This window comes from Heterodontus francisci, chromosome 35 (genome assembly GCF_036365525.1).
Source record: "Heterodontus francisci isolate sHetFra1 chromosome 35, sHetFra1.hap1, whole genome shotgun sequence".
NCBI classification, from domain to species: domain Eukaryota; kingdom Metazoa; phylum Chordata; class Chondrichthyes; order Heterodontiformes; family Heterodontidae; genus Heterodontus; species Heterodontus francisci.
In genome coordinates this window covers 51,701,137-51,773,225 of record NC_090405.1, presented here as the reverse complement: position 1 = coordinate 51,773,225, position 72,089 = coordinate 51,701,137, and the positions used below count along the sequence as shown (strand labels likewise).

General features: G+C 47.6%; 1 protein-coding gene across 1 annotated transcript; it reads right to left on the bottom strand.

Annotated features, from left to right (window-relative positions):
- Positions 1-18,087: 18,087 nt before the first annotated feature.
- On the bottom strand, positions 18,088-71,496 carry LOC137350691 (creatine kinase U-type, mitochondrial-like). Its single transcript, XM_068015568.1, has 10 exons — positions 71,482-71,496; positions 65,311-65,481; positions 61,455-61,653; positions 56,816-56,911; positions 53,014-53,235; positions 42,000-42,085; positions 34,482-34,605; positions 31,715-31,849; positions 18,904-19,029; positions 18,088-18,204 (listed from the first exon to the last, which is right to left on the bottom strand). The coding sequence occupies exons 2-10, from the start codon at positions 65,457-65,459 to the stop codon at positions 18,088-18,090; spliced, it is 1,254 nt and encodes a 417-aa protein (XP_067871669.1). The 5' UTR covers positions 65,460-65,481; positions 71,482-71,496.
- Positions 71,497-72,089: the final 593 nt, after the last annotated feature.

Here is a 72,089-nt window from a genome sequence, read left to right as displayed (position 1 = left end):
CCCATACCTTTTGTATAAAGTACACCTAGAGAGTGACTTAATATCTGGGATAGTAACTGTAGGTGTTTTAGATTAGAGATACAGCACTGAAACAGGCCCTTCGGCCCACCGAGTCTGTGCCGACCATCAACCACCCAGTTATACTAATCCTACACTAATCCCATATTCCTACCCAACATCCCCACCTGACCCTATATTTCCCTACCACCTACCTATACTAGTGACAATTTATAAAGGCCAATTTACCTACCAACCTGCAAGTCTTTTGGCTTGTGGGAGGAAACCGGAGCACCCGGAGAAAACCCACGCAGACACAGGGAGAACTTGCAAACTCCACACAGGCAGTACCCAGAATCAAACCCGGGACCCTGGAGCTGTGAGGCGGCAGTGCTAACCACTGCGCCACTGTGCCGCCCACAGTTTGCCACAGAGGGAATTGATCTACTCGTAGGAAATGATTTGGCTGGATCAAAAGTATCAGTTTCTCCTATAATTACAGAGGAACCAAGTGAAATTATGGAAACGGAACAATTACAGGAACAAGTTTCGGGAATAGTTCCCGCATGTGCAGTTACCCGATCAATGGCTGAACAGGAACCATTGTTGGAGTGGAAAAGGGCACCACAAATAGCCAAGTATCTGAAACCTTATTTGGGGATTTAGATAATCCAAATGAGATGTTTAACAAAACGTCAATCATTGCAGCACAGCAAGCTGATCCAGAGATATACCGAATAGCACAGACAGCTGTGTCAGAAGCTGAGGCAAAAGGAGTTCTGTAAGGCTATTATGCGATAACATAATTAGCTATAAGGCTAAATGGCAAACAGGGTTTTGAGGAGGAAATGGAGACTGCCTCATAGACCTGCCAACGAAGACTGGACAGTTGTTGAACAGATAGTGGTACCACCTAAATATTGCCAAGGATTATTAAGGTTAGCACATGACATTCCTTTTGCAGGACACAGGGGAATTCAGAAGACCAATTCATACATAAGCAAGCATTATTACTGGCCAGGTCTTACAAAGGATGTGAGACAATTTTGTAGGACATGCCATACCTGTCAAATGGTGGGAAAACCACAATCTACCATAAAACCAGGGGCCAAAGTATGAGTGTGACCATTACAGGCAGAACCATTAAAAGCACTTTTCAGTGGCCCATATACAGCGATCAAAAGAGTGGGCAAGGTAGATTACTTGATTGACACCCCGATCGCCGTAGAATTACCGGTTGTATCACATCAATATGCTAAAGCAATATTACCGCAAGGAGGAGGATAAGGCAGTACGGGCATGTCAGGTAATCGGGACTGTTAAGAAGGAAAAGGATAGTGAGGATGAGGCAGAAGCAGGCATAGGAAATTCTCAGATTGAACCTCCAACTATCAGATTAGTGAATACAGAATGGCTAGGAAAATTAGACAATATGCTTTTGCACTTAGAGGCAAAACAGCGTGAAAACCTAACCAGGCTTTGCACAACGTTTTAAAAATTTGACAGAAATCTTTGCATCCTCATTGGCTACAGGTGAGGTCCCAGAGGACTGGAGAATAGCCAATGTTGTTCCTTTGTTTAAGAAGGGTAGCAAGAATAATCCAGGAAATTATAGGCCGGTGAGCCTTACGTCAGTGGTAGGGAAATTATTAGAGAGGATTCTTCGGGACAGGATTTACTCCCATTTGGAAACAAACTAGCTTATTAGCGAGAGGCAGCATGGTTTTGTGAAGGGGAGGTCGTGTCTCACTAATTTGATTGAGTTTTTTGAGGAATTGACAAAGATGATTGATGAAGGAAGGCCAGTGGATGTTATCTATATGGACTTTAGTAAAGCCTTTGACAAGGTCCCTCATGGCAGACTGGTACAAAAGGTGAAGTCACACGGGATCAGAGGTGAGCTGGCAAGATGGATACAGAACTGGCTCAGTCATAGAAGACAGAGGGTAGCAGTGGAAGGGTGCTTTTCTGAATGGAGGGATGTGACTAGTGGTATTCCGCAGGGATCAGTGCTGGGACCTTTGCTGTTTGTAGTATATATAAATGATTTGGAGGAAAATGTAGCTGGTCTGATTAGTAAGTTTGCGGACGACACAAAGGTTGGTGGTGCAGATAGTGATGAGGATCTGGTCGCCACACTACCAGAAGGATGTGGAGGCTTTGGAGAGGGTACAGAGGAGGTTTACTAGGATGTTGCCTGGTCTGGCGGGCATCAGCTATGAGGAGAGGTTGGATAAACTCGGATTGTTTTCACTGGAACGACGGATGTGGAGGGGTGACATGATAGAGGCTTACAAAGTTATGAGCGGCATGGACAGAGTGGATAGTCAGAAGCTTTTTCCCAGGGTGGAAGAGTCAGTTACTAGGGGACATAGGTTTAAGGTGAGAGGGGCAAAGTTTAGAGGGGATGTGCGAGGCAGGTTCTTTACACAGAGGGTGGTGAGTGCCTGGAACTTGCTGCCAGGGGGGATGGTGGAAGCAGGTACAATAGCGACGTTTAAGAGGCATCTTGACAAATACATGAATAGGATGGGAATAGAGGGTTACGGTCTCCGGAAGTGCAGAAGATTTTAGTTTAGGCAGGCATCAAGATCGGTGCAGGCTTGGAGGGCCGAATGTCCTGTTCTTGTGCTGTACTGTTCTTTGTTCTTTGTTTGTAGGGATAAGCCGGGATGCACAACCTATGCCACACATGATGTGGGTATAGGGGGGAACCATTCCTTTAAAACTGCATCCTTGCCACTTAGGTCCAGACAGAGAGGCCCAAGCGGAAGCAGAGGTATAATGCACGCTGAAAGGCAGCTTAGATGAATCCAGTCAGGACAGCTGGAATTCGCAGGTGGTCTTGATGCCTAAACCTTGTGGGTTGTCTCAAACTTGCAAAGACTATAGAGAAGTAACTGCAGTAAAGAAGGCAGACTCCTACCCAAATTCTCATTTGGAAGATTGTATGGACAGAGTGGCCAATACCACGTGTCTTAAAGAGACAGATGTGTTGGAAGGATACTGATAAGAAAAAGTCAGCCTCTGTTACACCGGACAGGGTTTTCCAGTATCAAGTGATGCCACACAGGTTAAAGGGTACTCGAGAAACTTCTCAGAGAATAGTGAACCCAGTAGTGGTCAGTGCTCCTAGCTGTGCAGTTCACCTGGCTGAGGTGATGGACAATAGGGACACTTGGAAGGAAAACATGAAACAACTGGAAGACTTTGCTTGGAAATTTGAAATGGGTTAATTGGGACATCCTTTTGAAAATTTAAAGCTGAAAATGTTCTGGTGGAATCTCAACATTTTAAAAAAAGTTAGTATTTATAAATGCGGGGAAAAAATATGTTAGCATTTTTGCAATTTGTATTTTTTTTGCATTGTAATGAAACACATTTCGGGAATGAGCCGCACAGTTCCGGTACCAGCCTTTGCTGAGTAATCGGAGTACCCCTGAGACAGGGAGGAAAGGATCAGCTTCATGGTTTCTGCTCCTGATTTCAACACCAACTTGTATTTCTATAGCACCTTTAACATAGTAAAATGCACCAGGGAGCTTCACAGGAGAGTTAGCGAACAGAATTTGACATCGAGCCACATGAGGAGATATCAGGACAAATGACCATAAGAATGGTCAAAGAGGTAGGTTTTAAGGAGCATCTTAAAGGAGGAAAGAGAGGTAGAGAAGCAGACAGGTTTAAGGAGGATATTCCAGAGCTTAGGGACCAGGCAGCTGAAGGCATGGCAACAATGATGGAGCAATTAAAATAAGGGATGCGTAAGAGGCCAGAATTGGAGCGTGGAGATCTTGGAGGGTTATAGAGCTGGTGGAGATTCCCGAGATAGGAAGGGGCAATACCATGGAGGTATTTTGAAAGCAAGTTTGAGAACTTTTCAATTGAGGCCAGACCAGAAGCCATTCTAAGTATCGAGCACAGGGTGATGGGTGAATGGGTCTTGGTGTGCATTAGGATTTGGACAGCAGAGTTTTGGATGTGCTGTAGTTCATGGAGGTTGGAAGATGGGAGGTTGGCCAGGAGCACATTGGAATAGCCAAGACTAGAGATAAGAAGGCATGGATGAGTGTTTGAGCACCAGATGAGCTGAGGAAAGGGAAGAGTCAGGTGATCTTATGGAAGTTTCCTATGGTTGATATTGAAGACAACATGGATCCCAGCAAGGTCCATCCCTTGACTGTACTGAGTGCGTTCATCTTGGCTAAAGCAGCTTTACCTTCCTTGCTCCAAGGTTAGGAGGATCAAAAGCAGCCAGGGTTCCCATTCCAAATAATTACATAGCAACTCTTTTTCTTTTCTCCCACCTCCTCCGTCCTCTGGAAGTGTATGTATGTGGGTGCTGAGTGTTACAGGATTGGATTTAGCTGTGGATATCTAGCTGATGTTTGCTGTCCAAGTTTACATGTAACTAACGGCAGCTTGGGAACAGTTCTGTACGGTGACTATCAGCTGCAGAACCATACATACCCCGGTGAGAGTCATTTCCTTCAGGGCAGGAGAAAAACAAATGGATTGTTCTGTAGACTACATATTACTGGGAAATCTGGAGCCTTTAAATTAAAGGGGGTGGCACTATCCCTTCTTTATGAGGTGCTATGGTAAAGACTCAGAGGGTGCAATTATGATCATTTGAGGTTATGCAAGCCCTATATGCAGTGGCATGATATGTTTGATTATTGTAGTCACGTTCTCTGCTCTTAAATGCTGATTCATCCAGAAAGGGTGGGAAGGAATGTTGCTAACTGGGATTCTGGTGGTTTATTGCTTAGATTTGTAATTAGCATGACTTGTGACTGCTGATGCACACGGCTGTGGTCTAAGAGCCATAAATGTAACCACCTGCTGCTTTTTGCATTAACCCATAGAACAGAAATTCTGATAGAGCCAAGTTTTTACCGGCCATAATATTGTTTCGACATTCCACCTTTTCAGTGGATGCAATGTGTCGTGGTAGACGAGGAACCATTTTGACCTTGAATTCTCCTGCTGTGTGTTCACCCTCCTTTTTGAAAGCACTCTTATATTGGGTTTCACAGGAAGTGCCTCTAGAAAGTTCTGGATTTCGATACAGCCCCTTTTACAACCCAAAGCACTTAACAGTTAATGAAGTACTTTTTGAAGTGTTGTACTGTATGGAAATATAACAACTAATTTGTGCACAGCAAGTTTTCACAAACACCAATGTGATAAGATAATCTTTTTTGTGATGTTGGTTGAGGAATAAATATTGGCTGGGATACCTGGGAGAAGTCTCCTGCTCTTCAAATAGTACCATGGGATCTTTTATATCTGACAGGGCAGGCGGTAAAACCTGGCTCGGGTATAAAATTAAAACCCGACCCAGGCCCCACCTGACAACAGTCAACCCGAACCCAAACCCAGCCCGAGTCCTTTAATTTTTTTAAATGCCCGACCCGAGCCCGACATGTAGTCGGACTTTACTGCAGAGTGCGGAGTCTGGACTGCACGTTTCCTGAATGTTCATTTGAAGATTACTTCCTGGAGCAAGGCAGCACTATCTACATCCAGCCCGACCTGACCTGAGCCCGAATGCTGGACCCAGAAGAGAGATCCGACCCGAACCCGACACATAATCAGGTCTGGTCAGGTTCGGGTCGGGTAGCAACGCTTCAGCAGGCGGGCTTCAGTTTAACATTCCATCTGAAAGATGAAGCCTCAGATGGTGCAGCATTCCCCTCTGTGGTCGGCCTACATTATGCGCTCAAGCCTCTCAAGTGGGACTTGAACCCGCAACCTGAAACCATTCTCCTTTGGCTGAGTTCGGTGATGCCGCAACTGCAGAGGGCACACTTCTCTCACATGTTAGTTGCAGCACCTGTCATAGTGATGTGCTAGGTAGCTGCCTGCATCAAAGATGGTGCAGATCTGGGAAAAGCACAGAAGGAGGGAAAAATGCATCTGCCAGGTTAGAGAGCGAGGTGCCGAGTCCTGGGGGAGTGAGACAGCACATGGTAGACCGTGGCTGGCGACGGCTGGAGACCAGAGCACCAGACAACAAGGAGTGCAGGAGAGGGGGCAAGCGAGAGGCGTCGGAGGGAGCGGGGCAGCAGCAGACAGGACAGCTTCCTGAGCAGCAGGCAGTGAGAGGCAGAGGTGGAGGACTAACCGGCACGCTGTGCAATGATATCACCACTCGCAGACGCAGACCAGTCCAGGCACTGACTGACACACCAATGATGTCAGCGGTGGGAGAAACAATGCATACGCTGGCAGACGCAGCGTGAGCTGAGTGCACATGCGCAAAGATGCCTGGCTGAATGGCATTAGGAGTTCGAGTGAATATAAAAACGAGAGAGAGAAGCTGGCAAAACCTGCAATTGAGAGAATCAGAAAGTGAATCTGATAGAGGGAAGGAGAGAATCTGCTCTCTCTCCCTCCTGACCCCCTATTAAATTTAACGTGACAAGTGTCCACGCATTCTGCCAGTCTGTAGCTTAAGGGCATATTTATACACCGGTAAAGCCTTCTGTTTGATATGCGATCAGCCGAGTCTGCTGGAACTAACAATTATCCCTGTGTTACTCTACTGGAGCCGGGGTTTAACTGTGGGTTATTCTGTTTGTGCCCCTTTAGTAGAGGCATTGCAAAAATAGAATAAAATCTATAAAGGGCAGTGATAACATTTCTCTGAAGTACCTTTTAAAGATAATTTACTATATTACTAATATTTACTGTTACTATGATAGTCAGCATGGATTTGTTAGGGAAAGGTCATGTCTTCCTAACTTAATTGAGTTTTTTGAGGAAGTAACAAGAAGGATTGATGAGGGTAGTGCAGTGGATGTGGTCTACATGGACTTTAAGGCATTTGACAAGGTCCCACATGGCAGACTGGTCAGGAAAATGAAAGCCCATGGGATACAGGGGAAAGTGGCAGGTTGGATTCAGAATTGGCTAAGGGCCAGGAAACAAAGGGTAGTAGTTGACAGATGTTTTTGTGAATGCAAAGCAGTTTCCTGTGGCGTCCCACAGGACTCGGTGTTGGGTCCCTTGTTGTTTGTGGTATATGTTAATGATTTGGACTTAAATGTTGGAGACAAGATTGGGAAATTTGCTTCTGATGCAGGCGTTGGCCATGTAGTTGATAGTGAAGAGGATAGCAGTCGACTCCAGAAAGATGTCAGTGGTTTGGTTGAATGGGCAGAAAAGTGGCAAATGGAATTCAATCTGGAAAAGTGTGAGGTAATACATTTGGGAAGGGCAAATAAAGTGAGGGAATACACAATAAACAGGAGGATATTGAGAGGGGCAGAAGAAGTGAGAGACCTTGGAGTGCATGTCCATGGGTCCCTGAAGGTGGCAGGACAGGTAGATAGAGTGGTGAAGGAGGCATATGGAATGCTTTTCTTTATTGGCCGAGGTATAGAATACAAAAGCAGAGATGTAATGCTGCAACTGAATCAAACGTTGGTTAGGCCGCAGTTGGAGTATTGTGTGCAGTTCTGGTCACCACATTACAGAAAGGACAAAATTACTCTGGAGAGAGTACAGAGGAGATTTACAAGAATATTGCCAAGGCTTGAAAGTTGCTGCTATGAGGAATGATTGGATAGAGTCATCGTTATACAGCACAGAAACAGGCCCTTCGGTCCATCGTGTCCATGCTGGCCATCAAGCACCTATCTATTCTAATCCCATTTTCCAACAATTGGCCCATAGCCTTGTATGCTATTGCGTTTCAAGTGCTCTTCCAGGTATGTCTTAAATGTTGTGAGGGTTCTTGCCTCTACCACCCCTTCAGGCAGTGTGTTCCAGATTGCAACCACCCTCTGGGTGAAAAGATTTCTCCTCAAATCCCCTGTAAACCTCCTGCCCCCTACCTTAAATCTATGCCCCCTGTTTATTGACACCTCCGCAAAGGGAAAACGTTTCTTGTTATCTACCCTATCGATGCACCTCATAATTCTGTATACCTCAATCAAGTCCCCCCTCAGCCGCCTTTATTTATTTTATTATTTATTTATTTAGAGATGCAGCACTGAAACAGGCCCTTCGGCCCACCGAGTCTGTGCCGACCATCAACCACCCATTTATACTAATCCTAAACAACCTTTTGTCTATCCAGTCTCTCTTCATAGCTGAAATGCTCCAGCCCAGGCAACGTCCTGGTGAATCTCCTCTGCACCCTCTCCAGTGCAATCACATCCTTCCTACAATGTGGCAACCAGAACTATACACAGTACTCCAGCTCTGGCCTAACTAGTGTTTTATACAGCTCCATCATCACCTCCTTGCTCTTATATTCTATGCCTCGGCTAATAAAGGCAAGTATCCCATATGCCTTCCTAACCACCTTATCTACCTGTCCGGCCACCTTCAATGATCTGTGGACAAGTACACCAAGGTCCCTCTGACCCTCTGTACTTCCTAGGGTCCTACTGCCCATTGTATATTCTTTTGCCCTCTAAATGCATCACCTCACACTTCTCAGGATTAAATTCCATTTGCCACTGCTCTGCCCATCTTACCAGCCCATCTTTTTCATCCTATAATCTAAGGCTTTCCTCCTCACTATTTACAACACCACCAATTTTCGTGTCATCTGTGAACTTCCTGATCATTCCTCCTATATTCACGTCTAAATCATTAATGTACACTGCAAACAGCCTCGGGTTGTTTTCCTTAGAACAGAGGAGGTTGAGGGGTGACTTAATTGAGGTGTACAAAATTATGAGTGGTCCAGATAAAGTAGACAGGAAGGACCTGTTTCCCCTAGTGGAGAGGTCAATTACCAGGGGGCACAGATTTAAGGTGATTGGTAGAAGGATTAGAGGGGACATGAGGGAAAACATTTCACCCAGAGGGTGGTGGGTGTCTGGAATTCACTGCCAGGAATGGTGGTGGAGGCAGAACCCCTCAACACATTTAAAAGGTACTTGGACATGCATTTGAGGTGCTGTAACCAGCAAGGCTATGGACTAGGTGCTGGAAGATGGGATTAGATTGGGCGGCTAGTTTTCTTTTGGCTGGCACGGACATGACTGGCTGAATGGCCTCCTTCTCTGCTGTAATTTTTCTACGGTTCTATGGTTCTAAAATTACAATATGAATGCAAGTTATTGTTGCATGATGTGTATCAGTGCAAACAGGATTCTGTTAGATAAAATCTAAAGCTTGGCTCACCAGAACCAGGGGCCATAAATATGGGAAGAGAAAGTGCTGGAAATACTCAGCAGGTCCAGTAGCATCTGTGCAGAGAGAGACCGAGTTAATGTTTCAGGTCTGTGATGAAGGGTCACGGACCTGAAACATTAACTCTGTTTTTCTCTACACAGATGCTACTGGACCTGCTGAGTATTTCTGGCATTTTCTCTTCGCATTCCAGCATCTGCAGTATTTTGCTCTGAATACCATGAATATGAGAGTCACTAAAAATAAAAATCCAAAAGGGAATTTTTGGAGAAATTTCTTTACCCAGAGAATGGTGAGAATGTGGAACTCGCTACCACAGGGAATGATTGTGGTAACAAACAGGTATATTTAAGGGGAAGCTAACTAAGTATATGAGGGGGAAAGGATTAGATGATCTGATATGAAGGGATGAAGTAAGGCAGGAGGATGCTCATATGGAGCATAGGCACGGAGCAGTTGAACTGAATGACCGTTTCTGTACTGGAAACACTATATAACACTTTGATACATTGTAATTAACTACTTTATATTGTAAGGGGTGATCTAATAGAGGTTTTTAAAATTATGAAGGTAATCATTAGGGTAGGCACAGAGAAAATGTTTCCACTTGTAGGGGAGACCAAAACTAGTTGTCAAAAATATAAGATAGTAATAAATCCAATAGGGAATTTGAGGAGAAATGTCTTTATCTAGAGAGTGGTGAGGATGTGGAAGCTGCTATCACAGTGGGTAGTTACAGATAGCATTGATGCATTAAGGGAAGGCTTGATGCACATGTGAGGGAGAGGGGACTGAGTGGGAAAAGGTAATTAAAATGGGAGGATGCTCATGAACTTGCTTCCACCACACACTCTCAGGCAGTGCATTTGAGACCATAGCCACTGTAAGGTCTGGTACGCACTGCCTGAGTGTGGTGGAGGCAGGTTCAATTGAGGCATTCAAGGGGGAATTAGACTGTTATTTGTAAAGGAAGAATGTGCACAGTTATGGAGAGAAGGTGGGGGAATGGCATTAGATGAATTACTCACTCGGAGAGCCGATGCAAACACGATAGGCCAAACGGCCTCCTTCTGCGCTGTAACAATTCTGTGACGCGGAGTATAAACACTGACACAGACCAGTTGGACTGACTGGCCTGTGTCTGTGCTGTAGATTCCATATAATTGTATAAAACAAACATTTAGGTGAGGGGCTGGTTGAATGCCCAGTGTTGTCTAATTATTATGCAAATTACCAGATTCTCCTGTAATAGTTTCCAATATTGAGAGATAATGAATACTCCAAGTCTTTCACACATCAAACACTGGCACCTGCATTTGTTTACCAAATCATTCATTAAAGTGTTAGACCAAAAATATATTACATTTAGGATGGCTGGCATCAGCTACGTCATAAGAAATAGGAGTAGAAGTAGGCCATTCGGCCCCTCGAGCCTACTCCGCCATTCAATAGGATAATGGTTGATCTGATTGTGGCCTTAACTCCATTTTCCTGCCTGTCCCCATAATCCTTGACTCCCTTGTAGATCAAAAATCTGTCTGACTCGGCCTTGAATAAATTCAATGAACCAGACTCCACTGCTATCTGGGGAAGAGGGAGACCCCTTATTTTGAAACTGTGCCTCCTAGTCCTAGATTCCTCCACGAGGGAAACATCCTCTCAACATCTACCCTGTTAAGTCCCCTCAGAATGATTTATGTTTCAATAAGATCACCTCCTCATTCATCTAAACTCCAATGAGTATAGGCCAAACCTGCTCAACCTTTTCTTAAGTTCATCCCAAGAATCAACCTACTCTCTGAACTGCTTCCAATGCAAATAGATCCCTCCTCATGTAAGGAGACTAAAACTGTCCACAGCACAATAGGTGCTGTCTCACCAATGCCCTGTACAGTTGTAGCAAGACTTCTCTACTTTTATACTCTAACCCCCTTGCAATAAATGCCAACGTTCCATTTACTTTCCTAATTACTGCTGTCTTTTTGTGATTCATGTATGAGGACACCCAGATCCCTCTGTACTGCAGTATTCTGCAGTGTCTCTCCATGTAAATAATCAGCTTTTCTATTCTTCCCGCCAAAGTGGACAACCTCACGTTTTCCCACAATATACTCCATCTGCCAAATTATCTAGATATCTTTGCAGACACTTTGTGTCTTCCTCACAACTTGCTTTCCTACCTAAAGTTCTAGAAATAATCATTTGGGACAACATTAATATATTGTTCATTGGACAAATGCTTGTTAAAGAAAGCCAGCACGAATTTGTTAAGGGAAAATCGTGTTTAACTAATTTGCTGGAGTTTTTTGAAGAGGTAATGGAGAAGGTTGATGAGGGTAATGCAGTTGATGTGGTGTACATGGACTTCCAAAAGGCATTTGATAAAGTGCCACACAACAGACTTGTGAGCAAGTTATAGTTCATGTAATAAAAGTTGCAGTAGCAATATGGATACAAAGTTGGCTGAGTGATAGGAAACAGAGAGTAGGGGTTAATGGATGTTTTTCAGACTGGAGGAAGATTTGTAGTGGAGTTCCCCAGGTGTCAGTGTTGGGACCCTTGCTCTTCCTGATAACCTAGACCTTGGTATATAGGGCACAAATTCAAAATTTGTGGATGATACGAAACTTGGAAGCTTTCTGAACTGTGGGGAGGATACTGTAGATCTTCAAAAGGAGATAGACAAATTGGTTCAATGGGTGGACAAGTGGCAGATGAAGTTCAATGTGGAGAAGCGTGAAGTGATTCATTTTGGTAGGAAGAACACAGAGAGACAATCTAAATTAAAGGGAACAACTCTAAAGGGGGTGCAGGAGCAGAGGGACCTGGGTGTATATATGCATAAATCTTTGAAGGTGGCAGGACAGGTTGAGTGATTAGTAAAGCATACAGTATCCTAGGATTTATAAATAGGGGCATAGAGTACAAGAGCAAGGAGGTTATGTTAAGTTGGGACTGTTTTTCTTGGAGAAGAAGGGGCTGAGAGGAGATTTGATGGAAGTATTCAAATTCATGAGTCTGGGCAGAGTAGATAGGGCAAACTGTCCCCACTCGTGAAAGGATTGAGAACAAGAGGGCACAGATTTAAGATGATTGGCAAAAGAAACAATGGCAACATGAGGAAAACCTTTTTTCACACAGTGAGTGGTTGGGATCTGGAATGCACTGCCAGAGAATGTGTTGGAGGCAGGTTCAATCAAAGCATTCAAAAGGGAATTAGATAGTTATCTGAAAAGGAAGAATTGCAGGGTTATGGGGAGTAGGCAGGGGAATGGCACGAAGTGAATTGCTCATTCGGAGAGCTGGTGCATACATGATGGGCCGAATGGCTGCCTTCTGTGCTGCAATGATTCATATCGTCTACAAATTTGGCTACAATACACTTGGTCCCTATATCCACGTCATCAGTATGGATCATAAATAGTTGAGGCCCCAGCACTGATCCCTGTGTGTGGTTACAGTTGGCCAACCTGAAAATGCCCCATTTCTCCTAACTTTTTTCTCTGTTAGTTAGCCAACCTTCTATCCATTACCCCCAACACTATGAGCTCTTATCTTGTGTAGTAACCTTTTTATATGGCACCTTATTGAATGTCTTTTGGAAATCCAAATACACAATATTTGCTGGTTCTCTATCCTGCTTGTTACATCCTCAAAGAACTCATAAATTTGTCAAACACGATTTCCCTTTCATAAAGCCATGTTGACTCTGCCTGAGTCCATCTTCATTTCTTTTTATTGACCTCGTAGCAGTTAGATACAACTGAGTGACTTGTTAGGCCATTTCAGAGTGAACCACATTGCTGTGGGTCTGGTGTCACATGTAGGCCAGACCTGGTAAGGACAGCAGATTTCCTTCCCTAAAGGATCTTAGTGAACCAGGTGGGTTTTTATAACAATCGACAATGGCTTCATGGCCATCATTAGACTAGCTTTTAATTCCAGATTTATTAATTGAGTTCAAATTCCATCTTCTGCTGTGGAGGGATTTGAACCCATATCCCCAGAGCAATACCCTGGGTCTCTGGGTTCCTAGTCCAGTGACAATACAACTATGTCACCACCTCCCCTATGTTTGGACCAAGGTTGTAAAGAGGTCTGGAGCCGAGTGTCCAGGGCAGAATCCAAACTGAACATTGGTGAGAAGATTGTTGCTGAGTAAGAGCTGCTTGATAGCACTGTCAATGACCCCTTACATCACTTTACTGCTGATTGAGAGTAAACTGATAGGCAGTAATTGGCTGGATTGGACTTGTCCTGCTTTTTGGGGACAGGACATACCTGGGCAATTTTCCACATTGTTGGGTAGATGCCAGTGTTGTAGCTGCACTGGAACAGTTTGACTAGGTGTGCAGCTAGTTCCGGAACACAAGTCTTCAGTACCACAGCCAGGATGTTGTCGGGGCCCATAGCCTTTGCCATGTATTTATTTGCCTTTGCTTATATTTCAGAATGATCTGAGGCTAAGGAAATGTAAATTTTTATAGGTGTTCTTCAAGAGGACTGAAGGGGCCGGTGTCCAAGTCATTAACCTGCCTTTTCTCTTCAGATACTGCTGGAATGTGCTGTTTTTCCAGAGGAATTCTGTTTGTACTTTTAATTCTCAACGTTTGGTGAATTTTTTGTTGCTTTGAAATTATTGTTCTCGCTCACGGCTGATGACCTTGTCTTCTGTGTAACAAACGTTCAGAGTTCAGGCACATTTTAATTGTTGATCAATGGCACTGGGCTGGGAAGTAACAACAACTTGTATTTTTATATCCAGCTTTAATGTAGTAAAATGTCCCAAGGCTTTGCAGGAATGTAAATCGGACAGAATTTGACACCAAGCCACGTAAGGCAATAACAGGACAGGTGGCCAAAAACTTGGTCAAAGAAGTTGCTTTTAAGGAGAGTTTTAAAGGAGGAGGGAGAGGTAGCAAGGCAGAGAGGTGGAGGAAGGGCTCAGGCAGCTGAAGGTTCGGCCACAAATAGTGGAGCGATTAAAATTGGGGATGCTCAGAGGCCAAATTTAGAGGAGCACATATATGTCGGATGATTGTAGGGGTGGAGGAGGTTACAGAGATGGGGAGGGGGAGAGACCATGAAGGGATTTCAACACAAGAATGAAACTTTTAAAATTCTTCACTCAGTGGATAGAAAGGAACTCTCTAAGGTGCTAAAGAACAGGAATATTCCGTGTTCAATCCTGGGTGCCCAGTATAAGCCAGTGTTTGGGGGAGGAGTCAGAAGAGAGAAACCAAGGATTAAAAGAAATGAAAGGCTGAGCAGGAGTGGGCTGGGCTGTTTGGAGAAAGCACTGGTAGATGTTCCTGGAGTCCCACAGGAACCAAACAAACAACAGCACTGCTGAGAGGAGGGCAGAGCCAGTCACACACAGCAGAATCAATGTGAAAATTACAAGGGAGAGTCTCAGGGCTAGTAAACAACTGAGCAGGTTATAGTGTATGAACACAGACACATGCAGACAGACATACACACAGGCACACAGAGACAGAGATACTTGCAGAGAGACAGATTAAACACACTCAGAAACACACACAGTTGCATACTCATATACAGACCCACAAACAGAGATACAGGAGAGACCGATAGATGTCCCTGTTGTTCGCGGCATTTCTCCTGTAGCTGGCGAAGGGAGAACAGCATGTCAATGGTGGATCTCTCTGCTCGAAAGTAACACTGCCTCAGGGTGGACACACTCGGCCAGCTTCTGGAGTCTGTTTAAAACGACTCGAGCGACGACTTTCCCCACTATGCTGAGCAGGGAGATTCCACGGTCGTTGTTGCAGTCACCGTGGTCACCCTTGTTCTTATCGAGGGTGATGATATTGGCATCGAGCATGTCCTGTGGTATGGCTCCCTCATCCCAGCACAGGCAAAGCAGTTCGTGGAGTGCTGAGAGTATAGCAGGCTTGGCACTCTTGATTATTTCAGGGGTAATGCCGTCCTTCCCAGGGACTTTTCCACTGGCTAGAGAATCAATGGCATCACTGAGTTCCGATTTTGTTGGCTGTTCGTCCAGCTCATCCATGACTGGCAGAGACTGGGCTGCATTAAGGGTGGTCTCAGTGGCAACATTTTCCCTGGAGTACAGTTCTAGGTAGTGCTCCACCCAGCGGTCCATTTGCTTGTGTTGGTCAGGGATCGTGTCCGCTGATTTAGACTTGAGCGGGTGGGGGGGGGGGGGGGGGCGATCTTCCTGATGGCTAGCCCAAATGCTCTCTTAATGCTATCATACATTCCTCTGATGTTTCTGGTGTCGGAGGCCAGCTGAATATGACTGCATAGGTGTTGCCAGTAGTCATTTGCGCAGCGTCTGGCTGTTCTTTGTGCAGCGCATCTGGCTGCTTTAAGTGCTACGGATGTTAACTTGCTGGGTATAAAGAGACAGACAACACAGACAAAGACAGTCGATGTACAAAGACACACATAGATGCACACAGACACATACAGATACATGTACAAATTCAGATATGCAGGCTTATACACACAGACAGACAGCCACACATGCACTTACAGAACCTCCTTAGACCCCTTGGATAGTAAGGGTTGTCAGGCTATTTAACCACGGGGTAAAACAGCTGGGCTGAATCCCATCCTCTACCTTATCCAGCAGCAATCACTTGTTAGTAATCAGGAATGAGAACCCAGACTGATGTTTTGAACTCCTTCCTTATAGTTACAGGAAAAGAGAATTGAGAGAAGTTGCTGGTCAGGTTTACTTTGAAGCTTTCCAGCTGTCAATCACTGTTGCTGAGCTGATGGCTACACACTTCCTTTGGAGTTTTGAGTGTTTCTAACAGAACAAATGTATTCATACCAACAAACAGTGGAACTGTCTCATAGACTAGACTTCAGTGCAAACCAATATTGTAATCAGGAAACTGTTCCCTGATAACTTAACCCTTTCACTGACTCCATAACCTGTGCACTGGCTCTAAGATCATTTCATTGGCTCCTTAACCTGTTTCATTTGCTAAATTAGTGTGTTTGTCTGGCTTGTTCTATCATTCTGTCTGCATTGGTGTGTGTTACATTTTTAGGATTTCTCTGTTCCCCGCTGCTCTGTATCTCTATTTCTTTATCGGCTTCTCTGTCCCCCATCTCTGTGTCTGTCTTTTTCTCTCTTTGCCTCTCTCTTTCTCTTTGTTTGTTTCTCTATTTTCTCTGTCTCTGTCCATTTGTCTCTTTTGTTTTCTGTTTTATATTTTCTGTCTCTACTTTTCTCTGTACCTCCTCTCTGTCTGTCAGTCTGTTTCTGTCTCTCCCTCTTCTCCCTTTTTGTATTAAGCTGTCTTTGGTCTTGCAAAATGCTGAGAGTGAAGTGGGATTGTCCAAAGCAACTGGGTTGGTTTGATAAAGGATAAGTGGGACGGAGACAGGGAACACTCCACTTCCTTTACCAGCAGCTGAGGAATTTGACTCTGAACACTGAAACAGCCGCCAATACCTTAAACAGAATGTTCTTTCTTTGAGGAAAAACTCCATAGATACGAGGTGACATGGCCTGAGAGAAAGCGGCTCATGGGTAAACGTGGGGACCCAAAGCAATGGAGCAGAGATCCTGATCAAACCAATTGATGGTTAAATGCATGTTTGTCTTAATGGTGAGAGATTCCATTTGCTGTCAAGTGGGGTTGACGATGAGAGTTGGTAAGAACACAAATTAATTTAATTGTTGAAGTGATATCTTTTATTGAATTTAAAAAAGAAATGTTTAAAATCAGGAATTCAGCAGCTATCTTGTACAGTGTGGCTCTGGATATCAGAAAGGGAATGACTCTCCATGAATCTAGCAGCTTACCAACACTCAGCACCAAGACTCATCGAATCACCTGAAACCAGGAGGCTGACTGTTCCCATGGATTAAACTATGGTCCTATCTGATGATTCAAGTAGTTAGTAACAGATCCTGTGACATGACTGTCAGATGATTAGGGAATTTCCCTGATGTCCTGATCTTCAGGCAACAACACAAACTAGATTAACTGGCCATTCACCTCATAAGAAAAACTTTCACATCCATAGCACCTCAGAACATCCCAAAGCACTTTCCAGCCAATGAAGTATTTTGAAATGTTGTCGCTGTTGCAATGTAGGAAAAATGGCAGCCAATTTGTGCAGAATAAACTCCCATATACAGCAATGTGATAATGAACAAATCATTTAGTTTTTTTAAACTGATGTTAACTGAGGGATAAATATTGGCCAGGACAACAGGGATAACGCCCCTGCTCTTCTTTGAAATAGTGGCCATGGATCTTTTACATCTGCCCGAGGGGGCAATCAGGGCCTGGGTTTAATGTCTCATCTGAAAGACGGCACCTCCGGCAGCGCAGCAATCTAGAATTAAACCAGCCAAATCCACATAGTCTACCAGCACAGATCAACTTCCCATTCCCCATCCAGCCAGAATGAAGCAGTTTATTAGGGCATTGGCCCACAGAGCTAGCTGGAGCCTGATAATCAATGTCTCCAGAGCAATAATGAACCAGGCAGGCTGGTCAATGATCAGCATTGCCCTGGAGCACTGCCAGCCTACTGGGCCTAGATATCGGATTACTGAATCTGGCACAAAATGCCAACTCGGTCCCATTCTGCTATCATCAATCTGGGCATGTTGGAGTCACTGCAACCCCACAGAGACCCCACAATGTACTGGGTTAGCAATAATTGAAGATAATTGAGTTCAAAGGAAAGACGAGAGGAAATTAATTAATCCTATTCCACAAACCCATGATGCTTTACATCAAGGCACTGGTTATACAACACAAATCTAGTCTCTTAAAATAAGTGGGACAGTTACCCTTAAACATTATGAATTCATAACAATTAGAAATTTCATCAAACCCGTTCTTTGTTCAAAATGACCAGACTCAACACGTTTAGCAACACATCAATCACAATGGTGACAGTTTGATTACAGAGGGATTAGCGTCGGCCCTGGGTCAGTGGGGGCGGGATTTTGATATCCTGCCCTCTCTCGAGACTCTTCTCACACTCGATTAAATAGTTGACTCCATCAATCACCAACTGAACCAGCTCCACCTGCAGAAGGGAACAGGACAGGACATTCAGGTTTCGATATCTACAAGGGGGAATTGGAGGGATTGTTCATTTGTTTTGCTGGAAAGAATACCCTCCGCATCCCCCTGCCCCTCTGTTTCCCCTTCCCCCTCTATCTCCCCCTCTCCTCCTACCCCACTCCTCCATCTCGCTCTCCCCTCCTCCCCCTGCCCCCATCACCCCCTCTACCCCTCTCCTACCCAAAGAAAACCCTCCCCATTCCTTTGCCGTTCCCTCTCCCCTCATCCACTCCCTCTCACCCTCCCCACCCCCCCCTCCACCATGGCCCCTCCCTGACCATCCCCCGCCCCTCCTTCTCCTTTCCATCCCCCACCCGGCTCTGCCTCCCTTGATCCTTCCCTTACCAACCCCCTCCCCCCAAAAAAACCCTCCTTGCCTGGTGCCCATCCCCTCTCCTCCCCAAGGAAGCTGGTCCCCTAACTGTCCCTTGATCTGGTTCCCCTCTCCCTATACTCCCCCAACACTTTCCCATAAAGAATCCTATCCCCTCTCCCATCCCCTCCCACGAATTCCCCCCTCACTCCTTCCCCGACCTCTATCCCATCTCCTCTTCCTGCCATCCTGTCTTCCATCCCCTCCCACTGCCTCATTCCTGCACTCTTCCCTCCCAGCCCATCACACAGGGATGCTGTATGTAGCTGAGTAACTACAGTAACCGACCTCTGATTTCCCCAGCCGGTCCAGATTGGAGATGTCGAAGACACTGTCTACAGCTGGAGTGTCCTCTCCCCCAGTCCCACGTTTCTGCAAACGCAGGTTCTCCAGGACTTCTGAGAAGTGAGGATCCTGAATCAGAAATAGAATTTACATGCCTGATAGTTCCCATGGTTTTGATCTCCTTGGGGCAAAGGAGATTAAGGGGAGATTGAATAGAAGTGTACAAGATTATGACAGGCTTAGATAAGTTAGACATTAACAAATAGTTCAAGGACTGGGGTGGGGGGGCACAGTTTGAAAATTTTGGGCAAAGATGCAGGAGTAATACGAGGAAGCACTTTTTTTACACAGCGAGTGGTATTGACCTGGAACACTCTGTCTGCACTTCCACTGCCCTTGTGGGCAATCAATGACTTCAAGAGGAAGTTGGATGGCCACCTGAGAGAAATAGACATTCAGGGCCACAGGGATCGAATGGGGGAGTGGGACTGACTGCATAGCTCCATGGAGAGCTGGCATGGACACAATAGGCCGAATGGCATCTTTCTGTGCTGTAAATTACTCTATGATGCTATCTAACAAAAGGCTGTCTGTTAAACTCCAAACAATACGTGTTTCTCACTTTTTGGGTAAGAGATGAAGGGTAGGAGTCAGAATGGGCTCCTTCATATTGGCGATTAAAGGCACTTAGGAATAGAGAATGAGGTCATTGTAGAACAGATTACATTCAACACTCAACTCACAAATGCAAGATGTCTTTCCTACTCTTTGAGCAGTTAGTGCTGAGAAATCAGCCATTTGAAGGTAGGGTTGCCAATTCTGCTTGGGCATATTCCTGGAGATTTATCACATGACGTCGTGCCTCCAACCTCCCCGCCCAGACACACTCACCATCAGTCGCTCAACACAACCACGCTCACCCTGGCATTTCATGACCAATCGGAAAGCATATAGACTCTTCCAACCAAATGTAAACATCATATCCTGTCTAGTTTCAGTACCAACATAGATCATTCACACAAGGACACGATGGCACGAGTGAGCTATGCTGTGCCAGAGCTCAGATGATTGGCTTACCAGAAAACAAAGGGCGTTACAAATGATCTGTGGTCCGGAGGGAACCTCAAATTCTCCTAGATTTTGAGAATTATTTTTCTCTGGATTTTGTGTTCATGAAAGCAACAGACCCTGCTACTGGGAATGAAAGACTCCCATCTCAAGAACTGTCAGGGCGGTATGCACAGATTAGATACAGAGTAAAGCTCCCTCAACACTGACCCATCAAACACTCCCAGGACAGGTCCAGCACAGGGTTGGCTGCTCTGTGATTGGGAATGCTGAGTGCTTCAACGAGGTGCAGCTGACAGTGCTACAGTCAATTGCTGGAGGTGCTGCTGGAGAGGGAGTGCTGAGGACAGACTGCAAAACTCTGAACAACTTTTGCTGCAGAGGAGGAAAGACTGCGACAAAAAGGCTGTATTTCGAGGTGGGTGTCGAGCACCAAACTTTCATTTCATTTGGACTGTTGTGGGAGGTGGAAGAGGCCGGAACAACAAGGGGTGGGGGCTATACAATTCCACAGGGAACAGTGCAATTGCACTGAATACACAAGGAAGCTCCCTCCCCACCCTAATTGTCTAGCCTGGGACAGCTGAAGCTGCCTGGTTATAGAGACAGAAGGATCGAACTAGTGCCTGGGCAGCTTTCGGCTGACCCAGGTGAAGACCCCTCCCACAACCAGAAGACCAGGAGCGTTTAGAGTGCTCTGAGTACCACCCTTTTAGGAGAAAAAAAAAAGCAAAGTCATCGCTTGCAGCCTATCTTTCCCCTTTCCTGTATACCCTCAGCCTCTCCCCAAACCTCCCAGTTGGTTTCTTTGTTTGTTTTTGTTTGTTTGCTTGCAATTTGGGGGTGGGTTTGGCTCTTGAACCATGGCTAGCCCATCATCACTGGTGGAGGGGCCCTCTCATATCTATGCGGCTGTAGCCTCTGTGGCCGTGGGGTAAAGAGCTATCCCCACCCCAATATGTCTATCGAGGCCTGTGTAAAGGCAATGGCCGAGGTTGTCGGCCCCTCGGCCATTGTGGCAGCCTCAAAAATGTACGGGAAGGCTGTGTTCTTCCTGAAGACCGAGCGGGCCGTGTCCCTGGCCCTGAATAAAGGGCTCACTGTGGGTGGGACTTTCCTGCCGGTGGACCCTCTAGGGGCCACTGCGCAGCGGATAATGTTATCAAACGTCCCGCCCTTTATTCCCAGTGAGCTCCTCCTTCCCTACCTGCACCAACTGGGGGAGGTGAGGTCGGGGATCACCCCAGTCCGGCTTGGTCTTCGGGAGCACAGCCTCCAACATGTCTGCTCCTTCCGCCGCCAGTTATTTATGCAGCAGGCGCGGGAGGAGGACTCGGAGGGCCAATTTAATTTGGAGTTCCAAGGGACGGCCGACCGCGTCTTTTGGACCTCGGACGGGGCGCGGTGCCACGTCTGCGAGGGGGTGGGGCATGTCCGTAAGAACTGCCCCAACCTGCTGGCCGACAGCTCCACCTCGGCGGCCCATGGTGGCTCCACAGCTCCTCCTCCCACTCCCCCCACACATGCAACAGACATCGCTCAGTCGGTTCCGGAGGCTGTGGGGAGTGCCCGTACAAGTGGAAGGAAGACGCGGAGGAAAAAGAAACATCAAGAGGCGCGTCCCCTGGACACATTGACACAACCCGAGCCTGAGCTCAGCCCAAAGCCCGTTCTCACGGAATCCACCTGTCCCAGGGCTGGGCTCAGGCCCAGGGTGACTTAAAAAAAAAAAGGAGGGTGCGGAGGCCTCTGCTGACATGGAGGTCTCTGAGCCTCTGTACCCTGGTGGGAAAAAGAGGAGAAGGCAACCCTCCACAGAGGTAACAAGGGGCCCTGAGGTGCAGGGTCCATCTGTTGGAGGGGAGCTGTCTCCTGTTTCAGGTCCCCAGGTTTCTCCTACCGCCACCGCAAAGGCTACAAAGTCTGGGCAGGAACTCCCTATTCCTCAGGATGGAGGGGAGGGGAAGGTCCCGGTACATGCGGCCCCTCCTGAAGGAGTAAGTGGGGCCCTGCTTGTGGTGGGGGAGCCTGAGGACGCTGCCCATTCTGCCACTGGGTCGGGTGCCCTGAGTAGAGGGGAGGGCGGGGCCCCAAAGGGTCGGCCGTCCCAGCCGGAGTCCACCACCAACCAGGAGACACCCGACCCGGTTATAACCGAGAATGCTGCCCCATCTGCTGTGCCTGTGGGTGCTGGCGGAGCGGGATATGGCCTCCTCTCTCCGCCTCCGGTCTCGGTTCCGGCTGTATTTCCGGTGTTGGGAACTTCTGTCTCCCCTGGACCACTCATTTGGCCTGGGGACGGAGGTGGAGGGGGGTCCTGAACTGCTGGCACCCACAGGGTCCAGTTTCACAGTAGAACCCAGAGAGGACTCCTCCGTCATGATCCCACCCCCGGGATCAGCTGACGCGGCCGGGACGTCCGCCCCACAGTGTGTGGTGGATGTGTCGGCCGCTGGCGGTGACGACCCGGAGGAGGATGGGGATTCGGTGTGGGGCACGGAGGATGACCTTGATTCCATCGCCAGTGAGGTGGTGGAGTCCTTCGTGCCTCCCACCGAATCTCCTCTCATCCCCACGGCGGAACTCCGGGATTTCCTCGCGGCTTGCGGGGGTTGCCGCAATAAAGTTCAGCTGGCCCTCGGCCGTTGGTCGAATCTGGCGCTGATCATCCAGTCCGTCCGTGCCGCCCTTGAGAAAGCGGGCAAGCGCGCAACCGTGAAACTGGTTGAGAGGCGCTGTTTTATTGTGTTCCTCAATGGGTTGCTGGGGGAGTGAAGGGCCAGGTGCACATCCGCTCCCACCTCACAGCGAGGTGTTGGTGACGGTTTTTAAGTATCCTTGACATGAAGATAACCGTAGCCAGCCTCAACATCAACGGCAGCTGGGGGTCTCACCACAAATTTCACCATCTCTCAGTCCTCAGGGAAGGGAGATACGCGGTGAGCTTTCTGCAGGAAACCAACACCGTTCCGGGAGACGAAGCCACCTGGCTCCTGGAGTGGCAGGGTGGGGTCTACATGAGGCACCTCGCCCCTATTTCTAGTGGGGTGACTATCTTGTTTGCCCCGACTTTTCAGCCGGAGATCTTGGGGGTCAAGGAGCTAGTGCCGGGCCGCTTGTTCCACCTCGCCGTTCGCCTGGGTAGCGTGCCGCTCCACTTTGTGAACGTGTACGTGCCCAGGCCCGGCGCATTGCAAGCGCGCTTCTTTGAAGAAGTGTCCGCTCTCTTGAGCTCCATCGATAGCGGCGAGTGCATCATCCTCGGGGGGGATTTTAACTGCACCCTCGAGGTGGGGGATCGTTCTGGTCCCCAGCGCGGCCAAGCGTCGGTGGAGAAGTTGAGGGGACTGATCAGCTCCCTTAACTTGGTGGACGTCTGGCGGAATCTCCATCCCGACTCCAGCGCCTTCACGTGGAGGTCTGGAGGAGGAGGGTCCCGAATCGACCGCCTCTACTTTTTGCAGGCGTACATCTCCCGCGTCTCGGCGGCCTCCATGCGGCTAGTGCCGTGCTCAGACCAACGCCTGGTGTGGGCGGAATTCATTCTGGCACTTTAACAACCGGCTGCTGGAGGACGAGCGATTTCGGGACTCGTTCTGTCGATTCTGAACCAACTGGAGAAGGAAGCAGGGGGGCTTCCCCTCCTCGAGTCTATGGTGGGATGTGGGCAAGACTCACATCCGCGTCTTCTGTCAGGAGTACGCGATGGGGTCGACCAAGAGGCGGGAAGCCGAGATCGGGCGCCTAGAGAAGGAGGTGCTCGACTTGGAGTCCCGCCTCGGTCATGCTGTCGCGGACCCGGCCCTGTGGCAGGCGTACAAAGAGAAGAAGGGCGCGCTGAGGGACCGGCAGCTCATAGGGTCCCGAGGTGCGTACGTGAGGTCGCAGATCCAGATCCTGGAAGATTTGGACCGCGCCTCACCCTTCTTCTACTCGCTGGAAAATGGCGGGGAGTCCGTAAGCAGCTCGTTGAGCTGCTGGCCGGCGACGGATCCTCCATCACGGATCCGGAGGGAATGGGCTTCCTGGTCCGTACTTAATACAGTGCGTTGTTCTCTCCGGATCCGTCCAGCGAGGATGCGCGCAGAGTTTTGTGGGAGGACCTGCCGCAGGTCAGCCCGGAGGGCGCCGAAGGATTGGAGGCTCCGCTCACGTTGGCGGAGCTGACCGGCGCCCTCCACCAGCTCTCGAGGGGCAAACTCCCAGGGCTGGATGGGCTGACCGTGGAGTTCCTCAGGGCGTCCTGGGGGACTATTATGCGCGGGTTCTGGGGGAAAGCCTGGCGACCGGGGAGATGCCCCTCTTGTGGTGCAGGGCGGTCATCGCCCTGCTGCCGAAGAGGGGCGATCTCCGCCTGCTTAAAAACTGGCGTCCGGTCTCCCTCCTCAGCACGGATTATAAGATCTTTGCCCAGGCTCTGTCTACCCGCCTGGGCTCCGTGCTGGCCCACATGATCCACCCCGACAAGTCCAACACAATCCTGGGCCGGTCCATCCAGGACAACATCCATCTGGTCCGGGACCTGATCCATCTTTCCCAGAGGACTGGTCAATCAGTCGCCTTTCTCCCCCTCAATCAGGAGAAGGCGTTCGACAGGGTGGCTCACGAATACCTTTTCGGGACTCTGCGCGCTTTCGGACTCGGGCCGCATTTTGTGGCCCGGGTCTGACTTTTATACGCCGACGCAGAGTGTCTAGTCAAGATTAACGGGTCCTTGACGGCGCCCCTTCGATTTGGGAGAGGAGTGCGTCAGGGATGCCCCATGTCCGGCCAATTGTATACCATCTGCGTGGAGCCCTTCCTGTGCCTGCTTCGCAGGAGGTTGACGGGATTGGCTCTGCGCGAGCCGGACATGCGGGTCATCCTCTCGGCTTACGCTGACGACGTGCTCCTCGCGGTCACAGATCCCATTCACTTGCGGAGGATGCGCGACTGCCAGCAGACCTTTTCTGCCACGTCCTCTGCGAGGATCATTTGGGAGAAATGTTCCGGTCAGCGGCGGGTGGAAACCCCTGCTGGAGGAGTTGACACCTTTTGTGTGGAGCACCATGCACCTCCTCTATCTGGGAGTCCACCTTAGCCCCGCTGAGGAAGCCTGGCCGGCAAACCGGCAGGAGTTGGAGGCAAAAGTCACCACTCGGCTGGGGCGCTGAACAGGACTGCTCAGAGTGCTTTCCTACAGGGGCCGAGCGTTGGTCATAAACCAACTGGTGGCCTCCATGCTGTGGTACCGGTTGGTCACTTTGGCCCCACCCTCTTCCTTCGCCACCAAGATCCAGAAGAACCTCATCTATTTCTTCTGGGGCAAGAGGAAACACTGGGTCTCTGCCGTGGTCGTGAATCTCCCGATTGAGGAGGGCGGCCAGTCGCTGGTGTGCGTCCGCACCCAGGCTGCGACTCTCCGTCTTCGGACCCTGCAGAGATACCTGTACGTCGAGCATCCTCCTGGATGGTGTGCGCTGGCAACATATTTTTTTCCGCCAGTGTCACTGCCTTCAAGACGACACGCAGCTCCCGGCGGAGACCGTTAGCCTATGTGGGAGTCCTCCCCCTCCATATCGGGGACCTGGGGTGGAGGGTGTTGCACAGGGCAGTCCTGTGCAACAGACTTTTAAGTCGGTTCACTGACTCCCAGGCCGCCTGTACTTTCTGCGGCCTGGACGAGTCTGTGTTCCACATCTCGATGGAGTGTGCGAGGTTGCAGCCCCTCCTTGAGTATTTGAAAGGGCTGCTCCTCAAGTTCTGGCTGCACTTCAGTCCCAAGCTCCTGATCTTTGGGCACCTGGTGCGGAGTGGGGTGGGCCGGGAGGAGGATCTTCTCGTCTGTCTGCTCCTGGGCCTGGCCAAAGTGGCAATTCACAGGTCCAGGCTGCGGGCGTCGGGGGGTGCGTCTTCCCTGATTGCCTGTCCCTCTTCCGCGGTTACGTTTGCACACGGGTGTCCCTGGAGAAGGGAGCATGCGGTGTCCGCCGGTACGCTTGAGGCCTTCCGCGACCGGTGGGCACTGCAGGGACTGGAGTGCATCGTCGACGCCGGGAATGGCATTTTAATTTGAGATTTTGGTTTATTTATCTGTTTTAATAAAGTTATTTTAAAAATATAAATATGTATATAAAGGGGGTCTGAGGAATAAAGGCCCCCTCGACATAAAATATGTAAAAGGGGCCTGGGGTATAAAGGCCACCTTATATATTAAAAAAAAAGAAAGAAAAAAAAATTGGGTGGCTGGAGAGTTTGGAGCATTTCCTGTGTGCAATCAGGAGAAGCAGCTGCACCTGTCGGCAGCCTGTGGAAGCAGCAGAGGAGAATGACTTGCGAGTAGAAATTGAATCTATCTATTGGGGAGAAAAGAAAACCTACAATTTTTTTTTGGAGAGGTGGGTGTTGGAGGATCTGAAGGATTCTTTGGGCTGTTGGGGGAGGAAGAAGTGTTGGAAGATCAGTGGGTAGCATTGCCAAACTCTGTTGGTGTTCCCTGTTTTTGTACCTGTGTTTTTTCCATCTTCCACACAGGGTGCACCTCCCTCACCCCAATTCCTGGCTCTGGACAGCTGGAGCTGCCCAAGTGAAGAATGTTTTGGTGTAACAATGGGAAGAGGAGAGTCCCAGGCGGTTCAAGCCGATTTGGGCAAAGCCTCCCTCAACTGGAAGACTGAACTTTGGACTTACTTTGTTAAGGTGCTCCAACCACCTGTTAAAGGCAAATGTCCCTCACAACCTTTCCCTTTCACCACCCAGCCATTTAAGCTCCCCTTTTCCTTTCAACTCAATATCCTTCCTTACTCCTGCTCCCAAACCTGGATTGGTTAAAGTTAGAGACCTGGTCAATTAGCCAGGTTTTTTCTCAAGGATTGGTGTGGCTCTTCAGCCCCATGGCAAGCCCATCGTCACCAGTGATGGGACCCTCTTGCTGATGTGCTGCTACAGCATCTGCAGCTGCTCCTGTTGCCCCTTCACCATTGGACTAAAACATCAAAGAATGTGACATCCACCCAAATATGACAATAGAGGTAAAAGCAATGACCAAGGCTGTCGGCCCTTTGTCCATTATCGCTGCCCTGAAAATGTACGGAAAAGCTGTTTTTTTCCTGAGGATCGAGCAGGCATGAAGAGGTGGCTCACCATGGCGGAATGTTTCTGCCAGTGGACCCCCCTGGAGGCGACTATGCAGCAGATCTTCTTGTCAGATGTCCCGCCCTTTATTCCTAGCAGATGGAGGTGTAACTGAAGCCTCCAGGACCCCCTTGATGGTGGGTGTCGGGGCTCGGGAGTTTGGAGCACTCCCAGCTGAGCTGACCCCCTGCAACAGCCAGGGCAGCTGATCCGACCCAGGCCTCCAAACCTCCCTGAAAGCCAGTCTCACACAACCTGAGCCAACTCTCGGAAAGGTTCCCCGTGCTATTCTACATTGCAGGCTGCTCCTGCACACACTCCACTTCCTTGCCCTGTCTGTCACCTGGACATGCCATGGTGGTCTATGTTGCCATCTGGTGGCAAGGAGGATCCCAGTGAAGGTCTCTCTCCGTAGTAGTCCTCTCCCTTTACATCGGGGGTGGAGGGTGCTGCACAAGGCACTCCCATGCAATAGACATTTTAAGTCAATTCAGGGACTCCCAAGCTGCCTGTAATTTCTGCTGCCTGGGCGAGTCTGTGTTTCATATTTACATTGAATTTGCGAGCTTGCAGTCCCTCTTTGAATATTTCAGGGGACTGCTCCTCAAACTTAGGCTGCACTCCAGCCCTACACTCCTGATCTTTGGTCATCCGGTGCAGGGGTGGGCCAGACAGAAGTTCTTGTCTGTCTGCTCCTGGGCTTGGCCAAGATGGCTATTCACAGGTCCATCGGGATTCGGTCTGCCTTAATTGCCTGCCTCTCTTTTGAGGTTATGTTTGCATCTGGTTGTCCCTGGAGAGGGAGCATGTGGCGTCTCCAGGTTCGCTCGAGGCCTTCCACGACTGGTGGGCACCACGGGCTGGAGTGCATCATTGATGCTGGAAACAGCATTTTAATTTAAGATTTGTTTTATTTTTAATGAAGTTATTTATTGAAAACTGAACATACATGAAAGGAAGCCTGCGGGATAAAGGAAAATAATAAAACAGGTTAAATACAGTGTAAAACTCCTTCTACACTGTCCCCATCAATGAGCCCCAGTCCTAACCTCTCCTACAGTGCCAACATGGCAATTTCTGTTTCCTACACCAGCCATTCTGTGGACTTTTCAAGTCAGTTTCTGTTCCATCCTGTTCCATTTTGCACAATGGGTTCCACCAGCCTCAGTTTAGTTTCTTGTGGGCATGAACTGCTTGTGCAAATGCTGCCCTCTAATTTGTCACTGAGTTCTCTCACTATCTATAAGAGAAAAACTAGCTGAATGGTTCCATTTCCCTTCAGTAATATTCTGAGTATTTCCAATGTTTTAGAACTTTCTGGTGCCTTTTAAGAATCATTTCAGTATCATGCAGTGTGCAAGTGTTCTTGAAGAAGTTCTGCTCTTCTCTCCGGGATTTTCATTTGTCTCTTTTACCTTGTTCACCTTCATTGCTTTCTATTTCCCTCCTGGTGTTTGATAAAGTTTCTACCAAAACTCGTTTTCACAGCCACATCTCCTTCCTCAGTGACTGTCTCCGGCTCCGACTTATTCCACGTGGATTCTAACAGCAGTTTCACCCATCATGCTTTGAATCCACCCAGGACTACAGGTATCTCCGAGAAATACAACGTTCCTCGGACTGCTACTCTCGCCGCATCCTGAGATCCACACTCAGTGCTATGCGCCGCCACATGCACACACTGGACCTCTCTCTCCAGCAGCACCGCCTCACCTTATCTCAAATCTGTTCTACTCCGCAGTTTCATTTCATCTTTCGTCTCATCCGACGCATTAACAAAAAACCTTTTTTCTTCCTTTCAGGTGTCAAGGAATGCAAGCTCCAGCAGCTGATGGGGACGAATGCTCCTCCAGATCCTCCTTCCGCTTCACTTCCCTCTGACCCCACCCCTTCTGATCTGACCCCTTGCCGTGTATTCACTATACTCTCTGACCTCCCCCTTTCTGATGCTGAACGTTCTGTACTCAGCACAGGTCTCAGTTTTATCCCCTTACGCCCCCACCTCAATGAATTTTGCGCTCGGCATGACGTTGAGCTCTTCTTCCGTCGCCTCCACCTGCGTGCTCACTTCTTTGACCAGGAGTTCTCCTCCCGACCAGCAGACCCATTCACCCGCCTCCAGCATTCTCCCTCTACCTGGACCCCTCCCCCTGGCCACTTACCCGCTCTTGATCTCTTCATTGAAAACTGTCGGCGAGACATTGGTCATCTCAATTTCTCTGCCCCCCTCACTCACTCTAACCTGTCCCCCTCTGAACTTGAGGCACTCCGTTCTCTCAGGTCTAACCCCGACATGGTCATCAAACCTGCAGACAAGGGTGGTGCTGTTGTTGTATGGCGTACCGACCTCTACCTTGCAGAAGCTCAACGCCAACTCAGAGACTTCCTACCTCCCTCTGGACTATAACCCCACCACCGAACATCAAGCCACCGTCCAGAGGACTATCATTGACCTCATCTCCTCTGGAGATCTTCCCCCTACAGCTTCCAACCTCAGTCCCGCAACCCCGGACAGCCTGCTTCTACCTCCTTCCCAAAATCCACAAACGGGACTGTCCCGGCAGACACATTGTGTCAGCCTGCTCCTGCCCCACTGAACTTATTTCTTCCTATCTTGACTCTATCTTTTCTCCGCTGGTCTAGTCTCTTCCCACCTACATCCGTGACTCTTCTGATGCCCTACATCATTTTGACAATTTCCAGTTTCCTGGCCCCAACCGCCTCCTCTTCACTATGAACGTCCAATCGCTCTACATCTCCATCCCCCACCAGGATGGTTTGAGGGCTCTCCGCTTCTTCCTGGAACAGAGGCCCAACCAGTCCCCATCCACCACCACCCTCCTCCGCCTGGCTGAACTTGTTCTCACATTGAACAACTTCTCCTTCAACTCCACGCACTTCCTTCAAGTAAAAGGTGTCGCTATGGGTACCCGCATGGGTCCTAGTTATGCCTGTCTTTTTGTGGGCTATGTCGAGCATTCTTTGTTCCAGTCCTACTCAGGCCCCCTCCCCCAACTCTTTTTCCGGTACATTGATGACTGTATCGGTGCCGTTTCCTGCTCCCGCCCCGAACTGGAAAACTTTATCAACTTTGCTTCCAATTTCCACCCTTCTCTCACCTTTACATGGTCCATCTCTGACACGTCCCTTCCCTTCCTCGACTTCTCTGTCTCCATCTCTGGGGATAGGTTGTCTACTAATATCCATTATAAGCCCACCGACTCCCACAGCTACCTCGACTACACCTCTTCACACCCTACCTCCTGTAAGGACTCCATTCCATTCTCCCAGTTTCTCCGTCTCCGACGCATCTGCTCTGATGATGCTACCTTCCATGACGGTGCTTCTGATATGACCTCCTTTTTCCTCAACCGAGGATTCCCCCCACTGTGGTTGACAGGGCTCTCAACCGTGTCCGACCCATTCCCCGCACCTCTACCCTCAACCCTTCCCCTCCCTCCCAGAACCGTGGCAGGGTTCCCCTTGTCCTCACTTTCCACCCCATCAGCCTCCATAGCCAAAGGATCCGCCATTTCCGCCACCTCCAGCGTGATGCCACTGCCAAACGCATCTTCCCCTCCCGTCCCGTCAGCATTCCGAAGGGATCATTCCCTCCGCGACACCCTGGTCCACTCCTCCATTACCCCCACCACCTCGTCCCCGTCCCATGGCACCTTGCCCTGCAATCGCAGGAGGTGTAATACCTGCCCATTTACCTCCTCTCTCCTCACTATCCCAGGCCCCAAACACTCCTTTCAGGTGAAGCAGCGATTTACTTGTACTTCTTTCAATGTAGTATACTGTATTCACGGCTCACAATGTGGTCTCCTCTTCATTGGGGAGACCAAACGCAGACTGGGTGACCGCTTTGCGGAACAGCTCCGCTGAGTCCGTAAGCAGGACCCTGAGCTTCCGGTTGCTTGCCATTTCAACACTCCCCCCTGCTCTCATGCTCACAGCTCTGTCCTGGGATTGCTGCAGTGTTCCAGTGAACATCAACGCAAGCTCGAGGAACAGCATCTCATCCACCGATTAGGCACACTACAGCCTGCCGGACTGAACATTGAGTTCAATAATTTCAGAGCATGACAGCCCCCCATTTTACTTTCATTTTTAGCTGTTTTTTCTTTTTTCTTTTTTACTTTTTTTACAACCCTTTTTTTTGCATTTATTTCATTTCATCTTAGTTTGTTCAGTTTGCTTACCCACTGTTTTTTTTCATGTTTGCACTTGCTGCTGTTCAATATTCAGTCCGTTAACACCTTTTCTGTACTAATGCTTTGTCTTTCAACACACCATTAACATATTGTTTGCCTTTGTTCCATGACCTTTTGGTCAGCTATGTGGCCTTGTCCAATCTACACCTTCTCCTTTGTTATCTCTTACCCTGCCCCCGCCTCACTTGCTTATAATCTGTGACATTTTAAATATTTGTTAGTTCCGAAGAAGAGTCACTGACCCGAAAATTTAACTCTGCTTCTCTTTTCACAGATGCTGCCAGACCTGCTGAGTGGTTCCAGCATTTCTTGTTTTTATTTCAGATTTCCAGCATCCGCAGTATTTTGCTTTTATTATCCATTCTAGTCCATCACACGATGTGAAACACAGCTGGTAAATATGATTGAAATGGTACCTTGCTGAGCATGGGTAGTTTGATGTGTACCCCAGCTCGGAGTCCAGTGCCCAGGTTTGATGGGCAAGTCAGGATGTAGCCAAGTCTCTCGTTCCACATAAACTCCCAGCCTTTCTCAGCAATCAGTTTCTCAACCTAAAAGAATCATTGTTTATATCAAAACTCAGCGTGTGTAACTAGCTTTCCCAAAGTTGTCAAAAATAAATGGACAATGATAGAATTACATTAAATGTGCAACACAGAAACAGGCCATTCAGCCCAGTGGGTCCATGCTGGCATTTATTGTCCATACCAGCTTCCTCCCACCCTACTTCATCTCAACCCATCAACATATCTTTCTATTCCTTTCTCTTTCATGTGTTTATCTAGCTTCCTCTTAAATGTATCTAGGCCGTTTGCTTAAACTACTCCATGTGGTAGTGAATGTTCTACATTCTCACCACTCTCTGGGCAAAGAAGTTGAGCTCTCGTAAAATGTAGTAATGGTTCCTAGAAAGTCAAGAGTAAGGTTTCAACTTCGCTCAGTCAGTAACATCCTCACCTCTGAATCCCACAGTAAGGGGCTTGACAGTCCAGTGCAATACTGAGGGAGTGAATTGTCAGGTATTCTCCTTTTGTCATTTAGATGGATGTTAAAGATCCCATGGCACTGTTGGGAGATGAGCATGGAATTCTCCTCGTGTCCCGGTCAACATTTCTCTTTAAAGCCAACCCACTGGCTGGTTTGTCACCTCATGGCTGTTTAGGGGTTTGTAGAAAGATTGTTATGTTTGCTTGGATAGCAACAGCTTCAAAGTAATTCATTCTATGTGAAGCTCTTTGAGATAGTTCTGAGAGATGTGATAAGATGCTGTATTAGTACAAGACTTCTACCGAAAGGATAAAGATTCCATTCATTTGCTAAAGGTTGGTGGGCTTATTGAATGGGATAGGTTTCTCGCCTTATGTCACTCCAATTGTTGGGATCTCCTCCCGAGAGCAAAACCTTTTGGCCAATGGATGACCCATATACCAGTGACACCACATAACAATAACCTGCATTTATATAGTACCTTTATGCTTAACAATAACTTACATTTATTTAGTACCTTTGATATAAAATGTCACAGATTGCATCACTGCATAATAATCAGAGAAAATTAGACACTGAGCCACACAAGGAGATGTTTGGGCAGGTGACCAAAAGTTTGGTCAAAGAGGAATGTTTTAAGGAGGATGTTAAAGGAAGAGAGAGAAGTAGAGTGGCAGAGAGGTTTAGGGAGGGAATTCCAGAGTTTAAGGCCTCGATGGCTGAAGGTAGGGCCATCAGTGGTGGAGCAATTAAAATTGGGGATGTGCAAGAGGCCACAATTGGAAGAGTGCAGAGATCTCGGAGGGTTGTAGGGCTGGAGGAGATTGCAGAGGTACGGAGGCGAGAGGCTGTGGAGGGATTTGAAACCAAAATGAAAATTTCAAAATGTAGGCATTACGGACTGGGAGCCAGTGTCAATCAGCAAGCACTGGTGTGATGGGTGATTGGAACCTGGTGTAAGGACATCGGCAGGGGAGTTTTGGATGAGTTCAAGTTTACGGAGGGTGGAAGATGGGAGAGCAGTGTTGGAATAGTCGAGTACGGAGGTAAGAAAGGCATGAATGAATTGTCACTTTGTGAGGGAGCACAGGGATGTCCGGTACCTGTGGAACAATACCCCAGTATGAGTCATCACCTTCAATATGTGGGGTAGTAAAGTGAAGGGGCAATTACTCCGAATGATGTTTGTCATCCTCTTGCTATAAGGGAGGCTGGATGGATTCATGACAAAAATCCATTGACTGACGTAGAAATTCCCAAAACACAATGCCGTGTCTAATGCTTCTTGCTGTTGTCTCACAGTGTTTACAAAACCAGGTGATGGAAAAGTCAATGTTGCAAAAGGCCAAGATTAATGGCAGGCGTCACTGTAAGTGTTTGCCTCGGAGGGGACTGTGGTGACTAGAGTTTTGTTCAACGGTGCAAATCCCACTGAGTTGCCTTTGATGCAATAGTTTAACTGCATTTAAATTCATGGGAGGGTGTGGAAAGTGAAATGCATTGCAGTCTTTAGTGTTTCCCCACACCACGGCCTGTTCAACAACGAAATGTACAAACACCAGGAATGACTGGAAAGCTGAACAATTCTGATCAAAGGCGGGAGTGGGGAGGTGGGGGAACAGGGGAATCTGAAATTTGAAGAGGAAGTGACGGAAATAAAAGGCAGCTTCTGAAAGTGAAGAGGAGGCAAGCTATCCAGAGGGAACTTTTCAGTCCTGGGAATGTTACTTCCCAAAACAAGTTAAATAGAATCACAGAGCACATATCCTGCCTGTACCAGCTCTTGGATGACCTATCCAATTATTCCCACCTCTCCTGCTCTTTCCCGATAGCCCTGTAAATTCCCCTTTTGAAAGTTACTATTGAATCTGCTTCCACTGCCCTTTGAGGGAGCACATTCCAGATCACATCAACTCCCTGTGTAATAAACTATTCTGCTCCTCTTCTCTCTGTCAATTATCTTAAATCTGTGCCCTCTGGTTACCAGTGGAAACAGTTTCTCTCTATCAAAATTGGATATATGCTTGATGGGGGAAGATTTGCAGGGCTACGGGGAGAAAGTGGTGGGTAGTGGGACCAATGGGATAGCTGTTTCAAAGAGCCAGCACAGGAACAATGGCCTCCTCCTGTGCTGTAAGATACTATGAGAGTGGAGAGGGGATGCTGATGGACTGGTTGTTGCTTGGAACAGTTTACCTCTTTGAGGCCCCGACAGAATTTCTCAAACACCCTCTTCATGTTGCCTCCTTTCTCCATGGAGATGATTCGAGTGTGATCCTCCTCATTGACCCAGATTAAGAAAGTCTTCTCGTTATTGTGCCTGTAGAGCAGGTGGGAACACAGCATAGAGTCATCGAGAGATACAGCACTGAAACAAGCCCCTTGGCCCACCGAGTCTGTGCCGACCAACAACTACCCATTTATACTAATCCTATATTAATCCCATATTCCCTACCACATCCCCACCATTCTCCTATCATCTACACTAGGGGCAATTTACAATGACCAATTTACCTATCAGCCTGCAAGTCTTTGGCTGTGGGAGGAAACCGGAGCACCCGGAGGAAACCCACGCAGACACAGGGAGAACTTGGCAGCACCCAGAACAGAACCCAGGTCACTGGAGCTGTGAGGCTGAGGTGTTAACCACTGTGCCGCCCCAGTTTAAGTAGTTAAACAAAAATAGGCTGTACTTTAGGCGTATTTATACCCAGAAACACTCACCTTAATCACCTATTGCACCATCTTATCCCTGCTGACCTACATTACTTCCAGGTGACCAGATTTAGATTTATCATCCGTGTATTTACTGTAATCTCCTGCAACCCCAAAATCTTTGTTCCTCTGACTCTGACTTTGTCCATTTTCCCCCCTTCACTATTGCAGATGCTGACTTCAGTCACTTGAGCCCCAAGCTCTGGAATTCTGTCCACCTCTCTCTCTTTTTAAGGACCTTTTTAAAACCTCCTTCATTGACTCGGCTTGTTGTTACCCCTTTTCATGTCTCTTTGGTTTGAGTTACATATTTATTAATTATGCTTCTAAGAAGTGCCTTGGGAACTTTTTTCTATGTCAGAGACTCTATATAAAAACTAGCTGTTGTTGAATGGAATAGGTTACTTTTAGAATCCTACAGTCTGTCGGGTGCCCATTCGGCCCATTGTGCCCATGCCAGCTCTTTGAAAGAGCTATCCAATTAGTCCCACTGCCCCGTTCCTTCCACATAGCTCTGCAAATGTTTCTCCTTCAAGTATTCATGCAATTCTCGTTTGAAAGTTATAATTAAATCTGCTTCCACCGTCCTTTCATATCAGAACAGCGGCACAGTGGCGCAGTGGTTAGCACTGCAGCCTCACAGCTCCAGTGACCCGGGTTCGATTCCGGGTACTGCCTGTGTGGAGTTTGCAAGTTCTCCCTGTGTCTGCGTGGGTTTTCTCCGGGTGCTCCGGTTTCCTCCCACAAGCCAAAAGACTTGCAGGTTGATAGGTAAATTGGCCATTATAAATTGTCACTAGTATAGGTAGGTGGTAGGGAAATATAGGGACAGGTGGGGATGTTTGGTAGGAATACGGGATTAGTGTAGGATTAGTATAAATGGGTGGTTGATGTTCGGCACAGACTCGGTGGGCCGAAGGGCCTGTTTCAGTGCTGTATCTCTAATCTAATAATCTAAACAATTTGCTGGGTAAAAAGGATTTCATCATCTCCTCTGGTTCTTTTGCCAATTATCTGGAATATTACTTTAAATTAACAGGTAAGAGCAGAACAAAGGGCTCAAAACTGATAAAAGGTAAAATCTAGAATTGGTATCAGAAAATTTTTGTTTGAGTTCAGATAGGCAGTGAAGGTTAGAACTGGAGCCTAATCTTTACACACAATATATGCTTTTATTTACAGAGGTACAGATTACAAACATACACCTCCTAACCCAGCAATCATTGTTTCAGTCTGCTCCCCAGTTAATGCCCATCACATGAGTACAATTAAATCCTCATTTTTACAGACAAGTGGGAAATGATAGGGATGGTTTCCACTTTTTACCTTTCAACTGACCAAAGACGGTGGTTTTATTAGAATTGTGTTTTAACCCTGTCTATTAAACAGTACCTGAAAACATTCAAAACTTCACCCACTCTCACACAAGAAAAGATATAGATTAAATGATCGCATGCATTTAGGTCTGATGGTTTTTTTAAAAATGTTTGTCGTGAAACCTTGTTTGTTTCCCCGGGAGGAAGATTTAAAAATGGTGCAGGCCTGTTTTTCTTTTTTCCTGGTTCACTGACATTAAACTTGGAAAGTTTCAAGTGAACAGATGCTTTGTTGCAGATTTCTTTGGTTAAATCGATTACAGTTCAATGGCAAAAATCCTGTTACAATTTCTCAGGTAGGAAATTTCAAGGTCACCTTTTGGCTCTGTGTCTAGGTAGTTTAAAGATGGTATTCTGGTAGGGTCCTTCTTGCTGGTATGGGACTTTCTTCCTTCTAGCTTCTGGCTTTCTGCACAGAAAACTTCTTGTTAAAGCACCTTATCAGAGACTTGGTTTCTGTCAGCTGACCTAAGTTTCCTTCCCATTGTGTATTCATAAATAGTGTTTGATAGTGTGGCCATTGTTCAACAATGGAGTTTGGATGTTTCTCATTGCTATGCCTTCTTGATAAAGTGGTGTTTTTCATATACCTTATCCTGCGTTTGAGTCTGGAGTCTCCAGGTCTCCAAAGCCATTGTTCGCCCAACTTGTTGAAGAGAGGTAGCTATTAAAATTGAATGGGCCATTTACATTACTAATGCTTTCTTCAACACTTGACCAGACATGATGATTGGTTCAGTGTCCAGCAGTTAGCATGTGTATTCACATTACAGGAGAGGTCACCTGACCCCTTACTCCATCTTGTTTTCCAGCAAAAGGTGTCCGTTTGAGCTCAATTCATCAGTTCATTTTATAGTTTTCCTTGTGTAAACGTGACAGACTCATGTACTATACAATTATCAAAACAGAGTCACCAGTACATGAACATGCAGAGTGACCAGTATATGGAAGAAACTCCCAAATAGAATAATGCAGATTAAAATCCTGGAATTATTTAAAAAACAAATGGTTGTTGCATTGCAGGGGTTACAGTGGAGATTAGTAGGGGCTTTCTTACTGGCGCCTGTGCCTCAGCTCATCTGCTGCTGAAACATTCATTCATGCCTTTATTACCTCCAGACTTGACTATTCCAATGCACTCCTGGCTGGTCTCCCATATCCCACCCTCCATAAACTTGAGCTCATCCAAAACTCTGCTGCCCATGTCTTAACTCGCACCAATTCCTGTTCACCCATCACCCCTGTGCTCGCTGACCTACATTGGCTCCCAGTTGAGGAATTACTTGATTTAAAATTCTCATCTTCGTTATCAAATCCCTCCATGGTCTTGCCCCTCCCTATCTCTGGAAACTCCTCTAGCCCCTTCAAGATCCCTGCACTCATCTAATTCAGATCAGTTTAGCATCTCCAATTTTAATCACTTCACTGTTGGCGGCCGTGCCTTCAGTTCCCAGAGCCCGAAGCTTTGGAATTCTCTCCCTAAACGTCTCTGCCTCTCTACCTCTCCTTTTAACATGTTTTGAGACATTCCTCACCTATCTCTTTAACCAAGCTTTTGGCCATCTGTCTTAAAAACTCCTTCTGAGGCTCATTGCCAAATTGTTTGTTAAAGTATTGTCTTCTTAATTCACCATTAAAGGCCAGCCTGATTTCTCTTGCTGTGTGTTTCCTACATTTTTCTATTGTTTGAAACTTTATTTTTTTTTGGCTTTGGGTTTGTGTGTATCCTGTCGTTTTGCTTCTGGACTATAAAGATAAATCAGACAGATTCCCCTCTACTCTTCTTAGGCAGTCCCTTGGGAACAAGGATGACTTATTTCCACTGCAGGGTTCTGGGTCCTTCAGTGACTGAATAGACTAATTCTGAAACCGCACACTCTTCCCCAGGTGGGGCAGGTGGTGAGGCGAGTGAATGGGATGCTCGAATTTCCGATGCTCCTTCCGCTGTTTGTGCTTGGTCGCTGCCTGAGGATGTTGACATTGTTCAAACTGGCTGGCAACTTCGCGGATGCTTCTTCTCCATTTTGGGCCGTCTTGGGCAAGAGATTCCCATGAATCAGTGGAGATGTCACATTTTTTCAGGAAGGATTTAAGGATGTCCTTGTAACGTTTCCTCTGCCCTCCTGGTAACCACTTGTCGTGACGGAGCTCGGAGTAGAAAGCTTGTTTTGGGAGACTTGTGTCAGGCATGTGGCCTGCCCAACGTAACTGACTAGCCATGACCAGTGTCACAATACTGGGGATGTTGGCCTGAGAGAGGACACTGATATTGGAGCACATGTTCTACCACTGAATTTGCAGGATCTTGCGGAGGCACCGCTGGTGATATGTCTCCAGGGCTTTGAGATGTCTGCCGTACAGTGTCTTTCCGATGCATTCAGGAGGGCAGGTAACACTGTGGCCCTGCAGACCATGAGCTTGGTGCCAGGTTTGAGATCTTTGTTGTCAAACGCTCTTTTCCTCAGACGACCGAAGGTTGTGCTGGGGCACTGGAGGTGATGCTGAGTTTCATCGTCTATGTCTGTCCTTGCTGAGAGGAGGCTCCCGATGTATGAGAAGTGATCCACATTGTCCAGTGGTTTGCTGTGGATCTTGATAGTCAGGGGCTGGTGTTGCTCTGTGGGTGCAGGCTGGTAGAGGACCTTTGTCTTCCAGATGTTTGACTTAAGGCCCATTCTTTCATATGCGTCCGTGAATGCATCGACGAGGGTTTGAAGCTTGGACTCTGAGTGTGTGCATACACAAGCGTTGTCAGCGTACTGCAGCTCGATGACAGAGGTTGGGGTGTCCTTGGTTGTGGACTGGAGGCAACATTGGTTAAATAATTTCCTGCTCGTCCTGTAGAGTAGATCTACTCCGGCAGGGAGCTTCATGGAGATGGGGTGGAGTGTCGCGGCGAGGAAGATGGAAAAGAGCATTGGTGTGATGACACAGCTTTGCTTGTCCCCAGTTTGGGTTGGGTCGGATTGGGTCGATGACTGATCTGTTGTAAGGATTACAGCTTGTGTGTCGTCGTGCAGTATGCGGAGGTTGGTGACAAATTTCTCCGGGCAGCCAGATTTGAGGAAGATGATCCATAACCCCTCCCTGTTGATCGAGTCAAAGGCCTTTGTGAGGTCAAAGAAGGCCATGTATAAAGGCTGCTGCTGTTTTTCTTGGAGTTGTCTTGCTGTGAAAATCATGTCCACTGTGCCTCTTGATGGACAGAATCCACATTGTGATTCCAGTAGGAACACTTCAGCCACAGGGAGGCGATGGTTGAGAAGGACTCTTGCGATGACCTTCCCTGTGGTGGACAGCAGCGATACCCCTCTGTAGTTACCACAGTCGGTCTTGTCACATTTTTGAAGATGATCACAATTACGCCATCTCGGAGATCCCCTGGCATGCTCTCCTCCTTCCTGATGAGGGAAATGAGACCATGTATTTGTGTCAAGAGTGCCTCTCCGCTGTATTTTAGAATTTCAGCAGGAATTCCATCCATACCAGCGGCCTTATTGTTTTTTTAGTGTCGATGGCCTTTTCAATCTCATGTCAGGCTGGGGTTGTGCTGAGATCATGGTGGGTAGCATGCTGTGGAATGTGGTCGCGGGCACTCGCCTCAAGGACTGAGTCGTGATTGAGGAGATCTTTGAAATGCTCCTTCCAATGAGTGCTGACTGCCTCTCTGTCCTTGATCAGTGTCACTCCATTCTTTGCTCTCAGTGGAGTAGGTCCTTGGGTATTTGGGCCGTAAATGATTTTGACTGTGCTGAAGAATCCACACAAGTCGTGTCTGTCAGTGAGTTGCTGTACTTCCTGTGCTCTTTCAGCCCACCAGCTGTTCTTTAGGTCACGAGTTTTTTGTTGAACCTCAGCCTTCAATTGTCTGTATACCTGCTTTTATTCCCTCGAATTTTGGTGATGTTTCCCGTTCAGGAATGCCTTGCGCTTGCGATTTAGTAGCTTCTGGATCTCCTGTTTGTTCTCATCAAACCAGTCTTGATGTTTCCTGTTCGAGAAACCAAGAGTATCTTTGCAAGTGATCAAGCCTAGAGTAGAATTCCTCTTTGGCCTCATCTGTTGCTTCTTGGGTTGGGGCGTACACGCTGATGACTGTGGCGTGCTGTTTCTGGGTTTGGGTGAGCCAGAGGGTCATGAAATGATCGTTTAATCCACAAGGGGGCTCGCCGAGGCGGTCGGCTAGTTTAGTTTTTACTGAGAAGCCAACCCCATGGAGTCAGAGCACTTCTTCCAGTTTACCTTTCCAGAAGAAGGTGTATCCATTACCTTGTTTCTTGAGCTGACCGTCTCCTGCTCGCCGTGTCTCACTCAGGGCAGCGATATCAATGTTCTAGTGGTGGAGTTCTCGGACTGTGATAACGGTGCGACGTTCAGGTCTGTCGCTGCTGGGGTGGTCCATGAGAGTCCTGATGTTCCAGGTCCCGAAGTTCATTTTGAGGGGGTGGAAGATACCAATGTGTGGGATCTTTTAACGTGGGGTGGCCTTTGCACACCAGACCAGGTTCTGCTACAGGGACGAGACTAATACATACACGTGGCCAACATGTCCAGGCTGTGTGGATCTGCATCAGGGTGTTCTTGAACGTTTATCAGTGGCCATCTGCAGCCATCCATTGCTCTTTCTCCCCATTAACTTCTCTCTTCTGCTGTTTAAGTTCCCCGATTCTAACAGTTGGTGCATTTCTAGCCCAAACTTCAACCTCTACTAGCCTGATACTGAACCCCCGCTAATCCACTTAGAGAATGGCTGGCTTGGAGAATAATAGACCTACAGCCCGGGCTTGATCTGCATAGTTCTGCAGTCTGTTGTCATGTCACCAGGAAAGAATACCCTGTCACTATGGAAATTGGGATGAGAAACTATGCAAATAAATAAGTTAAATTTGGGGCTCTGACTTGAGATTAATACACAGATATTCAGTGAAACCCCCTTGCTCACAGTTTTGATGAGTAATGCCCTTCCAATGGAAAAATTTGCATGTCAATCTATGCAGATGTACGGTGCATCGGTGCTGCTAATGTAGATAAGGTTGCCCACTCTGGTTGGAGGCAGATCTGGAAGTTTGATCACATAATGTTCTGACCATGATATGTGACCATGTGACTCAGAATCATGTGACATCTGATCAGATGAGCATACGATCACGTGACTTCTGCAAATGTTGCATTTACAAAATAAAGATTGGATACCTTTGCTCGTGCTTTCGCACTAACAGCTATTTTACAAAAAGCTTACCAGAACTAGGAGGTCTCCTGCGAGCAGGTGAATAGGGAAATCCGGAAGGAAATACTGAGCCCTACATCCACACTATTCTTCCAACCTTTGCTTGTGTCCCAGTTTCCCAACTCCCAGACCCTTCTATCTCCATCTACCTGCATTAGTTCTGTAATCCTTAATACCTTGCCGAACAAAAATCTATCACTGTCACTTTTGTAACATTCAATTTACCTCCAGCTTCAACAGTTTTTTGGGGCAAGTATTCCAGATTTCCACCACCTTTTGTCTGAAGAAATGCTTCCTGACATCACCCCCAAATGGATGAAATTTCTGGAGGCCCAGTGCAGCCCTTTTGAGCATGAGTGGAATTTGAGGGCGGGATAGTTATACTGAGGAACTCACCAAATGCTCCGGGCATCAGGCCAATCTCTGGCCATCCTTGAGGACATCAGGAAAGGTGACACCGGTTTGTCGAACAAAAAGTGATCCTATGGAAAGAAATGGTTATATTATTTAAGGGACAGTGATCGTTGTATCATAAGGTTTAGGTTGGCTATGGAAAAGGACAAGGAACAATCCAGAGTAGTAATAATTAACTGGGGGAAGGCCAACTTCAATAGGGTAATGCCTACCTTGAAGAAGTTCTGCTCTTCTCTCCAACGGGATTTTCGTTTGTCTCTTTTACCTTGTTCACCTTCATTGCTTTCTGTTTCCCTCCTGGTGTTTGACCTCCTTTGTTACCTCTTGCCCCACCCCCACCTCACTTGCCTCTAACCTGTGACTTTTCTAATATTTGTCAGTTCCGATGAAGGGTCACTGACCCGAAACGTTAACTCTGCTTCTCTTTCCACAGATGCTGCCAGACTTGCTGAGTGGTTCCAGCATTTCTTGTTTTTATTTCAATAGGGTAAGAATGGATCTGACCCAGATAAATTGGAATCAAAGGTTGGCAGGCAAAACTGTAACTGAACAATGGGCTGTCTTTAAAGAAGAGATAGTTTGTACACAGTCAAGGTATATTCCCATGGAAAGGAAAGGTAGGCAAACAGATCCAGAGCTCCCGGGATGACAAAAGAGATAGAGATTAAGATGAAGAAGAAAAAGTGTGCTTATGACAAATGTCAGGTGGATAATACAACTGAGAACAAGGCTGAATATAGAAGGTTCAAAGGGGAATTGAATAAACCAAATAAGAAGCAAAGAGAGAGTATGTGAAGAGACTGGCTGCCAACATAAAAGGGAATCCAAAAGTCTTCTATAGGCATATAAATAGTAAAAGGCGGAGTGGAACCGATTATGGACCAAATTGGGGATTTACGCATGGAGGCAGGGGTTCTAGCTGAGGTATTAAATGAATACTTTGCATTTGTCTTTACCAAGGAAGAAGGTGCTGTTCAGGTCATGGGAAAGAAAAGGTAGTTCAGACACTTGAAAGGTTTAACATTTATAAGGAGGAGGTATTGGATAGGCTGTCTGTACTTAAAGTTGATTCGACACCAGGACCGGATGAGATGCATCCAAGGATACTGAGGGAAATGAGAGTAAAAATTGCAGAGGCACTGGCCATAATTTTCCAATCTTCCTTAGACTCGGGTGGTACTGGAGGACAGCAGAATTGTAAACTGTTCAAAAAAATGTATAAAGATAAGCCCAACAACTACAGACCAGTCAATTTAACCTTTTTGGCGGAGAAACATTTAGAAAATATAATTCAGGACAAAATTAATAGTCAATTGGACACTTGTGGGTTAATTGAGGAAAGCCAAGATGGATTTGTTAAGGGCAAATCACATTTAACTAACTTGGTTGAGTTTTTGATGAAGTAACAGAGAAGGTTGATGAGGGTAATGTAGTTGGTGTGGTGTACATGGACTTCCAAAAGGCATTTGATAAAGTGCTGCACAACAGACTTGTGGGCAAAGTTAGAGGTCATGGAATATTAGGGACAGTAGCAACATGGATACGAAATTGGCTGAGTGACAGGAAACAGTTGTGGTTAACGGTTGTTTTTTGGACTGGAGGAAGATTTACAGGGAAGTTCCGCAGGGGTTGGTGTTAGGAACATAGGAGCAGGAGTAGGCCGTTCAGCCCATCGAGCCTGCCCTGCCATTCAATGCGATCATGGCTGATCATCCACTTGAATTCCTTTTTCCCACACTATCCTCATATCCCCTTATGTCATTGGTCTTTAGAAATTTGTCAATGTCTGCTTTAAACATACTCAATGACTGAGCTTCCACAGCCCTCTGGGTAGAGAATTCCAAATATTCACAACCCTCTGAGTAAAGACATTTCACCTCATCTCTGTCCTAAGTGGCTTCCCCCTTATTTTAAAATTGTGTCCCCTATTTCGAGACTCGGGTTCTGTTATGACCCCCTTGCTTTTCCTGATATATATTCATGACCTAGACCTTGGTGTACAGGGCACAATTTCAAAACTTGCAGATGATACAAAACTTGGAAGTAATGTGAACTGAGGAGGATAGCGCAGAACTTCAAAAGGACAGAGGCAGGTTGGTGGAATGGGCGGACAAGTGGCAGATGAAATTTAATGCAGAGAAGTGTGAAATGATTCATTTGGTAGAAAGAACATGAAGAGAGAATATTTAAAAAAATGTACAATTCTAAAGTGGGTGCTGGACCAGAGGGACCTGGGTCTATATGTGGTGGTTGGACAAGTTTAGAGATTGGATAATAAAGCATTCAGAATCCATTTCTCAAAGTACAAAATCAACGGAGTTATGTTAAACTTGTATAAAACGCTAGTTTGGCCTCAGCTGGAGTATTGCGTCCAGTTCTAGGCTCCATACTTTAGGAAGGATGTGAAGGCGTTAGAGAGGGTGTAGAAAAGATTCATGAGAATGGTTCTAGGGATGAAGAACATTAGTTACATAGATAGATTGGAGAAGTTAGGACTGTTTTCCTTGGAGAAGAGAAGGTTGAGAGGAGATTTGATAGAGGTATTCAAAATCATGAGGGGTCTGGACAGAGTAGATAGAGAGAAACTGTTCTCACTCGTGAAAGGATCGAGAACGAGAGAACACAAATTTAAGGGAATTGACAAAAGAAGCAATGGTGACATGAGGAAAATCTTGTTCACGCAACAAATGATTAGGATCTCGAATGCAGTGTGGTGGAGGCAGGTTCAATTAAGGCATTCAAGAGGGAATTGGATTATTATGTAAAAAGGAAGACTGTGCAGGACAACTGTGTTTAACACCATTGAATAGGGAGCTCCCTCCCCACCCCAACTACCTAGCCTGGGGTAGCTGGAGTTGCCGGGGTGAAGAGATTTTCTGTTTTCTGTCAACATCGGAAGCAAAGTGTGCCTGACAGCTTACAGCTGTCCCAGGTGAAGACATCATCCCCCCCCGCCCCCACCAACTGGAAGAGCAGCGGAAAGGCTGCCTTTAGCTAACATCTGTAAAGAGACTGATTCCTCCTGGCCTTCCTCTCCTTCAGCCTCTCTCCCCTTGCCTAACCTCCATAAAAGTATTTGAGGAACAAATTTATTATTTTTTTCAACTTTATTTTGTTCAACGGTGGGTGTGACTCTTCTGTCCCATGGCTTCACAGTTCTCTCCGGTGGCATGGCCTTCCTATGCTGTAGCAGCTACTACAGCCACTCCTATATCCCTGCCACCATTTAAAATCCTAACAACAAAGCATGGGGTGAAGAGTTACACCCACCCAACCATGACTATTGAGGCTTGCGTAAAGGCAATGGCCGAGGTTGTCGGACCCTCAGCCATTGTCACAGCCTCAAAGATGTACAGGAAGTCTGTGTGTGTTCTGAAGACCAAGTGGGTGGTGGCCCTGGCCCTTCGTAGGGGGCTCACCATGGGCAGGACTTTCCTGACTGGACCCTCTAGGGGCAACAGCACTGCGCATGAATATAACAAACGTTCTGCCCTTTATTCCCGGTGACCTCCTTCTCTCCCACCTGTACCATCTAGGGGAGATGAGGTCGGGGATCATCCCAGTCCCACTCGGTTTTCGGGAAAGCAGCCTCTGGCATGTGTACTCCTTCTGCCGCCAGCTATTTATGCAGCTGGCATGGGACAAGGTCTCGGAGGGCTGTTTTATTGTCGGACTCCAGGGGGTGGCCTACCGTGTCTTCTGGACCTCGGATGGGGCACAGTGCCATGCTTGCAAGTGGGTGGGGCATGTTCGGAAGAGCTGCCCCAACCTCTGGGCTGCCAACTCGGCGGTCCAGGGTTGCGCCCCTGCAGCTCCCCCTACTCCACCGACACCTGCAACAACCACCGCTCAGGTGGTTCCGGAGGCTGTGGTTTTCACGGCCTTTGGTGGGGAGGGGAAGACCCGTCCGGGTGGAAGGAAGGTATGGCACAAGTCGAAACACCGGAAGGCACGACCCTTGGACACAAAGCGACAACCTGAGCATGAGCTCAGCCCTAAGCCTGGTTCAGAGGTACCCACCTGTCCCGCGGCTGAGCTCAGGCCCAAGGGATCTGGGGAGGGGGGTACGGAGGTAGAAACAGAGACGTCTCCTGATGTGGAAATCTCTTAGCCTCCACATCCCTCCCGGAATAAGAGAAGGAGGCGACCCTCCTCTGAAGAGGGCCATGAGTTTCGGGGCCCATCTCCTGGTGCTGGTCCTCGGGCTCCCCCCACCACCAGCACCATTAGGGCCTTGAGCTGAAGTGAACTGGGTTGCTTGGCTAGGAGATAGATCAATAGAGAAGTAGTGGCAGACATTCAAAGGGATATTTCAGAATACTCTGGATAAGTATATTTCTACTATAAAGAAAAATTCTGAGGGGAGAACCCACCATCTGTGGTTAACTAACAAAGTTAAAGAAAGCATCAAACTTAAGGAAAAGACATATAATTGCACAAAGAGGAGTGGCAGGTCAGATGATTGGTCAGAATATAAAGAGCAGCAGAGAATGACGAAAAGGTTAATCAGGAGAAAGAAACTAGAGTATGAGAGGAAGCGAGCTAGAATGTAAAAACAGATAGCAAGAGTATCTACCTGCATTTAAAAAGGGAAATAGCAAGTAAAGTTAGTGTTGGTCCTCTGGAGAGTGAGAATGGGGAGTTAATAGATAATAAGGAAATGGCAGCTGCAATGAACAAATGTTTTGCTTCTGACTTCACTATAGAGGATACAAAAAAGATTCCAGCAAAAGCTGTAAATCAGGAGGTGGATTACAATGAAATTTCAATCATCAGGGAAGTGGTACTGACCAAACTGATGGAGCTGCGGGCTGATAAGTCCCTGGGTCCTGATGGACTTCATCCTAGGGTCTTAAAAGAGGTGGCTAATGAGGTAGTTTATAAGTTGGTGTTAATTTTTCAAAATTTGCTAGTTTCTGGAAGGTTCCATCAGACTGGAAAATAGCAAATATAACACCTCTATTCAAGAAAGGGGGGAGGGGGAGGCAGAAAACAGCCAACTATAGGCCAGTTAGCTTGACGGAAGGTGTTAGAATCAATCATTAAGGAGGCTATAGCTGGGCATGTAGAAAAACTCAATGTGCTCGGGAATAGTCAGAATGGCTTTGTGAAAGGGAGATCGTGTTTAACCAATTTATTGGAGTTCTTTGAAGGTGTAACATGTGCCGTGGATAAAGGGGAGCCCGTTGATGTACTGTACTTGGATTTCCAGAAGGCATTTGACAAGGTGTCACGTAAAAGGGTATTGCGCAAAGTAGGAGCTCATGGTGTAGAGGGTAACATATTAGCATGGATAGAAGATTGGCTGGCTGGCAGAAAACGGAGAGTATGCATAAATGGGTCCTTTTCTGATTGGCAGGATGTGACAAGTGGAGTCCCGCAGGAGTCTGTGCTGGGGCCGAAACTTTTTTACAACTGGTATCAATGACTTAGATGAGGGGAGCGATGGCATGGTAGCTAAATTTGCAGATGACACAAAGATAAGCAGGAAAGTATGTTGTGAAGACAACATAAGGAGCTTGCATTCCGATATAAATAGGTAGAGTGAGTGGCCAAAAATCTGGCAGATGGAGTATAATGTGGGAAAATGTGAAGTTGTTCACTTTGGCAGGAAGAATAAAAAAAAGAGTGTTACTTAAATGGAGAACGACTGCAGAATTCCGAGGTGCAGAGGGATCTCGGTGTTCTAGTGTATGAGTCACAAAATGTTAGTATGCAGGTACAGCAAATAATAAAGAAGACGAATGGAATGCTATCCTTTATTAAGAGAAGAATTGAAAATAAAAGTCAGGATGTTATGCTTCAGTTATGCAGGGCATCGGTGAGACCACATCTTGAATACTGTGTGTAGTTTTGGTCTCCTTATTTAAAGATGGATGTAAATGCATTGGAGGCGTTTCACTAGATTGATACCTGGAGTGAGTGGGTTGTCTTATGAGGAAAGGTTGGACAGACTGGGCTTGTTTTCACTGGAGTTTAGAAGAGTGAGAGGAGACTTGATTGAAGTTTATAAGATCCTGAACGGTCTTGACAGGGTGAATGTGGAAAGGATGTTTCCTCTTGTGGGTGAGTCCAGAACTAGGGGGCACTATTTTAAAATTAGGGGTCAACCTTTTCAGACAGAGATGAGGAGAAATTTTTTCTCTGAGGGTTGTGCAACTTCGGAACTCTCTGCCTCAGAAGGTGGTGGAGGCGGGGTCATTGAATATTTTTAAGGCGGAGGTAGATAGATTCTTGTTAGGCAAGGGAATCAAAGGTGATCAGGGTAGATGGGAGTGTGGAATTCGAGACACAAACATATCAGCCAGGATCTTATTGAATGGTGGAGCAAGCTCGAGGGGTCTTATAGCCTACTTCTGCGCCTAATTCGTATGTTCGTATGAGCCCTTGGCAGGAACCCCCTGTCCCTCGGGATGGCGGGGGGGCGTGATGTCCCTGTCACTTTGGCAACTCCCAATGAGGGGGAAGAGAGTGCGCCTGGGGACCCATGGGAGAAATCACTCCTTTGGCCGATGGGTCGGGTGGAGGGGCAAGACCAAGAGGCCAATTTGCGTAGTTCCCCGTCTGCTGGGCCTGTGGGCGCTTGCGGGCGGGAGATGGGGTCTTCTCTCTGCCTCCGGACTCGGCTATGGCTGGATTTCCGGAGTTGGGAACTGCCTGCTCCCTTGGGCCGCTCACTGGCCTGGGGACGGCGGTGGAGGGGGCCCTGAACCGTTGATGCCCATAGGCTCCAGTCAAATCAATGAACCCAGAGAGCTCTTCCACCATCGATCCTGGGCGTGAGATTGTGATGGAGGTGGGACCAGCTGGCATGGACCGGACATCCGCCCCTCAGTGTGTGATGGGTGTGTCGGCCGCTGGCAGTGACGACCTGGAGGAGGATGCAGGCTCAGCATTGGGCACGGAGGACCATTTTGAATCCATCGCCAGTGAGGTGGTGGAGTCCCTCGTGCCTCCCACTGAGTCTCTGCTTATCCCCATTGCGGAACTCCGGGACATCCTTGTGGCCCTCAACCAGTGGTCGAATTTGAGGCTCATCATCCCGTCCATCCGAGCTGTCCTCAAGAAGGGGGGCAAATGAGTGGAAGTGAAGCTGGTGGTGAGGCTCCATTTCAGTGCACTTCCGCTGCCTCCTCACAGCGAGGTGTTGGTGACGGTCTTTAAGTACCTTTGACATGAAGATAACCATAGCCAGCCTCAACACCAATGGCAGCAGGGGGTCTCACCGCAGATTTCACAATCTCTCAGTCGTCAGGGAAGGGAGATACGCGGTGAGTTTTCTGCAGGAAACCCACACCGTTCCGGGGGATGAAGCCACCTGGCTGCTGGAGTGGCAGGGTGGGGTCTACATGAGTCACCTCACCCCTATTTCTAGTGGGGTGGCTATCATGTTGGTCCTGACTTTTCAGCCAGAGATCTTGGGGGTCAAGGAGCCAGTGCCAGGTCGCTTGCTCCACCTCGCCGTTCGCCTGGGTAGCATGCCACTCCACTTTGTGAACGTGTACGTGCCCAGACCTGGCGCGTTGCAAGCGCGCTTCTTTGAAGAAGTATCTGCTCTCTTGAGCTCCATCAATAGCGGCAAGTGCATTATCCTAGGGGGGGTGGGGGGGTGGTGTTTTAACTGTACTCTCGAGGTGGAGGATCGCTCCAGTCCCCAGCGCGGCCAAGCGTCGGTGGAGAAGTTGAGGGAACTGATCAGCTCCCTCAACTTGGTGGACGTCTGGCGGAATCTCCATCCTGACTCCAGCGCCTTCACGTGGAGGTCTGGAGGAGGAAGGTCCCGAATCAACCGCCTCTACTTTTCACAGGCGTACGTCTCCCGCGTCTCGGCGGCCTCCATGCAGCTTGTGCCGTGCTCGGACCACCACCTGTTGTGGGCGGAGTTCATCGCGCACCGCACGTAGGCAGGGTCTGCGGACTGGCACTTTAACAACCGGCTGCAGGAGGACGTGCGATTCTGGGGCTTGATCCGTCGATTCTGAGCCGACTGGAGAAGGAAGGAGGGGGGCTTCCCCTCCCTGAGGCTGTGGTGGGACGTGGGCAAGACTCACATCCGCGTCTTCTGTCAGGAGTATGCGAAGGGGTTGACCAAGAGACAGGAGGCCGAGATCGGGCGTCTAGAGAGGGAGTTGCTCGACTCAGTGATGCCGTTGCGGACCCGGCCCTGTGGCAGGCGTCCAAAGAGAAGAAGGGCATGCTGAGGGACCTGCAGCTCATAGGGTCCTGAGGCCCTTACGTGAGGTCGTGGATCCAGATCCTGGAAGATTTGGGCCGCGCCTCACCCTTCTTCTACTTGCTGGAAAAATGGCGGGGGTTCCGTAAGCAGCTCGTTGAGCTGCTGGCCGACGACGGATCATCCATCACGGATCCAGAGGGAATGGACCTCCTGGTCCGTACTTATTACAGTGCGTTGTTCTCTCCGGATCCGTCCAGTGAGGACATGCGCAGAGTTTTGTTGGAGGACCTGCCGCAGGTCAGCCCAGAGGGCGCCGAAGGATTGGATGCTCCACTCACTTTGGCGGAGCTGACCAGCGCCCTCCACCAGCTCTCGAGGAGCAAATCCCCAGGGCTGGACGGCCTGACCGTGGAGTTCCTCAGGGTATTCTGGGACGTCTTGGGGACGATTACGCGCGGGTCCTGGGGGAAAGCCTGGCGACTGGGATATGCCCCTCTCGTGGCGCAGGGCAGTCATCGTCCTGCTGTCGAAGTGGGGCGATCTCCGCCTGCTTAAAAACTGGCGTCCGGTCTCCCTCCTCAGCACGGATTAGAAGATCTTTGCCCGGGCTATGTCTACCCCCCTGGGCTCCGTGCTGGCCCACATGATCCACCCCGACCAGTCCTACATGGTCCCGAGCCGATCCATCCAGGACAACATCCACCTGGTCCGGGACCTGATCCATCTTTCCCAGAGGGCTGGTCAGTCGGTCGCCTTTCTCTCCCTCGATCAGGAGGTGTTCGACAGTGTGGATCACGAATACCTTTTCGGGACTCTGCGTGCTTTCGGACTCGGGCCGCATTTTGTGGCCCAGGTCCGACTTTTATACGCCGCCGCAGAGTGTCTAGTCAAGCTTAACGGGTCCTCGACAGCGCCCCTTCGCTTTGGTAGAGGAGTGCGTCAGGGATGCCCCATGTCTGGCCAATTGGACACCATCTGCGTGGAGCTGTTCCTGTGCCTGCTTCGCAGGAGGTTGACGGGATTGGGTCTGCGCGAGCCTGCCATGCGGGTCGTCCTCTCGGCTTACGCCTATGACGTGCTCCTTGCGGTCGCAGATCCCGTTGACTGGCGGAGGATGCGTGACTGCCAGCAGACCTTTTCTGCTGCCTCCTCTGCGAGGATCAATTGGGAGAAATGTTCCGGTCTCCTGGTGAGTCAGTGGCGGGTAGATTCCCTGCCAGAGGAGATAACACCTTTTGCGTGGAGCACCACATGTCTCCTCTATCTGGGAGTCTACCTTAGCCCCACTGAGGAAGCCTGGCCAGCAAACTGGCAGGAGTTGGGGGTGAAAGTCACCATTTGGCTGGGGCGCTGGACAGGACTGCTCCAAGTGCTTTCCTACAGGGGCCGAGCGCTGGTCATAAACCAACTGGTGGCCTCCATGCTGTGGTACCGGTTGGTCACTTTGGCCACCAAGATCCAGAAGAAGCTCGTCGATTTCTTCTGGGGCAAGAGGAAACTCTGGGTCTCTTCCGTGGTCCTCAGTCTCCCGATTGAGGAGGGCGGCCAGTCGCTGGTGTGCGTCCGCACCCAGGCTGCGACTCTCCATCTTTGAACCCTGCAGAGATACCTGTACGTCAAGTGTCCTACCAGATGGTGTACGCTGACGACGTATTTTTTCCGTCAGTGTCACTGCCTTCAAGACAACACGCAGCTCCCTGCGGAGACCGTTAGCCGAGCCTCTCTGAGGGAGTTGCCTGTCTGTTACCGGGATCTATTCTGAGTCTGGAACACGGTGAAACCCCGATGGAGGTCTCTTTACACGGGAGTCCTCCCCCTTTACATCGGGGACCTGGGGTGGAGGGTGCTGCACAGGGCAGTCCCGTGCAATAGACTTTTATGTAGGTTCACGGACTCCCAGGCCGCCTGTACTTTCTGCGGCCTGGACGAGTCCGTGTTTCATCTATGCATGGAGTGTGCGAGGTTGCAGCCCCTCTTTGAGTATCTGAAGGGGCTGCTCCTCAAGTTCTGGCTGCACTTCAGTCCCACGCTCCTGACCTTTGGGCACCCGGTGCGGAGGGGCGTGGGCCGGGAGGAGGATCTCCTCGTCTGTCTGCTCCTGGGCCTGGCCAAGGTGGCAATTCACAGGTCCAGGCTGCGGGCCGTCGGGGGGTCCGTCCTCCCTGATTGCCTGCCCCTCTTCCATGGTTACGTTCGCGCCCGGTGTCCCTGGAGAAGGAGCATGTGGTGTCTGCCGATACGCTTGAGGCCTTCCGCGACCGGTGGCACCACAGGGACTGGAGTGCATCGTCGACGCCGAGAATGGCATTTTAATTTGAGTTTTTGGTTTATCTGTTTTTTTAAATAAAGTTATTTTAACAATATGTCTATAAAAGGGGCCTGGGGTATAAAGGCCACCTTTAAAAAAAAAGAGAAAAAAACGGGGGTTAGATACAGAGTAAAGCTTCTTCGACACTGTCCTCATCAAACACTCCCAGGACAGGTACACCACGGAGTTAGATACAGAGTAAAGCTTCCTCTGGCCAACAATGTGCCTCAATCTCAAACTGAGATGAGAACCCCCTCCCCCTTCCCCCAACCCCCATCACAAAAGATGGCAACCTGTGCCCTCTGAATATCGTTATCAATGACCATGGAATGAAGGACAGTGTGATGTTGTGGCTCCCTGCCCATTAGGAACTTGGTTGAGTCTTTCAAAATTGAATTCTTACTTTCATTTCAGAATCTGGACTAAATTTGATTCCTGTGTTAGATGCTAGTGTCCAATGCACTGCACCAACCAGTCCCCTATAACTAAGGTTAATTGTTTCAATGTCATACGTCAATGAGTTGCTGCTGTTGCTTGTCGGTCATGCTGGTCAGACTGTAGTATGTTCCAGCTAGGTCTCCCTTTAATCCAGCCAATGCCTCGACAGTCACCCTCTCCACCTCTCTCCTCTCAGCTCGAGTGCAGGCGGGAGGCATACTGAGTCCTCGGATACTGCGACCGGTCCTCACACGTGAGGAAAGGACATAATTTTCATCAAACTGTCCATTCCTAATCTGAAAAAAGAACAAAAACAGCGAACTAATTCAAAGTTTGTGCTTGGCTGAGTCAGTTTGTGGTAGCAGTGTCCCTCACAGCGCTGGCCTGGGATCATCATAAACTCTCTTAGTACTGGGTCTAAACTCATTGAGCTAGATTTTGACTTTGTGCATTGATGTTGGACAAGCAATAGCGAGTCAGCAGCTCACTTTATACCCGGAGTTTTATTTCCATTTGTTACCCATTTAATCCCCTACCACAGCCCCTGTCCACTCTCTCATATCACTGACTCTACCCACCCATTTAATCCCCTCCCACAGCCCCTGTCCACTCTCTCATATCACTGACTCTACCCACCCATTTAATCCCCTCCCACAGCCCATGTACACTCTCCCCTATCACTGACTCTACCCACCCATTTAATCCCCTCCCGCAGCCACTGTCCACTCTCCCCTATCACTGACTCTACCCACCCATTTAATCTCCTCCCACAGTCCATGTACACTCTCCCCTATCACTGACTCTATCACCCATTTAATCCCCTCCCACAGCTCCTGTCCACTCTCCCCCATCACTGGCTGTACCCACCCATTTAATCCCCTCCCACAGTCCATGTACATTCTCCGCTATCACTGACTCTACCCACCCATTTAATCCCCTCCCACAGCCCCTGTCCACTCTCCCCTATCACTGACTCTACCCACCCATTTAATCCCCTCCCGCAGCCCCTGTCCACTCTCCCCTATCACTGGCTGTACCCACCCATTTAATCCCCCTCCCACAGTCCACGTACATTCTCCGCTATCACTGACTCTGTCCACCCATTTAATCCCCCTCCCTCAGCCTATTTGATCACTGCCCTTCTGAAGGGTGCCCTGTCTTCAGACACATATTACAAGGAGGTGGAGAAGTTTAACAAACATTGACTATGGGCTAAATTGTCTTATGACAACAGCAGTGTGAGAAATGGTCTGTCTTCCTATTGCTGATTTTTCTACAGCCTCACCTCAATGACCACAATAACAATCCTCTCCTTGAATTTCATGGTTTATTGGATGAATTTGCATTCCTGACACAGTATGACCATCTACCACCCCTTGATATGGTTTAGCTAGCTCTATTCTGTCAACAAAAGTAATTCACATTGGCAATGCATACTATTTTACTTGCTAGCTAGCTAATACAGTTGTACTGCTCTCTGTTGACATTTATATTCTTGGCTCCTTTATCGGGAGAAATGTGTTTTAAATCAGATAGTGTTTTGATGGCATTCGATTGGATATATACTTTACAGACAGATTAATTGCCCCCATGTCCATGGCTGAATCAATAATTTTGTCAAATGTCCATTGTGTAACATGTCAGTGCCTATTCCTAGGTAGAGGGGGACCACCGCACAGTCCTTGTGGAGACAAAGTCCCGTCTTCATACTGAGGATACCATCCATCGTGTTACGTGGCATTACCACCGTGCTAAATAGGATACATTCAGAACAGACCTAGCAGCTCAAAACTGGGCATCCATGAGGCGCTGTGGGCCATCAGCAGCAGCAGAGTTGTATTCAACCACAATCTATTTCCTCATGGCTCAGCACATCCCTCTACTATTGCCATCAAGTCAGGGGATCAATTCTGGGTCAATGAGGATTGCAGGACAGCATGCTAGGAGTGGCACCAAGCATACCTAAAATGAAATGTCAACCTGATGAAGCTTCAACACGTGACTACATGCATGCTGAACAGCGCAAGCAGCATGCAATAGATAGAACAAAGTGATCCCATAACCAATGACCCATAACCTCTGCAGTCCTGTCACATCCAGTCACAAATGGTTGTGGACAATTAAACAACTAACAGCAGGAGGATGAGGCTCCAAAAACATCCCCAGCCTCGATGAGGGAGCCCAGCATGTCAGTTCAAAATACAAGGCTGAAGCATTTGCAACCATCTTTAGCCAGAAGTGCTGAGTGGATGATCCATCTTGGCCTCCTCCTGAGACCCCCAGCATCACAGATGCCAGTCTTCAAACAATTCAGTTCACTCCACATGACATCGAGGAATGGCTAAAGGCACTGGATATAGCAAAGGCTATGGGCCCTGATGACATCCCCAATATAGTACTGAAGACGTGCTCCAGAACTAGCAAGCCTCTAACTACAACACTGGCATCTACTCAATAATGTGGAAAATTGCCCAGATATGTCCCGTCCACATAAAGCAGGACAAATCCAATCCAGCCAAATACCGCTCCATCAGTCTACATTCAATCATAAGCAACGTGATGGAAGGAGTCGTTGACAGTACTATCAAGTGGCACTTATTCAGCAATAAGCTGCTCACCAATGCTCAATTTGGGTTCCACCAGGACCACTCGGCTCCAGTCCCCATTACAGCCTTGGTCCAAAAATGGACGCTAGAGCTGAATTCAAGAGGTGAGGTGAGAGTGATTGCCCTGGATATCAAGGCAGCATTTGATCTGGTATAGTATCAAGCAGCCCCAGCAAAATTGAAGTCAATGGGAATTAAAGGAAAAACTCTCTACTGGTTGGAGTCATACCTAGCACAAAAAAGGTTATTTGTGGTTGTTGGAGGCCAATCATCTCAGCCCCAGGATATCACTGCAGGAGTTCCTCAGGGTAGTGTTCTAGGCCCAACCATCTTCGGCTGCTTCATCAATGACCTTCTCTCCACCGTAAGGTCAGAAGTGAGGATGGTCGTTGATGATTGCAGAGTGTTCAGTACCATTCACAACTCCGCAGATAGTGAAGCAGTCTGTGCGTGCATGCAGCAAGACCTGGACAACATTCAGGCTTGTGCTGAAAATTAGCAAGTAAATATTTGCACCACATAAGTGTGAGGCAATGACCATCTTCAACAAGAGAGAATCTAACCATTTCCCCTTGATGTTCAATGGCATTACCATCACTGAATCCCCCACTATCAACATCCTAGGGGTCACCAATGGCCAGAAGCTTAACTGACCAGCCATATAAATACTGTGGCTACAAGAGCACATCAGAGGCAAGGAATTCTGTGGTGAGTAACTCCTGACTCCCCAAAGCCTGTCCATCATCTGCAGACACAAGGCAGGAGTGTGATGGAATATTCTCCACTTGTCTGGATGGGTGCAGCTCCAACAACACTCAAGAAGTTCAACACCATCCAGGACAAAGGAGCCCGCTTGATTGGCACCCAATTCACCTCCTTAAACATCCAATCCCTCCAACACCGGCGCATAGTGGCAGCAGTGTGTACCATCTACAAGACAGCACCTTCCAAACCTGCAACCTCTACCAACTAGAAGGACAAGAGCTGTAGAACACCACCACCCAGCTGCAAGATCCCCTCCAAGCCACACACCATCCTGACATGGAAATATATCGCCGTTCCTTCATTGTCACTGGGTCAGAGTCCTATAACTCCTTTTCTAACAGTACTGTGGATGTAGCTAAACCACGTGGAATGCAGCGGTTCAAGAATGTGGCTCACCATCGGCTTCTCAGGGTCACTTTGGGGTGGACAATAAATGCTGTCATTGCCTGCAATACTCACATCCCATGAATGAATATTTTTTTGAGAAATTACGTCTCCTACTCACTTTGGTTGCATCCAGATCCGTGGGTTGTTTCATGGTTTTCGGGTCATATCCATTGTGCCTTTCCTTAATCACAGGGTCAAATATGTCAGCAAAGATCTGCATGGTTGGAGGAGGTATCGTTAGGTAGAGTTCCATTAAGGTAGTGTCAGGCAACATCAATGAACTCCGCACAGTAAATGGAGTAAGATACAGTCACACACAGAACATTATGAACAGTCCCAGGTTAACGCATCAACAAGAGGTTTGAGAGGGAATACAAAGAAAACTCTTCTCCTTCACAACTGCATACAATTTGCTGATTGTTCTAAACAAAATTGCTGAACAGAATTGAGACTTTTGGTTTCTGTGCTCATCAAGGCAAGGTATCTTAATGCAGAGAAATAGAAAACTTTGGCAGTGCAGTGCTTCCAAGGTAAATAAAGCATAGGTTAGATATAGAGTAAAGCTCCCTCTACACTGTCCCCATCAAACACTCCCAAAGGCAGGTACAGCATGGGATTTGCTGGGCAATTTGGAGCACTTCCTGCCTGCAATCAGGAGGAGCAGCTGCACCTCTGCTGCTGCTACTGCAGAGTGGAGAGAGGAGATTGGAGAAACTGGAGAGAGGTGAATGCAGAGTGGAGAGAAACCATCAAGAAAGGCTGCAATTGCTTTGGAGAAGTGGGTGGCAGAGCACCTGAAAGACTCTAAGTTTGAACTGTTTGGGGGGGGAGAAGAGGCCGGAAGACTCAGGGGTGGGGCTGCCAAATCCGGTAAGGGGCCCCTGTATTTGTATTGGTGCTTGCACACAGGGAGCTCCCTCCCCACGCCAATTGCCTGCTCCGGACAGCTGGAGTTGCCCGGGTGAAGACTTTTTGTGAAAATCAGAAGAGGAGAGTACTGGGCCGTTCCAGCTGTCCCGGGTGAAAAAGCCTCCCCCAACTGGAAGACAACAAATAGTTTTGGACTAATTGTTATGAAGGTGCTCCAACTGGCAGTTGGAGCAAACATCCGTTTCAGCCATTCTCTCCCTTCCTCCACTCAGTCACCTATCCTCCCCTTTATCTTCAGACCTCTATCCTCCTCTACTCCCATACCGCTTTGTTTAAAGTTTTTTTTTGTTTCAACTGTGTAAATTTGCTTTGTTTCTTGAGGGTGGACGTGGCTCTTAGACCCCATGGCAAGCCCTCCTTCGCCGGTGGCGGAGCCCTCCCGTACATATGCTGCTGCGGCTGCTGCAGCTACACCTGTTGCCCCGTCAACGTTTGCACTAATAACATCTAAGCATGGGGTCAAAAGCTACGTCCACCAGCAACCAGGAGACAATCGACCCAGTTATAACCGAAAATGCTGCCCCATCTGCTGGGTCTGTGGGTGCTGGCGGAGCGGGAGATGGCCTCTTCTCTCCGCCTCTGGTCTCGGCTCCGGCTGGATTTCCGGAGTCGGGAACTTCCGTCTCCCCTGGACCACTCATTGGCCTGGGGACGGAGGTGGAGGGGGGTTCTGAACCGCTGGAGCCCACAGGCTCTAGTTTCACAATAGAACCCAGAGAGGACTCCACCATCGATCCTGGGGGTGGGATCGTGACGGAGGCGAGACCATCTGACGCGGCCGGGACGTCCGCCCCACAGTGTGTGGTGGGTGTGTCGGCCGCTGGCGGTGACAACCCGGAGGAGGATGGGGACTCGGTGTGGGGCATGGAGGACGATCTTGATTCCATCGCCAGTGAGGTGGTGGAGTCCCTCGTGCCTCCCGCCGAGTCTCCTCTCATCCCCACGGCGGAACTCTGGGATTTCCTCGCGGCTTGCAGGGGTTGCCGCGATAAAGTTCAGCTGGCCCTCGGCCGTTGGTCGAGTCTGGCACTGATCATTCAGTCCGTCCATGCCATCGTTAAGAAAGTGGGCAAGGGTGCGGGAGTAAAACTAGTTGAGAGGCGCCGTTTTAATGTGTTCCTCAATGGGTTGCTGGGGGAGTGGAAGGCCAGGTGCACTTCCGCTCCCTCCTCACAGTGAGGTGTTGGTGATGTTCTTTAAGTACCTTTGACATGAAGATAACCATAGCCAGCCTCAACAACAACGGCAGCAGGGGGTCTCACCGCAGATTTCACAATCTCTCAGTCCTCAGGGAAGGGAGACACGCGGTGAGCTTTCTGCAGGAAACCCACACCGTTCCGGGAGATAAAACCACCTGGCTCCTGGAGTGGCAGGGTGGGTTCTACATGAGTCACCTCACCCCTATTTCTAGTGGGGTGGCTATCTTGTTGGACGTGACTTTTCAGCTGGAGATCTTGGGGGTCAAGGAGCTAGTGCCGGGCCGCTTGCTCCACCTCGCGGTTCGCCTGGGTAGCATGTTGCTCCACTTTGTGAATGTGTACATGCCCAGACCCCGCGCGAGCAAGCGCGCTTCTTTGAAGAAGTGTCCGCTCTCTTGAGCTCCATCGATAGCGGCGTCATCCTTGGGGGGGATTTTAACTGTACACTCGAGGTGGGGGATCGATCCAGTCCCCAGCGCGGCCAAGCATCAGTGGAGAAGTTGAGGGAGCTGATCAGCTCCCTCAACGTGGTGGACGTCTGGCGGAATCTCCATCCCAACTCCAGCACCTTCACGTGGAGGTCTGGAGGAGGAGGGTCCTGAATCGACCGCCTCTACTTTTCACAGGCGTACGTCTCCCGCATCTCGGCGGCCTCCATGCACTTGGAGCCATGCACGGACCACCACCTGGTGTGGGCGGAGTTCATTCCACTCCACATGCGGGAGGTGTCCGCGTACTGGCACTTTAACAACTGGCTGCTGGAGGACGAGCGATTCCGGGACTCGTTCCGTCGATTCTGGACCGAGTGAAGCAGGAAGCAGGGGGGTTCCCCCTCCTTGAGGCTATGGTGGGATGTGGGCAAGACTCACATCCGCGTCTTCTGTCAGGAGATACGTGAAGGGGTCGACCAAGAGTTGGGAAGCCGAGATCGGGCGCCTGGAGAGGGAGGTGCTGGACTTGGAGTCCCGCCTCGGTAATGCAGTCGCAGACCCGGCCCTGTGTCAGGCGTATAAAGAGAAGGGTGTGCTGGGGGACCTGCAGCTCATAGGGTCCTGAGGCGCGTACGTGAGGTCGCAGATCCAGATCCTGGAAGATTTGGACCGCGCCTCACCCTTCTTCTACTTGCTGGAAAAATGGCGGGGGGTCTGGAAGCAGCTCATCGAGCTGCTGGCCGACGACAGATCCTCCATCATGGATCCGGAGGGAATGGGCCTCCTGGTCCGTACTTATTACAGTGCGTCGTTCTCTCCGGATCCGTCCAGCGAGGACGCGTGCAGCGTTTTGTAGGAGGACTTGTTGCAGGTCAGCTCGGAGGGCGCCGAAGGATTGGAGGCTCCGCTCACATTGGCGGAGCTGACCGGCACCCTCCACCAGCTCTCGAGGGGCAAATCCCCGGGGCTGGACGGGCTGACCATGGAGTTCCTCAGGGCGTTATGGGACGTCCTGGGGGACGATTACGCGCAGGTCCTGGGGGAAATCCTGGCGAATGGGGAGATGTCCCTCTCGTGGCGCAGGGTTAAAAAGGGTTAAGTACAGAGTTTTTTAAAAAGCGGGGTTCGATACAGAGTAAAGTTCCCTCTACACTGTCCCCGTCAAACACTCACAGAGCAGGTACAGCACGGGGTTATTTTCAGAGTAAAACTCCCTCTCCATAGTCCCTTCAAACACTCCCAGAGCAGGTACAACGTGGGTTAGATACGGAGTAAAGCTCCCTATACGCTATCCCGTCAAACACTCACAGAGCAGGTAGAGCAAGGGGTTAGAGACAGAGTAAAGCTCCTTAACACTGTCCTGATGAATATTGCTCAGATAAGTGTCCCCAACCCCATTCATCCATCAGACTTCCTGACTGAGAACACCAACCTAAGGCCAAATTCGCTGCAGGTTTTATGCTGTGTACCAATGTTCACTAGAGGTTGAGTTGGAGTTTACTCCGTGTTATTTCACACTGGACCCTTGTGCCGAATGTTACAGGACAGAGATCGGCCATTCAGTCCATCAAATCTGTGCTGGTGCTTTTCTGCACAAGATCCACCTGGTCCAATCTCGTCCTCCTGCTCAGACTCCACGTCCTTTAACATTCAGATGTTTCAAATGGTGATTCATTCCCTTTTACTTCTGGAACCTGTTGCATCACGTGACCCCCACCCCCCCCGCAGCCGTCACCCATCCATTGGGACTGGATCATCTTTTCCAATGGAATGTGATGCAGATTGGCTATGAGCTCTTTTCCTTTCCATCATTTTCCCATTGAATGACTCTTCAGAGAAAAGAAATGACCTGTATTCTGGCCATTATGGTGTAGGGCAGGTTTGATGGACCAGCTGTCAATTTTCGATGTTTGTATATTCCTTTAGCAACCCAGGTGAAAGGTTGGAAGCCATATTTCAGGGCAGCGCTAAGGTCAGAAAGAGTAGGAGAGAAGTCAAGGTAAGTGCAACAGTGGTGGTTGGCTGACAACAAGCCTGGGTTTTAAGAGCTTGCAGATTCTAGATTAAATAATGCCAGTACTCCACTGATACTCATGCATGCTGCCCTGCATTAGATCATAACTCAAACTGATTTTGTTGTGCTTTAACTGAGTCTGTGTTTCATCTGTATCCATATTCACTGCACAGTTATTCTTACCTCATAGGATTCTTCATCCCCTGCTACAATGCCTATGGACTTGACAAAAGGTTGTCCAGGATTGTCCACTCCGGTCTGGATACATTGATCCAGTGTCCAGCCACTGGATGTAGCCTTATCCCGCAGTTTGGCATATATACCAGGGGTCAGGTAAGACGACATGCTGTTGTAGTGCTTGCGAAGGTAAGGATAGTCCGCACTGAGAATATAAAGCCAATGAAGATACGACCATAATGACGCTTGCATTTCTATAGCAGCTTTAATAGAGTAAAAAGGGAGCTTCGCAGAAATATAATCAGAACAAGAACTGAAATAGAGCCAAATAAGGAGACATTAGAAAGGGTGATGAAAAAACTTGGTCCAGGAGGTAGGTTTTAAGTTGTATCTGAAAGGATGATGTGGAACCTTACTAGACTGATTAATTGAATTCAATTTTTAAAAATGCACATTCAAGAAATAAAAAGCTGGGACCGGTAAAAGCCAGGTGAACAGGTTCACAGTCTTTGCATTCAACATATAGAAAAATAGAAACATGGAAAATAGGAGCAGGAGTAGGCCATTTGGCCCTTCGAGCCTGCTCCGCCATTCATTATGATCATGGCTGATCATCCAACTCAGTAACCTGTTCCCGCTTTCGCCCCATTACCTTTGATCTCTTTAGACCCAACAGCTATATCTAACTCCTTCTTGAAAACATTCAATGTTTTGGCCTCATCTGCTTTCTGTGGTAGCAAATTCCACAGGCTCACCACTCTCTGGGTGAAGAAATTTCTCCTCATCTCAGTCCTGAAAGGTTTACCCCGTATCCTTGGACTACGACCCCTGGTTCTGGACTCCCCCACCATCGGGAACATCCTTTCTGCATCTACCCTGTCAAGTCCTGTTAGAATTTTATAGGTTTTTATGAGATCCCCCCCTCACTCTTCTGAACTCCAGCAAATATAATCCCAACCAACTCAATCTCTCCTCATACGTCAGTCCCACCATCCCAGGAATCAGTCTGGTAAACCTTCGCTGCACTCCTTCTATAGCAAGAATATCCTTCCTCAGATAAGGAGACCAAAACTGCACACAATATTCCAGGTGTGGCCTCACCAAGGCCCTGTATAATTGCAGCAAGACATCCCTGTTCCTGTACTCGAATCCTCTCGCTATGAAGGCCAACATACCATTTGCCTTTTTTACCGCCTGTTGCACCTGCATGCTTACCTTCAGCGACTGGTGTATGAGAACACCCAGGTCTCGCTGCATATTCCCCTCTCTCACTTTATAGCTGTTCAGATAGTCTGCCTTCCTGTTTTTGCTACCAAAGTGGATAACCTCATAGACAATATATTCATTAACCCAATTAGAATTGTTGCACTAAAATTAAACACCCACTGCTGAAAAAAAAGTGGCAAATCTCTAAAATTATCCATTTATATATATTGAGAAGTATTGTTTTTGCTGAACCCAGTTATGAGGATTGACCCTACTGGGTAATAAGGTATTTTGCAGAATTTTTAATTTTTCCATATCTCACTGTATTGAAATCATCTCATCATCTATTCCGACTCGTTCTTTGCAGAGTCACATACTGTGGGACTCCTCACTTCCTTCCACCTTCCCGTATTCTCTGTAAAATCCAAGCTTGGTGTCTAATCTTACTTTATCTTTTCCTGTTTATTCCTTCAGTGAAGGCCTGAACTGTGAATCTTATCACTTCACCTGGAGTTTCCAATTTAAAAAAAATTGGAGCAGAGCAAAGTATACTTTGAGTAATCCAATTATCTCTGGATGACCACCTGCCAATCTCATTCACTAATTTACGAACTAGTATATTTAAAGCAGAGATTGACAGATTTCTAAATACAAATGACATAAAGGGATATGGGGATAGTGCGGGAAAAAGGCATTGAAGTGGATGATCAGCCATGATTGTACTGAATGGTGGAGCAGGCTTGATGGGCTGAATGGCCTACTCCTGCTCCTATGTTCCAAACTGATATAATAGGTTCTAAAACTGAACAGGAGGTCCAACTTAGGTTTCAGTAACATGTAGCGATGAAGCTGTGAAATGTCACAGTTTTCACTTGAATTGTGAAAAACACCCTGCAGTGCAATAATAGACCATGTTCTGCAAATCATAGGCTGTGTTTGGAGAAAGCATTATGATCTGTGTTATCATTGGGGTGAGAGACAGGTGTACTATTGGTGGTGGGAACATTTTGAAGTGACAAATTAAAAGTACCAAGTAATATTAGATCGCAATGGACTGTCATTTTCCCATCGTGAATAATAGCATATGCAAAATAGACCCAAAGGCAACATATCAATATGTCCATTTTCTGCATCTGATTGACAGTTATAGCCATTAACCTGGCCCAAGATTTACTCCGGATTATGGAGTTTAATACCAGGTTAATGCTACCTAGACTGCAGATGTCAGATTTAACACCGGTTGTTTTATAAGGAAACAGATGGCCAGGATGTTAATAACCACCACTCGCGTTCCAACTCACTAATGTTTCTGTCTCTTGTTCTTTCTGACACTCAATATTGTAACATGATGTGAGGTATTCTTCACTTTTCCAGCGTTCCAAAAATAAAATTCCAGCTCTCCTTTTCATTATTGTTGATTCTTTAGTATTTAATGATCACAGCACCTTGGATTGGTGAGTTGATGTTACCCACAGTTAGTTTCTGGTTCTATCCGACTCCCAGGCTGTATCTTAGCTCTACAAATAATGAAATTTCCAGACAGCGCATTTGGGACCGTTCTCCACAATAGCATTGGCATCCATGAAACAATTGACAGACAGTGAATAAAGGAAAGTTTCAGTGAGATAAATCCACACAGGGTATTTTTTTTAAAGCTTTTATTCAAAAGGCAACAGTGGCAAATGTTAACAGAATTTCTGGTTGGAGATGGGATTAGTGTTTGAATCAGTGTTTTAGTCAACATTCTGACACAATTCTTTGATACCGTTTGGAGATGTGTTAAACATGGATGTGTCCATCTGCCACCCAACCTTCATTTACTAATCCAGATGGACAGGTCATAAAGTTCACGTTTATGAAGTTAGATGAAGACTCTGGATGTTTTCAGGAGTTGAATCTTTACAGAGGGCCTGCAGTCCTGAGGTAATTAGCGGGGGAGGGTTGTGCAGCACAGACTGGGTTCGGTGCAGTATTTGAGAATTTAGAAAGAAGACAGACTGCAATGTTATAAACAAGACAGGCAGAACAACTGAGCTAACACCTGTCCAATCATCAAATATTAACCAAGAGTAATTATTTTACCAATAACTTGTTGAGATGATTCTGAATTACCAATTTATTCATTCCATTGCAAGCCTGAGCTGCTCATTCTCTCTTTCCACTCTCTCCTCTCTCCCCCAGCTCCTGAAATGCCACATCAATTTATTTGGTTCTTGCTGTGGCTCAGTGGGCAGCACTCTCGCCCGAGTTATAAGGTTCTGGGTTCAAGTCACACTCCAGTGCCTGAGCACTAAAAGCAAGGCTGACACTCCAGTGTAGTACTGACGGAGTGCTGCTCTGTTGGAGATACCATCTTTTGGAAGAAACGTTAAGCAAGGCCTCATTTGCCTGCTTGGGTGGATGTAAAAGATCCCATGGTACTATTTAGAAGAAAAGCAGGGGAGTTCTCCCCGGTGTCCTGGCCAATATTGATCCCTCAACCAACATCACAAAAACAGATTGTCTGGTCAGTGTCCTACTGCTGTTTGTGGGAGTTTACAATTTGCTGTGTTTCCTACAGAATATCAGTGACTACACTTCAATGTACTTCATTGACCTGGAGACATCCAGTGCTTGTGAAAAGCGCTATATAAATACAAGTGTTTCTTTTTCTTACCTGGCGGGGTACAGTTTCCTCTGTTCACTCCCTGCTTTCACATAATGCCTGGTGAGCAGGAACCCCGCAGCCAGAGAGCCGGCTCCCACCAGTGTGAGGATGCCGCTGGTCCTCCTGTTGGTCAAGATCCGAGAGAAAGCACTGGCCATTTTCAGAGCGAGCCCCAGGAACCTGCGAGAAGAACGGCAGCGAGAAGTTTGAGGGCAGAAGTGAGGAAGGCAGCTGGCGCAGACATGATGGGCTGAATCGCCTCCTTCTGTGCCGTAACTTTTTTATGGTCTTGTGTGAAATCTGGAGTGAGCGGCAGGCTACATGCGGTGAGTGCATTCCTGAGGCACTCACCAACCCAAAGCAGGCAGCACTGAGACACTGGATGGCAGGAATTCCCCTCAACAAACACTTTTATTTACCAGTCAACTATATCCAGGAAATCTTTATTTGTCCATCTCATTTGATGTTTTTATGTCCTGAGCTCATTTTCCCTACACATTTTTCAACTAATGTCTCTAACCTCACTTTATCCTTTCATGACACTATGCACTCTGCCCCTCTTTGATTATTTATGCTCTGATTCACCTCCAGCAATCAATTCATTCACAGACTTCCACATATATATGATGTAACAAGCTATTGGCAGTGGGATGTTATTTGCAAACTCCCAATCTTTTAATTTTAATGTAGAACACAGTGCATTGTTTGCCCTCTAGATGGTGTTGGAAACACATTCCAAATCTGGTTTGTGCGGTGGGAGTTTAATGGTTTTAACAGCTTACTGAGGGTGACGGTGAGCAGGGACTCAGCACACAGACTGCAGCCCCAGTTTCAGCACCACTGTGGATGGACAGCTCCCAATGCCCCCCCCACCCCCCCCCCAGTCTCTGGGACCAAGGCAGGAGATGCTGGGGACATTCCGTGGGTGGGTAGATGTCGGTGGGCAGAATAGGAACATAGAAACATAGGAGCAGGAGTAGGCCATTCAGCCCATCGAGCCTGCTCCGCCATTCAATACGATCATGGCTGATCATCCACTTCAATGTCTTTTTCCCACACTATCCTCATATCTCCTTATGTCATTTGTATTTAGAAATCTGTTAATCTCTGCTTTAAACATACTCAATGACTGAGCTTCCACAGCCCTCTGGGATAGAGAATTCCAAAGATTCACAATCCTCTGAGTAAAGAAATTTCTCCTCATCTGGGTCCTAAGTGGCTTCCCCCTTATTTTGAAAATGTGTCCCCTGGTTCTAGATTTCCCAACCAGGGGAAACATCTTTGATGCATCTACCCTGTCTATCCCTATTTTGCAGGTTTCAATGAGATTACCTCTCATTCTTCAAAACTCTAGAGAATACAGGCCCAGTTTCTCCAATCTCTCTTCACAGGACAGTTCTGCTATCCCGGGAACAAGTCTGGTGAACCTTAGTTGCACTCCCTCTATGGCAATAATATCCTTCCGAAGGTAAAGGGACCAAAACTGCACACAGTACTCCTGCTGCGGTCTAACCAAGCTTCTGTACAATTGAAGCAAGACTTTACTACTCCTGTATTCAAATCCTCTTGTGATAAAGGCTAGCATACCATTAGCCTTCTTAATTGCTTGCTGCACCTGCATGTTAGCTTTAAGTGACTTATTGACGAGGACACCCAGGTCCCTTTGTAGATCTACACTTTCTAATCACTTACCATTTAACAAATACTCTGCACATCTATTCCTCCTACCAAAGTACATAACCTCACATTTTTCCACATTCTATTCCATCTGCCACATTCTTGCCCACTCACTAAGTCTGTCCAAATCTCCTTTGAACTGCTTTGTAACTTCTTCCTAACACACATTCCCACCTGGTTTTGTGTCATCCACGAACTTGGAAATACTATATTTGGTCCCCACATCCAAATCATTGATATATATTGTGAACAGCTGGGGCCCAAACACTGATCCCTGCGGTACCCCACTAGTCACAGCCTGCCAATGCAAGAATGACCCATTTATTCCTACTCTCTGCTTTCTGCCTGTTAACCAATCCTTAATCCATGCCAGTATATTACCTCCTATCCCATGAGCTTTAATTTTGCTAAGCAACCTCCTGTGAGGGATTTTATCAAAAGGCTTCTGAAAATCCAAGTATACCACGTCCACCGAGTCCCCTTTATCAATTTTGTCAGTAAGATCCTCAAAAAACTCCAAAGGGTTCATCAAACATGATTTCCCATTCATAAATCCATGTTGACTATGCCCAATCAGAACATTATTATCCAAGTGTCCATTTATCACATCCTTTCGAATAAATTCCAGCATTTTTCCAATGACTGTTGTAAGGCTAACAGGTCTGTAATTCCCTGTTTACTCTCTCCCTCCCTTCTTAAATAGTGGGGTGACATTTGCTACCTTCCAATCTGCCGGAACCATTCCAGAATCTATAGAATTTTGGAAGATGATCACCAATGCATCCACTATCTCCACAGCTACCTCTTTCAACACTCTGGCATGTAGAATATCAGGTCCTGGGGACTTATCAACCTTCAGCCTCATTAATTTCTCCAATACAACCTTCTTGCTAATACTAATTTCCTTCAATTCCTCATTCCCCCTAATCCCTTGGATCTCTAATTCTGGGAGATTTCTTGTATCTTCCTTAGTGAAGACAGACACAAAGTAATAATTTAGTTTATCTGCCATTTCTCTATTCCCCATTATAAATTCTCCTTACTCTCCCTGTAATGGACCCACATTTGTCTTCGCCAAAAGCTTCCTTTTTGCGTACCTATACAAGCTTTTACAGTCCATTTTTATGTTTTTTGCTGGTTTACATTTTGTTCTATTCTTCCCTTTCTTTACCAGTCTCTTGCTCCTCTTTTGCTGCATTCTAAAATCCTCCCAATCCTCAGGTTTACCACTATTTCTGGCAACTTTATAGACCGTTTCTGAAAATCTTATACAATCCTTAACTTCCTTTGTTATCCACGGTTGACTGCCTTTACTTTTGCCGTTTTTGCACCTTGAAGGAATGTATAGTTACTGTAAACTATGTAATAATTCTTTGAAGACTATCCATGGTCTATGCACCGTCATACCTTTTAATGTATTTTCCCAATCCACCTCAGCCAATTTGCCCCTCATACCTTCATAATTTTCTTTGCTCAAATTTAACATCGTGGCTTCAGATTGAACTACCTCATTTTCAAACATAATGTAAAATTCTAGTCAAGTTAACACTTGATGCTTCGCCAGGTTCGTTCAAGAATTCTGAGAGTGTCAGGAACCCCCAGGAACATTCCCAACCCTGCACAGATTTTTCTCCATCCCAAAACATGCTCATTCTTGGCTCCCAAAATCAAATAATCTGAACATTAATATAGCTGAAATCTGTTCAACGGCCTGTAAACCGAGATGGTGCCCCCTCCAAGCTAACAACAGACAACTCCTTCAATCGCCAGTAATAATCTCCACTGAATGCAATGCAACAAACCACAAAAGTAGCTGCATCAAAACAGCTCCCCGCACACCACACTCTGCATTCAATCCCCAGGCCTCCCTCACAGTCACCATGGGATGTGTTAGCATATTTGCCACTTAATTCCAGGATAATACATCGGACACCCTCAATTCCAAAATGTAACACCTCACCAGCAGGCTTTCCTTCTGATTGCAGTGGTACTGCCGCCTTTCAATTCCTGTACAACATGGGCCTTATGTCCAAATGTCCTTCAACATACACGAATCTCTCCAGCTATTTAAAACTCTACAAATATACAATAGTGATTTCCCCCTAACAAATCACATCATTTACCAGCACTTCCTCTCTTTCTGAATGTCCTACAATACGCAATTATCCCTTCTCTCCAAATTTTGTTCAGTTTTTTTTCATTTGTTTGTGGGATGTGGGCTTCACTGGCTAGGCCAGCATTTATTGCCCATTCCTAATTGCCCTGGAACTGAGTGGCTTGCCAGGCCATTTAAGAGGCAACCACATTGCTGTGGGTCTGGAGTCACATGTAGGCCAGACCAGGTAAGGAGAATCTTCTTCACTCAGAGAGTGTTGAGAATGTGGAACTCACTATCCTATGGAGTAGTTGAGGCAAATGGTATAGCTTCAGTTACACATCCTAACAGCACTCTGGGTGTACCTACCTCACATGGACTGCAGCGGTTCAAGAAGGCAGCTCACCACCACCTTCTCAAGGGCATTTAGGGATGGGCAATAAATGCTGGCTTAGCCAGCAATGCCCACATCCCATGATTGAAGAAAAAAAAGTTAAGAAGAAGCTGGATAAAAACATGAGGGAGAAACAAATAGGAGGATGTGCTGATTAGATGAAAAAGGGTGGAGGAGGCTCATGTGGAGCATAAACACCGGCATATAGCAGTTGGGCTGAACGACCTGTTTCTGTGCTGTACATGCTATATAATTCTATGACTCTAAACACCTAGCTATATATGCAGGTCTCCCTCCACCCCACAATTACACAACATGGACCTTTCTTCAGCTAAACACCAACATAGAAATCCCTCAATCCAAACACAATACAAGATAGAGGGATTCTCCACACAGACTGTGATACTTACTCCATTTAATACTACAACTTGTTAGAACTTCATTCACCCAAGCTGTCCAATGACCCACTATTTCTCCATTTCTCCTGTCCCGTCTTATTACAGCACACAATAGTCCCCCATCCAAATATTATAAACCACAACTGCAAGCTTTTCCCTGCTAAATGTCCAATAATCCCTTCTTCCAAATAATGACAATGCAATTCATCAATTCTACACCATACATCTTTCTTCACCCGAATACCTTACAAGTACTCCCACTATTCAACCACCATATACTGACATACCCTGCAGTCAAATATAACTTGAACCTTTATTTATATAATGCCTTTAATATAAGAAAGTGGCCCAAGGTACTTCATAGGAGAATTATAAAGCAACATTAGACACTGAGCCACGTAAGGCAATATTAGGGCAGATAGCCAAAGCTTGGTCAAAGAGGTAGGTTTTAAGGAGTGTCTTAAAGGAAGAAAAGGACACAGAGAAGTTTATGGAGGGAATTCCAGAGAAAGGGTCCAGGCAACTGAAGGCATGGTCACCAATGGTGGAACAATTAAAATTGGGAATGCTCGTGGGGCCAGAATTAGATGAGCGTGGATATCTCAGAGGGTTCTGGGGCTGGAGGAGATTACAGAGATAGAGAGGGGCGAGGCCGTGGAGTGATTTGAGAAAAAGGATGTGATTTTTAAAATCAGTATGTTACTTATCCAGGAGACAGTGTAGGTCAGTGAGTGATGGGTAAATGGGATTTGGTGTGAGTTAGGACACGGGCAGCTCAACGTTGGATGATGTCAAGCTTACAGAGGGTAGAATGCGGAAGGCTGGCTAGTTGTGCATGAGAATAGTGAAATCTAGATGGAATTAAGGCATGGATGAGGGTTTGAGCAGCAGATGAACTGAGTCAGGATGGAGTCCAACGATGTTATGTAGATGGAGGTAGTTTTAGTGATGGTGCAAATATGTGGTTGGAAGCTCATCTCACCCTCAAAAATGACACCAAGTTCATAAACAATCTAGTTCAGCCTCAGAAAGTTGTTAGGGAGTGGGATAGAGTCAGTGGCTTGGGAGTGGAGTTGGTGGGGGGAACTGAAGATAATGGCTTCTGTCTTCCAATATTTAGTTGGAGGAAAGTTCTGCTCATCCAGTACTGGATGTTGGACAAGTAGTCTGACAGGTTAGAGACAGTAGAGTGGTTAAGAGTAATGGTGGTGAAGCAGAGCTGAGGTGATGACATGTTCAAGGACTTTGAAGAGGTAAGGGAGAGGTAATGGTTTTCAAGGACGGAGGAGGGATCAAGGGTTGTTTTTTTAAGGAGAGGCGAGACGACAGCAGATTTAAAGTAGAGCGGGACAGTACCTGAGGGGAGAGAGGCTCCCATGTTAACAATATCAGCTAACATGGGAGCCAGGGAGGGAAGTTGGGTAGTCAGCAGATTAGTGGAAATGGGTTGAGGGAGCAGGAGGAGGGTCTCATGGACAAGATGAGCTCGGAGAGAGCATGAGGGGAGATAGAGAAACTAGAGCAGTAGGATACAACACACTCATATCAATGGGTCTTTGTCTTCTGATCTCGGACTGATCAACCAACAAAGCAATGGCACCAACAGTAATCCTTACCAAATTTATGCCATAAAATTAACACAAGACAAAACCAGTAAATGAGAAATATCTTCTTTGGGCCTCCTTATCTCGAGAGACAATGGATACGCGCCTGGAGGTGGTCAGTGGTTTGTGAAGCAGCGCCTGGAGTGGCTATAAAGGCCAATTCTAGAGTGACAGGCTCTTCCACAGGTGCTGCAGAGAATGAGAAATATAGAACATAAATAAAAAGGTTACCTGGGCATCAAGGGCCATATTGGCAAGGTAATTAGGCAGCATGTGGCCAGTGGGCATTATAGAGTCATAGAATGATTACAGAAAAGAAGGAGGCTATTCAGCCCATCGAGTGTATGCTAGCTTTCTGTAGAGCATCCACAAATCTCCCTCAATCTCCTTTGCTCCAAGGACAATAGCCCCAGCTTTTCCAACCTAACCTTGTAACTAAAATCCCCCATCCCTTGAACCATTCTGCTAAATCTCCTCTGCACCCTCTCAAGGGCCTTCACATCCTTCCTAAAGTGTGATGATTAGAATGCAATACTCTCGTTGTGGCCTAGCCAGAGCTTTATAAAGGTTCAGCATAACCTCCCTTTTTTTTTTTACTCAATACCTCTATTTGTGAAGCC

Coding starts and splice junctions, on each gene's coding strand:
- LOC137350691 (XM_068015568.1), bottom strand. CDS start 65,459: ATGGCCAGTGCTTTCTCTCGGATCTTGACCAACAGGAGGACCAGCGGC. Junction 61,654..65,310: donor AGGAAACTGTACCCCGCCAG/GTAAGAAAAAGA, acceptor TTATATTCTCAG/TGCGGACTATCCTTACCTTC. Junction 34,606..41,999: donor CCTGATGCCCGGAGCATTTG/GTGAGTTCCTCA, acceptor CCTGCTCTACAG/GCACAATAACGAGAAGACTT.